At 44.2% G+C, this 72089-nt stretch overlaps 1 protein-coding gene and 1 pseudogene across 1 annotated transcript; one reads left to right on the forward strand and one right to left on the reverse strand.

The window, feature by feature from the left end:
• The first annotated feature begins 3223 nt into the window (after window positions 1–3223).
• Window positions 3224–58409, forward strand: LOC120936223 (G-protein coupled receptor family C group 6 member A-like). Its single transcript, XM_040348417.1, has 6 exons — window positions 3224–3536; window positions 25180–25477; window positions 28973–29824; window positions 47382–47594; window positions 50457–50574; window positions 57204–58409. The coding sequence occupies exons 1-6, from the start codon at window positions 3349–3351 to the stop codon at window positions 58184–58186; spliced, it is 2652 nt and encodes an 883-aa protein (XP_040204351.1). The 5' UTR covers window positions 3224–3348; the 3' UTR covers window positions 58187–58409.
• LOC120938554 lies at window positions 13498–13700 on the reverse strand (annotated as a pseudogene).
• Window positions 58410–72089: the final 13680 nt, after the last annotated feature.

Genomic DNA, 72089 nt, shown 5'->3' on the forward strand with positions numbered 1-72089 from the left:
CCTGTGATTAAAGTAGCAGCAATATCCAGCTATAGTTGCATAAATATTCAATCTGGTGCAGGATTTCATGAGCGCTTGTTTAGTTGTATTTGAGATTTAGCGCCATTCTCCGATCCAATTTTTCTTTTAGATCAAAAAACAATACCACCAATCTGGCCACTAACTAGATGGAAAAGATCGATCCATATTTAATTAGAACATTAAAATTCTATATATAAAAAAAAATGATATATAAAAAAGTAATACAAAGGGCATGCATACAAAATATGAAAATAAGGAAAAAGGGAGAACCCTGTCTCCCTTTTTCCTTGTTTTCATATTTTGTATGCATGCACTTTGTATTACTTTTTTATATATAATTTTTTTTTTATAGAATTTTAATGTTCTAATTAAATATGGATCGATCTTTTCCATCTAGTCAGTGGCCAGATTGGTGGTATTGTTTTTTGATCGTCTTAATTTTTTCTTATCAGCAGCTTTTGATCATTGCCTGTCTGTTGCCATCGCGTCTTAGCAGCTCCGGTATGAGATGTGAGCTAATATGGGCGGCGTGCATCGGATGGCCTGATTGATTATGGCGGTTCCCATGACACCGCCTCCGCTATATATTTCTTTGACAGCGGGACATCTGCGTTATCTCTTTACCTTACGCTGAGGAAGTCCCGCCCATGGGACGTAACGCGTACGAGGGGGAGGAGTTACGTGTGACGTCACCCGCAATCGCCGCTTGATGCTGTACACGCTTGTCAGTGTTTTCCGCTTGTGAGCCTGCACTTGGCTGAGAGTGCTGACACATGTGAGTGTACTTTTATTTGTTTTAAGCCAGATACCAACTATGAGGGAACGGTTTTACAGGATAAACAAAATGAAACAGATGGAGTAATTAATTCATGTCTCACAGGACAGGCTAACCATGTTTATGGTCCTGTTGGTCTAATTGAAAAAAAAAAACATAACTTACCAGTCTTACAAGTAAATGATTGCATATCATTCCTGGTGGTAGAACCAGCTTCACCATCCTTCTATTAGAGCACAAGGGTCGATTCATGATTGTGCTGTGGAAGGTCCTGGATTGCGGCAAGGGTGGGTGGACTTCTGCTAAGAGCTAACCCCTCCCCCTCATTGCTCCCAAGCCTAAACTTGCCCACCAACACCTTTTTCTTTTTTTACTTCGCTCCCTTCCCTATTTTCCTTTTTTCTTTCTAGCTTCACCCTTCCCCCTTTTTCTGCCTTCAGTTGTTTATCTGTTAGGACCATGCTTATCAGCAACCTCTGCTGCTCTTCCAAGAATACCCAACTCAGAATTTACACAAATATTTGACATCTTTTTGTGCCTGAAGATTGGCTACAGAACAGGCACCACTTCATATGGTTTCCCTTTTTCTTTTGTGTGTTTTTTTGGCTTCTGTTCTGGAATGATATCCTGATGTACTAATGTAGGTACTACTGTGGCTTTATGACATCCGGTCTATCTCTATGTAAAGCTCAATTTCTTCATGCTGGTGTTCCAGTTTGTAGTTCTTTGTAAACTTTTATCAATAAAAAATCTATTAAAATGTGATTCACATGGCAGTTGCCAAATCACTCATAAGTTCAAATCGTAATTCCAAACTCCACCAAAGTTAATAGGAACTGAACTCTTTGAAAATTATGTGATTTGAAACAGCTATTTGCACTTAGTTAGGTAACACTTGATAGATTTAGGACTATTGCTGTATATTTCTGATTACTGAGTTTCGATACTATTAGGTATTTTTATTACAGCTGCTGGGATAAAAAGGGATCACTTACTTATTGGCACAGATATAACTGGTGTTTTCTTTGAACTTAGTTGTTTATGGATGCAAGAGAATTTTACAGTATAACTGTAAAACAGTATAGCAGATGTAACTGGTGATTTCTTCTAGTTTAGTTGCGTATCGATGAAAGAGGATTTTAAAGTGTAGAACATGATTCTTCATGGTTACATAGTTACATAGCTAATTAGGTTAAAAAAGACACAAGTCCATCATGTTCAACCAATAGAAACAATACAACAAACAGAAAACCTAAATATGCACATACCTATACCCACAGTTGAATCAGAGGAATGCAACTTCCCCACTATGACGCATGGTCCAGTTTGCTCCAGGGGGCAATCAGATATTTCCCGGAACAATAGTCTCTGCTAAGTAATGGGTGTAGTCCTAAAATAATGAATGTAGCATTAGCTAATTACAAGTGTACACTGCAAATGTGTTTTAAATTACAGTAATTGATCGATCTGCAGTGAATATTTGGTAAATGTCACCTTATTTGCTTTAAAAAAATATGTCCCTAAAAATAGTTAAGCCAAAAATGGCCAACTATGCAAGGCAGTTGTATTCAATTTAAAAAAATGTTAAAAAAAAAAAAGTAACTTTTTTACAGCAAACGTATTAGCTAAGTATTTATAGTCTGGGAATATTGTGATCCAAATTTGGTATATTTCTTTATAGGGTCACAAAGAATTATTTTGACTCAATGAGACAACACTATTGCCGCATACACATGATCGGACATTCCGACAACAAAACCGTGGATTTTTGTCCGACAGATGTTAGCTCAAACTTGTCTTGCATACACACGGTCGCACAAATGTTTTTGGAAATTCCGATCGCCAAGAATGTGGTCATGTACAACATGTACAATGGCACTATAAAAGGGAAGTTCAATACCAAGTGTGCCACCCTTTGGGCTCCTTCTGCTAATCATGTGAGTAGAAGTTTGGTGAGAGATGATTCGCGCTTTTCAGCCTCATGCTTTTCAGTCCTTTACTACTCTGTTAGAATATTAAAAAGTTGCCGAATGTGCTGTCGCCATTACGAACGCAGAGCATGCGTGGAATTAAATTTTGTGCGTTGGAATTGTCTACACACGCTCGGAATTTACAAGAACGGATTTTGTTGTCGGAAAATTTGAGATATAGCTCTCAAATTTTTGTTGGCAGAACTTCCGACAGCAAATGTCTGATGGAGCCTACACACGGTCGGAATTTTCAACAACAAGCTGCCATCGAACATTTGTTGTCAGAAATTCCGAGCATGTGTACGCGGCATACCTCTAGAGACCCAAGGAGATTTGTTTTACCTTTCTCTTAAAAAAAATTTAGTTTATAAACAAATGAACTTGATGGACATGTGCTAACCTAAATCACTAAGGGAACAAGTTTAGTATTTATGCTTTGCAATTATGAAATAATTTTATATCCTGGACACTCCCTTATGGAAAAATTCCAGAACTTTCCTATAATATATGAGCAGACAGGCAACATGGCTTCATTCTTCAGAGCACAAAGAGTAGGATCTAATCTAAGAGCACTCTACAAACATGTTTTGCTATATATTTCCCATAATCACCCTTACTTCTCTCTTTGGATTTGCATTTTCCTGCCGTTCCAACGAACACGCTGTGGTTCGAAAACCCGGGGACATTATGCTTGGAGGGATCTTTCCCATTCATGATAGAGTTTATAATTTATTAGAACGTCCTTATGTAGATGAGTTCTCTTGTACAGGGTAAGTGCTGAAGAAATTGAAAATGAAATGCAAAGAATTCAGTTTCAATTTTGTTTTTAACATAGAAAACTGTTTACTTGCCCTTTTTTTTTACTTGCCGTTAACATTAGTAAAACATAATTATTTACTCTAACATTATACAGAAATTGGTTTTAATCCATGCTTACCAACAACTGTAGGAATTGTTAATTGCATATAGGTTTGGATGAGAGTTGCCTGCAAATTTACAATGTTAAATTTGAAACACAATTGATGGACTCAGATGACTAAATAGCAGTCAAAATGTTTATCTTATACTCTGCAGTTGAAGTTCCTAAAATACTCTGGGGAGAAAGGGAACTAAGCATACTGCAAGGGCTATTTCTGCTTTAAATTTGCATATATTGTTTCCTAAGCACCCTTATGCTGGCCTTTGATGGGCCATCTTTTTTTTTATTTAGTCAGCAGGCTGAATGAAATATTTTGTTACAGATTCCTCCATCCTCATGAACAAGGTGGATGGAGCATCTCCCCCTGCCTGAACATTGTATTCTGATAACTGCTCCTGCTGTTGCCAGAATACACTGATCAGTGGTTACAGCCAATTGGCTGAAGCTCCTGATCAATAAAGGATTTCCAACTTGTTTGTTTGATAGAAGTCAATCTAAAAATTTTCTTTTGTCAAATAGGAGTGGCCACACACAGACTGAAGTTCAGACGTACCCTGCTGAACTGGCCAAATTTCAATCCATCTATGTCTAGCTTTAGCTTAGCTGCCGGTGACATCAGGTCTTACCTCTTTATCTTAGTTTCTCAGGTAGCATTTTTAACCTTATTTCTTGCTGTTGTAGGGCTCTTTGTATGGCAGTTGGATGTATATCTTTTTATTTTCACAATGCTGATGCTTACACTGTCATTTGTTAATGGAGAGCATCGGCCAAAGGCACAGAATCAAATGGAAAGGCTCTGTGATGTGCGATAGCTATAATGACTGATCACAGAGATCTCTAACGTACACAATGTACAGTAGTACTGTTTATATTGATAACCCTACTCCTTCCACTCACTACGGAACATAGGGGAGAAAGAGAGTTTAAGGCTGCAGAAGACAAACAAAAGATTGAAGAGTGAGGGTTGAGAATTTTTTAAATGCCACTGACCATCATGTGGCATTGTATACAGAGGGAGAGGTTAACAATGAAAGATGGGGGGTGGGGGGTGGTTTTACAGTGCCACTGGGCACCAATAAATGTGTTCAGAGTTTATCAATGACATTTCGCTAAGGTACACAATGCTATTTCCTCCTATATCATGCATGTCCAAAGTCCCGCGAGAAAATTGTGGCCAATGTTCTGTTTTAATACAACCCCACTGGTAATTTGGTATATACTGTATATCTTTTGTGGCCCCCAATGAATCGCTGAGTGCCACTCAGGACTAAGGATAAGCTTGGGCATGTTCAGAACTCCACATGCCCGAGCCCGCCAGGAAGCTGACAGCGCTAATCACAGGCACTGAGACATTTCCCGGTCCACAGCTGCAGAGATCAGGAAATGTCTCAGTGCTTGTGATTGGCGCTGTGCACTGTAAGCTTCCCGGCGGGCTCGGACATGTGGAGTTGTAAACATGCCTGAGTTCATCCTTAGTCCTGAGCAGCACTCTGGGATTCACTGGGGGCCACAAAAGATATATATATATATCCAAACAACACATCCAAGTTCATCCTTAGGCTCTTCACCACACACAGCAGTGTGCAGGCAAGTCTTTTTTCAATTAAGATGAATACATTGTAAAATCTCAGTTAATGTCAGTTGGTCTAAATCAGTTTTAATAAATAACGGCGCTACAATGCCACAGTGTGGCTAGCAGAAGTTTTAGTGAAGCGCCCTAGACGCCTGCGCGGCAATAGAGCATACCGGACGGAAGACTTCTGAAGTCTAAAATATGAGGTCCCCCTCCATCAACAGGAGACCCCTAAGCACATCTGGGACACCTGTTTGAGCTTTGCAGACTCTTGCTAGTCTCAGTTGGGTGAGCGGACCATAGGTCCACACTTCATTCCTAAACTTTATGCGTAAATATGCCAGTCCTGATTTTCAGTTTGCTTCCTCTTGCTTTTTGATTCTGTGGATGTCGGTTGAGCTAGCTCTACTTGAAATAGCCTATATTGGTAACTGGATACCTGGACTATATCACAGCACTGACATGTTTCCCTCTATACAGGATAACTAACCAGTTTCACAATAAAGCTATCAGTTTATAGCATAAAGCTTTTCTCTGGGACCATTTTCAAGTGCTTTGACAACTTCATTATATACCCATATATTCCCTAGCAGGGGGTCTTTACCAGGGGTGGACTGGGACAAAAATTTGGCCCTGGACTTCATCCAGACCGGCCCACTTAATTTTTGCAAACACACACACAAAAAAAGTAAACTATACGCAATTATCGGCGGTAAAAATAGCGGCGTTTTACCGCCGACGCTATGGGCGGCTCAGTGTGAAAGGGGTCTAATACATCAGTTACTATGACCAGCGGCAGTGCATTTACCCCCCCCCCCCCGCCTTGCTGCATATTAAAAAACTCACAGACACATACACTGACCCCCCTCCTGACACAAACCCTGTCCCCCCCCCCTCCTGACACATACACTGACCCCCCCCTCCTTACACATACCGCCTCACCAGCGCCCATCAAATGCAGCGTCACCAGCGCCCATCAAATACAGCCTCATTAGCGCCCATCAAATGCAGCGTCACCAGCGCCCATCAAATACATCCTCACCAGCGCCCATCAAATGCAGCGTCACCAGCGCCCATCAAATGCAGCCTCACCAGCGCCCATCAAATACATCCTCACCAGCACCCATCAAATGCAGCGTCACCAGTGCCCATCAAATACATCCTCACCAGCGCCCATCAAATGCAGCGTCACCAGCACCCATCAATTGCAGGCTCACCAGCGCCCATCAAATGCAGCGTCACCAGCGCCCATCAAATGCAGCGTCACCAGCGCCCATCAAATGCAGGCTCACCAGCGCCCATCAAATGCAGGCTCACCAGCGCCCATCAAATGCAGGCTCACCAGCGCCCATCAAAAACAGTGTCACCAGCGCCCATCAAATGCAGTGTGGGGTGGGGGATATTTTAATACAGATAGACATTTTAAAATTTCATGTCAATGATCATGAGGAGGGTTCAGGGATCAGGATACTCCAAAATGACACGATTAACATAGCGATTAACAGGAGGACAATCTTCAACCTAAATCCTCATAAATGCAGTTACACAAGAAGTTGTCATCACATATACAATATACAACAGTTTTTATTCACCACATCAGTGTCACCAGGTGACGGTCTTGGGCTCAGCAAACTTCTGACAATATGACAGGTGACCCTGTAATTGCTGCCTGTCCCTCGCTCGCATTATCAACTCTGCTGTACTGTGTGTAAGTGTACCTGCTGTTTGCTTCCTCTGTGTTCGTGCCTCTTCCAGGCTCCACCTGTCCCCAAACCCGGGAGCCGCTGCCAGGTGCCAGTACCATGCTATATCCCATGATGCACCATCCATGTCCGCTCCAGACATGGGGGGGGGAGGGGGCGCTGTGCTGCTGGACACTGTAGAGAGAAGTGAGGGAGTCATGTGGACACAGAGGGGGAGGGGGGGGCTGCCTTGTTCTGAACGGACAGTGTAAAGGGGGATTGCTGGACACATGTGAGTCACAGAGTCAGATTCAGAACAAGGCAGCCGCGCCCCCCCCCCCCTGCTCTCTGTCACAGTGTCAGAGCGGAGAGCTCAAGCCAGGGGGAGAGCGCTGCTGCTTGACATGCCAGGGGGAGAGCGCTGCTGCTTGACATGTCAGGGCGGCAGCCCTGGTGGATAGTGCAAGCTCCGTGGAGGACAGTGCGGCCGGCCCTGACCCCCTCCAGCAGCAATACTCTGCAGCCTGCGTGCAGTAGTTACAACGAGTGCGGCCACCACCACCTTCCTCCCCAGCCAGCAGTCAGACTCTGCAGCCGCACGACCCGATACCGATGTGCGGGGCCCTTTCGTCCAGTACATAGCAAACACTGCCTGTATACACTCTGACTGTCAGTCAGAGTGTATACAGGCAGTGTTTGCAAATTGCAAATGTACTGGACGAAAGGGGCCGCACATTGGTATCGGGCTTGCTGCTGCAGTGCCAGTGAGAGTGGAGCTGTCAAATCTAAGCACTGATGTCGGGGATGGGGGTGCCCCCGCATATTGGCCCCGCCCATCCCCGACATCAGTGCTTCGTTTTGACAGCTCCACTCTCACTGCGGCCGCATGCCCCCGCTTGCCCACCAATCATCACTGGATGTTTACACTCAGGCCGACTCCGGTCTTTTTGGGGACCCATTCGGGCCTTTAGCCACCCCCTCCCGACGCCCCTGAGTGACAACTGGCCCACTGAGCCATCGGCCCACCGGGAAACTCCCGGTAGTCCCGATGGCCAGTCCAACCCTGGTCTTTACCACTATAGTGATAGAGTGGGCACACAGCGGTGGGTACCCAGTATTTTGCTATTTTGTATAATCTTTTTTGTGCAATAAAATTTACTCCTTTTCATAAGCAGCTTGGTTGGCCCGTGACTCATTTCAAGGGGTGCTCTTTCCCCTGTAGCACGTTATTTACCATACTTTACAATATTCCTGACCATATATTTTTGCTTCCTGGATTTTGTTTTCATCTGGCCATCAGATATGAAAGGCAGAGTGATTTAACACCTATTTAGATTTGTCACCCATGTGTCGAAATGAAAAGTATGCCGTTTGCAATAAACTTTGCATAACATAGTTAATTTGCATTTCATTTTAATGGTTCAAAGAATGTCAGGCAAAATGGTCAGCCCTCAGGCATGTTCCCTTCATTAAATCTGGCCCTCTTTGAAAAAAGCTTGGACACCCCTGTCCTACATGAAACTTCTATTAATAATAAAAAACCTACACTTGATTTCAGTGGGTGACTTTAAAGGTTACATGCACATTAATCATCTCAATATCAGCATGCTTTTTCATTATCAAAAATGTAAAAAAGATTGAGTAACTGTTTTACAGCAAATGTATTAGCTAAGTAATTATAGGCCGGGAATATTGTGATCCAAATTTGGTATATTTCTTTATAGGGTCGCGAAAAATTATTTTTGACTCCATGAGACAACACTATCTCCAGATGCCAAAGGGGATTTGTTTTACCTTGCTCTTGAAAAAAAATTGAGTATAAAAAAGAATGAACTTGATGGACATGTATTAACCTAAATCCCTAATGGAACAAGTTTGTTTTTTATGCTTTGCAATTATGAAATAATTTTGTTTCCGGGACACTCCCTTATGGAAAAATTCCAGAACTGTCCTATAAAATGTGAGCAGACAGGCAACTTGGCTTCATTCTTCAGAGCACAGAGAGTATGCGCTAAGAACACACTGCAAGCATGTTTTGCTATATATTTCCCATAATCACCCTTTCTTCTTGGATTTGGATTTGCATTTTCCTCTCCTTCCAACAAACACGTTGTGGCTCGAAAACCCAAAGATATTATGCTAGGGGGAATTTATCCCATTAATGTTATAATTTATGATTTATTAGAACGTCCTTATGTAGATGAGTTCACTTGTACAGGGTAAGTGTTGAAGAAATTGAAAATGAAATGCAAAGAATTCAGTTTCAAATTACAGATTCCTCTATCCACACAAACAAGGTGGGTTAATGCTGACCCCCAACCCCCAACCCCCCCACCCCACCAGGACATTGTATTCTGATAGCTGCTCCTGTTTTTTGAATATACTGATCATTTGCTGCTTCTGATCAAGAAAGGTTTTCCAACTTGTTTGTTAGAAATCAATCTAAAAATTGGCTTTTGTCAAACACGGATAGTTATACACAGATTAAAGTTCAGACGGTCCCTGCTAAACTGGCCAAATTTCAATCCATCTATGCCAAGCTTTAACTTGGCTGCCAGTATGTCACAAGTTAGCCTGAAGTTTCCTGCTTGTGTGCTCTTTAGAGTTGAGCGGACACCTGGATGTTCGGGTTTGACGGGTTCAGCCGAACTTCGGAAAAAAGTCCGAGTTCGGGACCCGACTTGACCCAAACTTGACCCCGAACCCGAACCCCATTGAAGTCAATGGGGACCCAAACTTTTCAGTACTAAAATGTCTCTAAAAAACTAATGAAAAGGGCTAGAGGGCTGCAAAATGCTGGTAAGAGCATGGCAAGTACTCTGCAAACAAATGTGGATAGGGAAATAACTTAAAATAACATAAAATACATAAAAATAAAAAATATGGAGGAAACACTGCAAACACTGGAGGAAACACTGCAAAATATATTTGTTTGCCCTAAATGGGTGTTTTTTGAATAGAACAATAGACGAACAGTAGCTAAAGTGTTTATCTTACACGTACAGACATGGAGGAAACACTGCAAACACTGGAGGAAACACTGAAAAAAATTTTTTTTTGCACTAAATGGGTGTTTTTTGAATATAACAATAGAAGAACAGTAGCTAAAGGGCCAGATCCACAGAAGAATTACGTCGGCGTATCTATTGATATGCCGCGTAATTTCAAAGTTCCCGCGTCGTATCTTTGTTTTGTATCTACAAAACAAGATTCGACTGCATCTGGGCTCGATCCGACTGGCGTACGTCTTAGTACGCCCTCGGATCGTAGGTGCCTTTTTCCGCCGGCCGCTAGCGTTTCCGTCGAATTCCGCATCGAGTATGCAAATTAGCTAGATACGGCGATCCACGAACGTACGTCCGGCCGTAGCATTTTTTTACGTCGTTTGCATTCGGCTTTTTCCGGCGTATACCCCTGCTATATGAGGCGTACTCAATGTTAAGTATGGCCGTCGTTCCCGCATCGAATTTTGAATTTTTTACGTCGTTTGCGAATAGGGATTTGGGTAGAAAGACGTCACCGTCGTAAGCATTGGCTTGTTCCGGTTTAATTTCGAGCATGCGCACTGGGATACCCCCACAGACGATGCATGGGCCGTTAAAAAAAAACGTCATTTACGTCGGGTCACAACGTATTTACATAAAACAAGCCCCCATCCGATCGATTTGAATTGCGCGCCCTTACGCCGCCAGAGATACACTACGCCGCCATAACATACGGCGCGCATTCTTTGAGGATACAAAAAAAAGCAAGTTACGGCGGCGTAGTGTATCTTAGATACGCTACGCCCGACGGAAATATGCGCCAGGGTACGTGGATCTGGCCCAAAGTGTTTATCTCACACACACAGATATGGAGGAAACACTGCAAACACTGGAGGAAACACTGCAAACTATTTTTTTCCCTAAATGTATGTTTTTTGAATAGCACAATAGAATAAAAGTATCTAAATGGTGTATCTCACAGTAACATATGCAGTGCTGGTGTAATTTGATTTCTGAAGCAGGACTGACTCCTATATATTTCTCTCCCTACAAGCAAAACCAGGAACCTTTCCCTAAAGTATCTAATGCAGAGTATCTCACAGTAACATATGCAATGCTGGTGTAATTTGATTTCTGAAGCAGGACTGACTCCTATATATTTCTCTCCCTACAAGCAAAAGCAGTAACCTTTCCCTAAATTATATAATGCAGAGTATCTCACAGTAACATATGCAGTGCTGGTGTAATTTGATTTCTGAAGCAGGACTGACTCCTATATATTTCTCTCCCTACAAGCAAAAGCAGTAACCTTTCCCTAAATTATATAATGCAGAGTATCTCACAGTAACATATGCAGTGCTGGTGTAATTTGATTTCTGAAGCAGGACTGACTCCTATATATTTCTCTCCCTACAAGCAAAAGCAGGAACCTTTCCCTAAAGTATCTAATGCAGAGTGTCTCACAGTAACATATGCAGTGCTTGTGTAATTTGATTTCTGAAGCAGCACTGACTCCTATATATTTCTCTCCCTACAAGCAAAAGCAGGAACCTTTCCCTAAAGTATCTAATGCAGAGTATACCACAGTAACATATGCAGTGCTGGTGTAATTTGATTTCTGAAGCAGGACTGACTCCTATATATTTCTCTCCCTACAAGCAAAACCAGGAACCTTTCCCTAAAGTATCTAATGCAGAGTATCTCACAGTCACTGTGCCATGCCATCAAACGCAGCCACTGTGCCATCACTTGTCACCACTATGCCATGCCATCAAACGCAGTCATTGTGCCATGCCATCAAACACAGCCACTTTGCCATCAATTGTCACCACTGTGCCATGCTATCAATTGTCACCACTTTGCCATCAATTGCCACCACTATGCCATCAATTGTCACCACTTTGCCATCAATTGTCACCACTTTGCCCATCAATTGTCACCACTGTGCCATCAATTGTTACCACTGTGCCATTAATTGTTACCACTGTGCCCATCAATTGTAGCCACTGTGCCCCGCAATTATAGCCACTGTGCCCCGCAATTGTCGCCACTGTGCCCAGTAAAATGCTGCCACTGTGACCTGTAAACCCCCCCCCCCCCTGGCACTTACCTTTCTGGGCTCAGCCGTGCTTCTACCGTCCCTCGATGTCCCTCGTCCAGTCCCTTGTCCCGCCCTCGATAACGCTTCAGCCAATCAGGTTACCGATTACCAGAATCAGATTACCTGACTGGCTGAGACGCCTGTCAGTCTTATCCAAGGAACGCACCACCGGTACGCCCCGAGGATAAGCATTCAGGAAGCCGACTACAGCCTCGGGGCTGTACTCGGAAAGCCTACCAGAGCCGCTGGCTCTGATAAGCACTTCCACACAGCCAATCAGCTGCCGTTATTCAGCTGGCTGGCGCTCAACATCCGGCCAGCTGAATAGTGGGCCGCAGCAGCGAAAATATATAGATTCATACAATTCATGAATCTATATATTTTAGTGGCTGTGCGAGAGCCAGAGGGGGCGGCGCTCCGGCGCCCTCTATGGACGAACCGCTCCTGACACAGACACACGGTGGCGGTGAAAAAAAAAAACTCGGTCAGTTTTCCGCCCTGCTCCGCGGGCCGGATTAAAAGGTCCGCCGGGCGGTATACGGCCCGCGGGCCGTAGTTTGCCCATTCCTGATCTAATCATTTCTTTTGAGGGGGATCTTTCTGTTCATAATCCGAACTTGCTCACCCAGACACCCAAACACAATTCCCCATGTGGTCTTATTTTCAAATACAGCATTTCATAAAGCATCCAAAGATCAGATCAGTATGCAGCAGATCACTCTCGCCTTTTTTAGCTGCTCACCACAAAGACTAATATTGAATATTTATTTCATTATTCTTAATACTTCACTGAAAACTCCCTTACAATACACAGACAAATGTGAAACCGACTTAGAAAGTTCCTTGCCAGAACAAGGATTGGGAAACAATCTGTACTACTATACATAAAGGATCTTTGAACATAACAACAGAAGAAAACAATTACACAATATTTCCTCAGCTGGTATAGGACACCATCACTCCATAGAATATCTCCATAAGTTTCAGACCAAGGTTGGCATTGCAATGAAGCAGAAGGGTTGATTCCTCCATGGAGAAAAGTACACAACATAACTTCAGAGTAAAGCCTTGTGTACAATTCTATTTTTTTTTTTCTATTGAAAAGCCTGTGGCGTGCAAAACACAACCCAAAAACTTCACCCGGTGCAGGGAAAAAGTGCACACACATAAGGAGGTGCAACAAAAACCTGTGACGGGTGCATACGTCAATCGGCCCTCCGAAAAGGGCCCAACCCTGATCCCCCGGGGTGCAAGGCTCCTGACAGGGACTGAGGTGTCAGTGGTCCATGCAGCCGAAGCCACATGAACCCATCAAGGCCCATGTAGCCGAAGCCAGCACGAGCCCAACAGTGAGGCTCCCCCGAAGGGAGACCCCATGAGAGCAGGCGAACTAAGCCAGAAGGCCATGTCCACCTACTCCCAAGACGTTCAGGGCAGGCCCGAGGACCAGCACCCTACTTATCACACATAAAGTGCAGTGCACCAAACAAAAATAAGTCCTGGAGGTACTGCAATACCAGGTCGATGCGTGGAGTGGACAGAGCAAGCTCTTCTTCCATCTCCCTGTTCTAAAAATCCATTTAATATATGGTCCCCAGATAGGGGACGTATCAGATATTAAACTGATAAGAACAGATACTACACTTGATCTTAGCCAAAACTATCTACAAGTTGATCAGAGCATCGGACATCTTGGAGTCGATTCCAGGCCTCCCTTCAGCCACTTGCAAAGTGGTCTGGAGGAATGTTTCTTCAAAGAGACTCACCAACAGGCACAAAGATCAGGCATGGATGGCAATCCAAGGGGGATTGCTACTCAGGACATTCTTGCATGCCAGAAACCTGTGCAGATACAGGCACTGCCCCTTTTGCATCATCCAGGAGGAAACTGCTTTTCATGTTTTCTGGGAGTGCCCCTTTGCACAGGGCCTGTTGACGGCCTTGGAACCTGAACTTAAAGACTTTGTACCACAGACTGCTATTACACACTTTGGTGTGTTAAACGGACTCTTCTGTGGAACTCATTCACAGGAGGACATTGACAGTGCCTGGCGGGTGCTGTGTTGCTTTAAAGACGCTTTATGGTACGCCAGGAACCGCCGCGTACACCACCGGCAGAGGATGTCCATTGAGGACTGTCGCAGACTGACCCTCAGTCTGCTGAGAGACTATACCTTGATTGACTTTAAGGAGGAAGAGGACGTCTGAAGATTTCCCCTTCCCCCTGACATTGACATTTCTTGACACGTTTTTTTTTAACTACTGTTTTCAGGGTAATGCGGCGTCATGCACGATGTGATGTTTCGGGGTTTCACAACTCTACGCATCACATCAGGCATCATACCGCAGAATGGGTTGAATGAATGTAATTTAATTGTATGCTTGCAACTGTATTGATATGTAGTGTATTTATGCGCTGCGTCGCAGTACAGAGAATGTACCCTGTCAAAAGTATTTGATTTTTGTATATTTGCTTTGCAAAATAAACTTAAATATTGCCTTTTACTAAAGTGTATTTATGCGCTGCGTCGCAGTACAGAGAATGTACCCTGTGGAAAGTATTTGATTTTTATATATTTGCTTTGCAAAATAAACTTAAATATTGCCTTGTGTACAATTCTGCTTCTAAACGTGAGTTTAGGAGCTTTTGGAGTTTTTTGCCAAAGCCCCTGAATTCACCTCAGTAAAGGCCTAGGTGTCCATGTACTTATAGGCTTTTGTCAGAGTTTAGGAGCAGTAGAGTTTAGGAGCAGTTAAACATCCCTCTCCTTAATGCAAATAAATCACGTTTAGCGTTATTCTGCTGCCAAGAGAGTTACCTTTAGGGGTGGCTAGTGTACATAGTCTAACTACATATCCTCGAGATCTCTCTACTTCAATATTTGCTTCACAATTCTACAGGACGTAGACCCAGACAGAAATTGCATACCTTGGAGAGTGAGGTTAACAAAATACATCACAGAGAGTCAGCCCGGAGGATTCCATTTTCATCTACCATTTTCTTCACTACATCACCCACTGAGTAGGATTTGTTTCTATTATTAAAAGACTCTGGTGTATGTCAGAGCCATATTCAGGAGATTTTATATGGAAAGTGGCACCTCCACAAGCTTTCCGATGGAATTGTTGCCTAATGGATTGCCTTGTGAAATCAAAAGTATAGGATGCCTACATTAGATGCCAAACATACCTTTATGAGTTCTAAATGCATGGGATCATGCCCTTGCTGATATGTATACAGTGCCCCTAAATGGTTAAAGAAGGGAAATGTCTGCCATTACATAAGCTATCACTACATTTGCCATTTTTCTATTGCGATTTAGGAACTTATGTGTCCCTGCAAGCTGGTTTACATAGGGTAAACATTTAGAAAAATAAAAGATTGGATTGCACAGGACCACCATTCAATTGGTAAAGTATATTTTACCAATTTCTAGACATTTTGAAAAGAAAGTTCATACTAAGACTAATTTACAGTTCATGGAGCTCATTCATCCTTGCACCCCACACTTACTCCCAACATCAAAAAAATACTGAAATTGTACTGATGCTGTATTGATCGTTTTGCTTTGTATATTTTAAGTCACTTTGAAGTAAAATAAGGAATCATAAAACTGGGTGGGTGATATATTAATGTGCTTTACTAAACAATAATTCTGCACATATACAACTTACTTACAATTGTTGGAAAACAATAGAAGAATTAGAAAGTATTACAGATATACATACAGCACATGCACACACTACCTAACATTATGAATGAGCATGAGCATGTTCTGTTTACAATTAGGATAGATTAAATGTCACTTAGCTTGGTTTATAGCAGCTTCGCAATCTCGATAGGCAACCAGGGCTCCAGGCTCTTGCCAGAAATTTGAGAAAATTAGTTATTAGTGTCATCCCCAGGTAAAGTTTCTACTTTGGTCCTGTAAAGTCCATACACACTTTCTTACTTAGTTCTTGTGGTTATGGGGCCCTTTAGATCTGGTATACTGTACACTTTAAGAGGAATCCCCACAGAAAGTAAACAACAGTGTTGGGCCCTTCCTCAAATTCCATACTAGATCTAAATGAGTCTTATTAAAACAGTATTTTAAGGAGGAATCCTATGCAAAATACCAAAACAAGAATGGTGCAGGTCCCTCCAAAACCCATTCCAGATCCTTACAATAGCATAAAGGCTGGATGGCCGTTGCTATTAATGCAGTCTCATCATTGCCATCAATGCAGCCTCACCATCACCATTGCCATTAATGCAGGGTCACGACAGATTACTGCTGCCTCGGAGGGGACAGGGAGGGGGCGGGACTGGCACCAACAGAATACATACAATGAGAATCTCCTGTTTAATACAAAATCCTGCCTCCTATGATAGACAGAAGAGCGGTCCAATGCCAGCTCAGGAGACAGAACTTCCTATTACAGAGGCCACTGAGTAAACACGAGATTCTCACTGTATGTAATCTGACAGGGCTCGTCCCGCCCCCTCCCTGTCCCCTCCAAGGCAACCAAAATTGAAGTATCAGTGTATAACAGGCACACACTATTTGCACCCGATTTTCATGGTGAAAAAGTACATGTTATACTCCAATAAATACAGTACTTCTTAGGCGCGCGTACACACGGTCGGTCCATCCGATTAGAAAGGTCCGAAGGACCGTTGTCATCGGTTAACCGACGAAGCTGACTGATGGCCTGATGTGCCTACACACCATCAGTTAAAAAAACGATTGAGTCCAACGCGGTGACGTAAAACACAACGACGTGCAGAGAAAAATGAAGTTCAATGCTTCCAAGCATGCGTCGACTTGATTCTGAGCATGCGTGGGTTTTTAACCGATGCTTTTGCATACTAACCATCGGGTTTGACCTATTGGTTAGGCGTCCATCGGTTCAATTTTAAAGCAAGTTCTAAAATTTTTAACCGAAGGATAACTGACCGATGGGGCCCACACATGATCGGTTTGGACCGATGAAAAGGTGCTTCAGTCCGTTTTCATCGGTTTGGACCGACCATGTGTACGCGGCCTCAGGCCGCATACACACGGTCATTCCAAACCGATGAGAATGGTCCGACGGGCCATTTCCATCGGTTCACCGCTGAAGTGGCATGATGGTCTGATGTGCGTACACACCATCGTTCCAAAAACCGATTGGGTCAGAACGCAGTGACGTCAAACACACAACGTGCTGAATAAAACAAAGTTCAATGCTTCCAAGAATGCGTCGACTTGATTCTGAGCATGCGCGGGTTTTGAACCGATGCTTTTGTGTACTAACCATCGGTTTGGACCGATCGGGCAGCGGTCCATCGGTTCAGTTTTGAAGCATGTTTTAAAATTTTGGATCGAAGGAAAACAGACCGATGGGCTATACACACGGTCAGTTTGGACCGATGAAACTGAACCTCGGTCCATTCTCATTGGTTTTGTCTGACCGTGTGTATGCGGCCTCAGTGTTTAGTTTGTAATGGGTATTAGCACTGTTATTGTTTTTATATGATTAAAATCATGTCACCATGTTTTTTATTGTTTGGCATTTACTGGGGTGGCTGGGCTTTGTTGTTCCCCAGCCACCACCTCTCTATTTGCCTATATATACCTCATCCCACATGGCGTATTAAGGCCTGAAAAAGGAGTGCATGCTCCACAAGGCATCGTCATGCCCACCCAACACATCCGGCCATGACGTCCCATCCACCTGGTGAACCGGGATCAAGATCGTGAAGTTGGAGAGATTTACACACAGTGTTATATGCATGTTTCTACTTCACTTTTCTGAGTGGAAAATTTTATAGGCATTAAAGTTATTTGTAATCTACGGGGGGAAAATGCGACAATCTCAGAGCTAAGGCGGAGGTTCTTCGTTCACAGGCAGCAAGAAGTTGAAAGTCTAACACACCTTGTGGTAGCCCTCCAGAACCTGTGGAAGCGCCTAGAAAAAAGGATGTACTTGGCTGTGCTGACATCACTACCCTAGATTACTAAGTAACAACAAAACCTGGGGAATGCCCAGGGAAAAACTGCTCCTGTACCTTTAAGGAGGGGTGGCTCCCCTTCAGTCCACCTGCCCCCATCTATCTATTAGAATGCATGTGCCTCCACTGTGGGGACACTCATTGTTTAGTGTTAGGACCATAGATTACAGGGTGCCTTGGCGCGGCTCTGTGGCTCACGCATGCATTTGCAAATGCGTGCGGACAAAACCCCTGTTTTTAACGCATACTGTTAGACAGGTTAATTTGGTTGTTCTGCAGGCTGGTCGGTAAGGAGGCTTGGTTTTTTCCTGGGCTGGGCATTCCCCAGGTTTTGTTGTTATCTGTGTTAGCCTTCCTATGCCGTTTACTGCGATTGCCAACAATAGATGGGGCGGTGGACACGTTTTTGTTTCACCTGTGGTGTTTATATTGGTCCAGCAGTGCACCAACACCTTTGCAGCCATTGTGCTATATGCTGGGTGTTTGGTGTGCTCCTGTACCTTTAAGGAGGGGTGGCTCCCCTTCAGTCCACCTGCCCCCATCTATCTATTAGAATGCATGTGCCTCCACTGTCGGGATGCTCATTGTTTAGTGTTAGGACCACAGATTACAGGGTGCCTTGGCTATACCTTGAAGGACTTTAAGGAGGAAGAGGACGTCTGAAGATTTCCCCTTCCCCCTGACATTGACATTTCTTGACACGCTTTTTTGAACTACTGTTTTCAGGGTAATGCGGCGTCATGCACGATGTGATGTTTCGGGGTTTCACAACTCCGTGCAACACATCAGGCATCATACCGCAGAATGGGTTGAATGAATGTAATTTAATTGTATGCTTGCAACTGTATTGATATGTAGTGTATTTATGCGCTGCGTCGCAGTACAGAGAATGTACCCTGTTGAAAGTATTTGATTTTTGTATATTTGCTTTGCAAAATAAACTTAAATATTGCCTTGGCGCGGCTCTGTGGCTCACGCATGCATTTGCAAAAGCGTGCGGACAAAACCCCTGTTTTTAACGCATACTGTTAGACAGGTTAATTTGGTTGTTCTGCAGGCTGGTCGGTAAGGAGGCTTGGTTTTTCCCTGGGCATTCCCCAGGTTTTGTTGTTATCTGTGTTAGCCTTCCTATGCCACTTACTGCGATTGCCAACAATAGATGGGGGCGGTGGACACGTTTTTGTTTCACCTGTGGTGTTTATATAGATTACTAAGTAACCAGTTTGTGGTGGAAATGAAAGACGGGCCTGTCAGGAGAGCCCCGCAGAAATGAATAAAAGCTTAAACTGCCCTCCCTTTCAATGATACTGTGGTAGATGCAAGAGGCACGAACCAATACCTTTGAGGAAGGAAGCTTTGGCCCCATCTTCCCTATCGACTGTGCAGAAGACCCTCAGAGAACTCACCCAGAGTTCGGCATCCATGAAGCAAGAAATGTCCGCATTCAAGCAAGAGTTGCCTCACCTCCAAATGTGAGAATTTGATACAGAGAGACCCAGAGCAGAAGTGCTGGCAGTGTGGCCACTTTAGCCAGGAATTGTGGCAGGTCTGAATCCAAAACACCCACAGGCCGTCGTTAAACTAGGGGCTCCCAGGGTTGAGTGATGACCCCCGGGACCATCAACCCAAGGTCCTATCAGACCAGAAGCCATGGTTGCACCAAGTCCAGTGGTCAATGCCCTAGTTAATATCCAAGAGGTCCCTTGTTTGGATGATACAGGATCTAAAGCCACTGGGGTAGATTCAGATAGATTAGCGGATCTTTAGATCCGCGTAATCTATCTGATTTACGATCCGCCGGCGCAAGTTTTTGAGGCTAGTGCTGTATTCAGAAAGCACTTACCTCAAAACTTGCGGTGGCGTATCGTAAATCCCCCGGCGGAATTCAAATTCTGCGGCTAGGGGGAGTATACTATGTACTATTGCTCCAAATGACATCGCTAGGACGTCATTGCTTTCGACGTGAACGTAAATTACGTCCAGCCGTATTCGCGAACAACTTACGCAAACAACGTAAAAAATTCCCGCCGACGCGGGAACGACGGCCATACTTAACATAGGATACCCCTCACATAGCAGGGGTAACTATACGCCGGAAAAAGCCAAACGCAAGCGACATAAAGAAAAGCGACGGGCGGGCGTTCGTTTCTGAATCGGCGGAACTCCTCATTTGCATATTCGACAAAAAACGCCACCTAGCGGCCAGCGGGAGATTGCAGCCTAAGATCCGACGGTGTAAGTCACTTACACCTGTCGGATCTTAGGGAGATCTATGCGGAACCTGATTGTATGAATCAGCCGCATAGATCCGACCGTCGGAACTCAGAGATACGACGGCGTATCAGGAGATACGCCGTCGTATCTCTATCTGAATCCAGGCCACTGAGACTATAGACCAGCTGGACCCCTCCTGACTGTCCCTGAAGGCAGCCAACAACCTGCCCATCATATTGGAAGGATTCACCTGGGTTGAGAAACAAATAAAAGACCAGGTGGTAGAACCGGGTAGGGGTTGTGGTGGCTCACTGCCCAGTGAGCTCTGCGGTGCCTATTGTCCTGGCATAAATGTTTGGAGGACTTGTACCATGCTTGCTGGCCAAGTTTGAGCATTCCAGCCAGCGGCATGGACCTGCGGCCTGCGAGCTGTCGGGCTCAACGTGATCTGAGCCTTCGAAGCCTATCAGCAAGCAGTTAAGAGACGGCCTGAATGGGTGGCTGTTGTCAGTACGCCCCCTGAAAAGAAGTTGCTCCTGAAGCCCCGTCAATAGATAGTCTGGTCTCTTCCCTCTCAGACGTCTATGTGGTGCCTGGTCACTACATCTCCTGGGTCCAGGCATAAGTGGAAGCCATATTTCCCCCATTACAGGCTACCAGGTCCTCCCTGGAACAATTGGCAATCCCCTTCCAGGACTATCCCTTGACTCAACAGCTACTAGAAAAACATCTGCTGGTATTTCCCACCAGACCTGAGGATTAGAGCTGCACTGAGGCAATAGATCACCCCAATTATATGGGGGATACTTCACCCATCCAGAAAGGGTACTGACACATTCCCTCAGCCCTATGTCAGGAGGTCAAGGATTTGATCCATAACATTTTACAGAGTGGGGTCATCCAAGAGAGCTGTAGTCTGTGGGTGACTCCTGTTGTCCTGGTGCGCAAAAAAGATGGGAGCCTGCAGTTCTGTGTGGACTATCACAAGTTAAATGCCTGCCCCCACCAGGATGCCTACCTTCTACCAAGGGTGGAGGAATCACACGTGGCACAGGGCCAAGCTAAATTCTTCTCTATGGTCCACCTGGTGAACGGCTATTGCCAAGTCCTGGAAAGGGAAGAAGACTAGAAAAAGACTGCCTTTTTCACACCACTGGGCCTATTTCATCCCAGTGGCGTGAACCCCAACCAAAGGCCTGAAACAATACCTGCCGATGGCTTTAAATCTTACCGGCTATACATGTGCAAAAACCTACCTGGAGGTCATCCTGGCTCAAGAGAAAGAAGGACCCGAACGAGTGATCGTCTATGCCAACCGTCAGGGCCATCTTTAATGTTGATTGGACCCTGGGCAAAAATATGGACCCATGCAATTTGCTCTTCACCTGCTCAGACCAGGCAGTGATTGCAATTTGTTTCCAGAGGTTACAGCATATCATTACCGCTTACTGACTGTTTGCTAGAAGTTACAGCACACATTACGGCTCACTGATTAGTTGCTAGAGGTTACAGCACATGATTTCTTCTTGTTGATTGGTTGCTAAAGATTACTGTATAGTAATACTGCTCACTAATTGGTTGCTAGAGGTTACAGCACATCATCTCTTCACTGCAGAGGGGCATGGTATACATATGAATGCCGCCCGTATTTTCATATGAATACCGCCAGCCTCAGCTATTTACATATGAATGCCGCTGCTATTTACGTATAAATGCTCCTGTTATTTACATATGAATGTTCATGTTATTTACATATGAATGTTCCTGCTATTTACATATGAATGCCGGTTATTTACATGTAAATACAGGGTCTGCAGGTGAGTCATCTGTACACAACAATAGGGCAGAGCTGGGCAGCATTAGTAGCAGCACTTCACACTGAGATATCAGGACACAGCAAAGGACTAAAACTTCAAGGGACAAGGGAATTTATACTGGGATAGTTGGCAAGTATAAGGCAGCTTCTTTGGGCCCCAAAACAATGATAGGGCCCAGGGCAGCTTCCCCTTTTGCCCTGCCTTAAAGACGGCCCTGCCAACTGTAGACTGCAGCCCATGGAGCAAGACCCACATAATTACAGTTCCTTTACATTGGACTTGCTGGCCCTAGTATGGGCCATTAACATTTACAAAGTATCTCATGGGAACAGAAATAGTTCTTCACAGATAACAATCCCCTTTCCTATCATTAAATGGCCAAACTAGGGGCATTAAATAATAGGTGGGATGCCCAATTGACTTGTTTCAATTACAAAATACATTTCAAGCTGGGAAAATGTTATGGTCATGCAGACACCCTTTCTGGCTATCTTGTAGAGGGGGAGGACATGGACATGAGCTAGGAAAATGTGGTGACGGCTCCTGTTTTACCCGCAGCCATCTCCACTTATGCTTTCAAAGGTCATTCAGCAGCGCCCCAGGTGGGACCCACTAAAAACACACACCCGAGAATAGTTGGCTCTGATCCATTAGAAAGACCCTAAGTGCAATGCTACCTGGCACAGCAGCACACGCCAAGAAAGCAAATGGCTGTCAGACACAGCGAGAGTGATCTTGAGGCAGTGTGACTGCTTTGAGTCCACCACCCAATTAGGTCTAACCGTGGGCGACTTCCTTCAAAGTATTCTGATTATGTAGTTTTAAGTTTTCTTGTGTAACGATAATTATGTTATTGCTGTTTTTGTAATGTTCTTTGTCCTGTTCAATGAACAGGACAGCACTATAGGTGTGCACAGGGGATGTGCCAGTTGTACATGGGCACACCCTAATCATCCTAAGTGCATTAGCAACATCATCATGTGTGGCAGGAGGGAGAAGGGAACTATTGCCTTCTGACCAGTTCTGCCAATAGTAAAGTGCTACTGTACTTCTCTTTCACTGTACCAGTTCTGCCATAGTGTGTATGGCATGCAAATAAATATACTGTATATATGTATGTATGTATACATGCGTGTGTTTGAGCTTTGGGGTGCACACCCTAATGCTATAGGCTGAGCACACCTATGGACAGCATCTTTCAAAGAGAAAGGGAGTGTAGGCAGGTGAATTCTACATTCTCCACTGCAGGTGGTGCTCAACCGTATTGGCAATGCAGCTGTGAGAGGTAGTCAAGAAAAACTGGGTTTCTCTATGGCTTCCTTGGTCACCTGAATCAATGATCCAATTGAAAGGCACTGGACCCCAGTGACCGTAGTGGCCATCTTGGGTCAAGCAGAGTCTTTGTAAATTCTTGCCCCTGGGTTTTAACGTGCTTTATGCAAGTAGCTAGTGTAGGGAAATATCACCCATCTGTCAGGGACAGAATTAGCGGTAGGGAAATGTTCTAGTGGAGTAGGGAAAGAGGAGGGACTGAATCAGGAAGCATTCCCATTGGGTCGAACCGAACAGATCCCGCTCTGCTCCTCGTGGCAAACAGTGTCAGCAGCATGGAATCCAACACCACTGTCTCTACATTGAACAGTTGTAAGTGCCCCAGTCAGATGAGCCTCCTCACCGGGCCTATTTGTACTGTTTATTAGTTCTACAGTACAATACAATACAATACATGTTTGTTCTCTACCCTAAACAGCATGCTGCACCTACCCAACAGCCAGGAAAAAAGAGGGGATGAGCAGACACCCCCCTCCATGAACCATACAAGTCCACATGCCCTCAACATTGGGGGTACCTTACCAGGGAGACCTCCTAGAAAAGCACATTGTTCATATGGTGATGAGAACAATAGCCTCTTTGCCACAGTGCTGGCCTAGTGGTTGTGGGGCTCTGTGGGAAGGGGCCTTTTATTCTTTCCATGGAATCTCTCTTAAAATGTATCTTGGAGCTAAAGGACCTGGCATGAATTTTGGGGGAAACCCACATTATTATTTTTTACACTATCCCTACTGTTTGTTTAGATTCATGTGTTGGGTGAGAATGAGTCACTGGTCATTGAAATGCCAGCAGGTATCAAATCCTTAACATCCAGGAGTAAGAAGTCACATTTAGCAGTGGTAAAACAATCTCTCCATTAGAAAAAGTTCCCCTCTGTTTCTGCCCTGGTGACAATTTCACCAGAAAGAATGTGAGTAAACCACCAAGAGCAACAATTCTAGAAAGAAAATGCTTTTTTCTATCCATGTCCCAGTTACAGATATCCCCTAAAGGCCATTGTTCACTGTTAATTCTAAAGTAATGAGCAGTAAATACTTTAAGGCCCCGTACACACGACCGGATCGATCCGCTGAAACTGGTCCGCCGGACCAGTTCCAGCGGACAGATCCGGTCGTGTGTAGGCCCGAGCGGACAATTGTCCGGCGGATCGGACAGTTTCCAGCGGATAAAAATTTCTTAGCATGCTAAAAAATCTGTCCGCCGGAAACCTGTCCGTCGGACGTGTTCGGTCGTCTGTACAGACTCACCGGACACGTCCGAACGGCCGCCATCCCTCGCATGCGTCGTACTGATTCGATGCATGCGTGGAAGCATTGAACTTCCAGAGCCGCGCACGTCGCCGCGTCATCGTCGCGGCAATGGCGCGGCCACGCCCCGCGTATTGTTTACGCGCGGATTTCTGTCTGATGGTGTGTACAACCATCAGACAGAAATCTCCGGGCGGATATGTCCGCTGAAAACGGTCCAGCGGACCGTTTTCAGCGGATTATCCGTCCGTGTGTACGGGGCCTAAAAGTGTCTCCTTTGGACAATTTTGGGTCTCCAAGTTTGTCCCCATTTCATGGGCAAGCGCAGTTTTAGGGATTGACATATTTGGTATCTACTTGTGTGTTTTACTGTGTGCAAAGAAAATGCAAAAACAGCTCTGGCAGAAAAAAGGTTAATGCATTGAGCTCCTTAGATCTGATCAGTCTCATTCTGTATGATGTTTTTCACATGTTAATCAGCTGCAGTTTAGTTGCCATTGTTGTAATCTCACTACTAAGTAACCAACCGTTTTTTCCCCTTCACCTGTCTCTCTGTGTCTGCTTCAGGTTACAGTTGCGAATAATGGTTGATGTTTTGTCAATGATCTATACAATTGAGAAGATTAACAATTCCACTCTTTTGCAAGGAATCAAGCTGGGCTATGAGATCTATGACTCGTGTTCTGATCCTCTTAAAGCGGTTCAGGCAACATTGAAGTTACTGCCAGAAATCTTTGCAATACACAACTCAACACAGTGTAACAGCACAGAGGTCATACCTGCTATTAAAGCTGTTATGGGAGAAGTGTCTTCTGAAAACTCCATCAGCATAGGAAGGATATTAAGCAGTTACTTCATACCTCAGGTAACGCTGTAGTTCCTTCTATTAGGTGTACATAATAGGTACCCAGATGACATAAAGGCACGAATAATGATGATGAAGTTAATAGTTTTGATGATGAATATGGTGGAAATGATGACCATAAAAAAGATAATGATATTGAGGGGATAAAGGTGAAAGTCATGATTGTCATAAATGTGATTGCTAAAGATGAGTTAATTGGTTTGTTCAATCTGATGTTTAGCCCAAATTAAGTAGATTGTGTTCTCGGAAGATCCTCAATCTACCAAATGACATGTTCTTTTCCCCTTGCTAAGCTAATTACAGAGACCCATTACCAGACCCTGTCTTAGGAGATTTCTTTTGCACCGCCTGTATGGTTCCTTGCATTCCTAACACACTAAGAAGAGAAAAGCGCAACACTTTATGGTGCAAACAAACTGGTGATGATGGGGAGAGAAATCAGAGAGGGAGGTGTCCTCTCATGATGGTGCATTAAAATAGCCCTCTACACGAGTCCAACAATAAAAGTCCAAAGATTAAACAGTCACTCCTGAAATGGCTACAGCTCTTCTCAAACAGAGTATTGGATAAATCCTCTGCGCTCATGTACTAAAAAAATAATAAAAGGACAGAGGGCGCCACCATCCAAGTGTAGAAATGTATTATATTATAAAATTAAAACCAGTATGCACTCACATGCAATAGGTAGAAAGCAAGCACATCACCCTGCAATGTATGGATAACAACTCCAGGGGCTCTGTTGGCCATATACAGAATTTTCCAAGAAAACTGCGAGTCTAGCAGAGAAGCGCCTGAAAGCAGCTGTGTACCATAAGCAGAGTTCACCAGGGAAGCATTGCCAGGCAATGCAGGGTGTGTTGCAGGAAGTGGCTGGGTGTGTGAGTTCCGAGAAAACCAGCTTACTGAGCTAGAAACCGGAAGCAGGATGACGTCAGACGTTAAGAGCATGGCTACACATTCCCTTTCTTAAACCTGGAGATATGGAAAAAATCTCAGGAATATATAGGGGAGGGACATGGGAATACCTCTCAATGAATATTAATGAGAAACACAGTGGGCCATATTCTCAAAAAATATCCGCCTGCTGCGCTTAGGGCACTTACACTCTGCTGTCCCAACTTACTGGAGCAGGTGTTGTATTCCCCAAACACTTGCTCCATAAGTTGGGACAGCGGAGTGTAAGTGTCCCGGCGTAGCCTGGCGGATCTCCAAGGGGGCGTCTTCTATTCAAATGAAGCGCGCCCCCGATGCGAAAGAACTGGGCATGCGCCGGGCTGCAAAAAGCCCAGTGCGCATGCTCCAGTTCTCGGCGGAAAACGTCAATGACGCCGACGCGTGCGTCATTGACGTAAAGTCGTATTCAAGAACGACTTACGTAAACGACGTACCCGACGAAAAAACACGACGGGGACCCGACGCCATCCGTAACATGGCCTACGCGAGACTTGCGGAAATTTAATCCTCCATATAGCAGGACTAAATTTCCGCTTACGCAAACGACATTAGCGACGGTTACGCGACGCGAACTCGTTCGGGAATCGGCGTAGAAGGATCATTTGCATATGCAAATGACTCCTTCATGTAAATGCCATCTAGCGGCGGCCGGCGTCATTGCATTTAAGATCCGCCAGTGTAAGTGACTTACAGATGGCGGATCTTAAGTGTATCTATGCAAAAATGATTCTGAGAATCAGGAGCATAGATACACTGGCCAAAAAAGGGAGTTACGATGGAGTATCTGACTTACTCCATCGTAACTTCACTGAGAATATGGCCCAGTGTTCTCAATACAGGAGGACTGTGGACTAGATATGTATACAAACTAAGGACAAATCTGTCAGACACCACATGGAAAAATATTCAATAAAATGTTATGTAGCAGCCTGCTCCTGTTGGGCTGGCATTGCTTTAAATTTAGGAGGGGAGTCTGAGTATTAGTTGACTCAGACATATATAATTTTGGCTAAATTTGGCCTCTGCCTTCTGTCCCAGAAAGAACAAGGGTTGCTAAATGTGTCTGAATGCTGGATGAAAATAATTTGGACTTTGTGTAACTTGTACATGTAGTGCTACCTCCGGAGGAGCCGCTGATTAGAATTGGGATCGGCATATTTAAGTTACCTCTTTACTGTGTCTAGGGGTGATGATAGAGTTAAGAGCAATAACAGAATGTCCAGGACCGTTGGTTGACATTTTCAAATGCTTTATTTTCCAGGTCAAACACGACCAACATGTAACTTGAGGTAGACAGGATAGGTTGGTGAAGGTAGAGCAACTTCACAGTATCAAGCTATGGATAATAAAGGCAATCCTATCCTTTAGCAATAATATTTGTATGCGTCGCCACCCCATCCGGAGTGGGTGAAGTGCCCCTGGACAGACCTCTCTCACAGGCCTGGCAGCCAGAGCACCACTTAAAGCTTCTGGGAAAGGAAACAAGTCTCTGCCACAGACTTGGCTCTAAATTAGATCTGGATGTCCAGATGAGACCTCTGCCACAGGCCTAGTGCTTGAAAGTTAGAACGGTAGAGCAAATCCTCCCAGTAAGTCTTTGGGGTCACCGACTGACAGCTTGAAGGTGACCTGTCAGTGTCCGGTGCCCAGATCCCCGGTGGTTCGTTCAAGCCCTGTTGGATCACCTGCCTCCGGGTTCTCCTCAGACCGACCCCCCACCGAACAGCACCCAGCTTGGGATCTTCTCAATAGAAGTGGGGACCCAGTAAGTCACTGGGGCCCCTCTGCAGCATCAGTTGCTACGGGCTATAAGAGCCCAGAGTCAGGAACTCCGCGTAGCATGCGACCCGGCCTGGTAGGCCATAGTGGTGGGGCCCGTGATGTGCACACACCCTGAAGGTGGGTGCCGCACCTGGAACCAAGAACCCGCGAAGAACCCCGGACCACGGCCTCCTCCACAGAAATACCCATCCCCAGCATGCCCTGCGAGGAAAAACTCCTCCAATTGGCTGCTGGGAAGAAGAGGCTCCGCCTGGACCCCTCTGGCGCCACCTGCTGCCCAGAGATGATACCGTATCTCTGGGGCACAGAATGACCCACAGGACAAATCCAGATTTGGCGATAGCCAAATTTGACCAATCAAAGAATGAGAGCAACATAACTCTCTCATTCTCCCACTAAATTTAAGCACAGCACCTATACGAAAGTACACAGGCGCTACATACATTACTTTGAATTGTCTCCTGGGACTGCCCAGGCAGACTGATTGGGTGCACAAACTAAAGTGTTTGGAATTAGGCTTAGTTCTGTGGCAAGTGGCAAGCTGGTAGGAGTGTGTGAAAGGATCTCTATGTGAAAGTCACTCTATTATACTAAAGCAGATAGTTCACTTCAATTCTGTCCCTTTTCATGTGGATATAACAGTCTTCATTCTATAAACAAAAGTGTTGCTTCACTTTTTTTTTCAAGCCTAAAAATGACATCTTTAACATGTTGTTTCATGTTTCATTAACTAAAGTTTATTTTCTTTTGTCATTACAGATAAGTAGAGCATCATCTGCTGATATTCTAAGTAATGAAATGAGATATCCATCCTTTCTTCGTACCATTCCTAGAGACTATTACCAAACCAAAGCAATCATGGATCTGATCAAAGCATTTGAGTGGAACTGGATCGGAATCATTGCCAGTGATGATGAATATGGACGCTCCGCTCTTAACTTACTGAGCTCCCTCTTTATAGACAATGGAGTATGTATAGCTTTTGTGAAGACTGTCCCATCCTATGCGAGACATCCATCCCTCAATAATAACTTAAATAATATTATGAGTGAACTCAAAACTAGTACAACCAAGGTAATAATCAGCTTTGCAAAGGATTCTATCATGGCTGAGCTATTTAGAGTAGCCATCCAGCAGAATATATCCAGAACGTGGATTGCAAGTGACAATTGGAGCAATTCCAAGTTAGTAGCTAGTATAGAAGATATTGCAAAGGTGGGCACAATATTTGGATTCACATTTGCAAGTGGTTTTATTCCAGGAATAGAAGATTATCTTAAAAACCTTTTTCCCTCTAATGACATGGCTACAAATGAAATTCTTGATGAATACAAAATGTGGAGATTTGGATGCTCAGAAGACTATAGAGAATATCTAAAGTGTTTGAACTCAACGTCTGATAATTGCCCTGTTCCTGCTTCTGCGATGCACAAATCGCCATTAGCCTGCATTGTGGACGATGTCTCTCGGCAAAATGATGATTATTTGATACGGTATATAGAAGTAGCATATTCTACAGCCTTGTCTGTTACAGCCGTTGCTCAAGCACTGAAAAATACAATATGCAAAGATGGAACTTGTGACAAGGATCTCCAAGTCTCACCACGCAAGGTTAGTAAATCAAAAAGGTAGATCAAAATTGACCTAAACTAAACTTAGAAGTTCAAGTCTATAGGTCTTCTAAAGAAGCAGAGGCTGAGACTGCATTCTGCAGTGTCACTATGGTGACATTCTACTGCTGTGGCATACAGTGTCAATAGTGCAACCAGAGTCTCTAAACACCAGAAAGCAGAACAGTACAATATCACCGGGACCATAGTAAGCAAAAAAAAAGTTATATATATATATATATATATATATATATATATATTGTGACAGGAAGTCAGGTAAATCTGTGGGTGTTGTCACAGACGGAACATACATTTCTGCCTTGTTTAGACAATACACCAATCGTTATTAGGCGTCGGCTGGAAAATGTAGCCAGGAAGACTCCAGCTGTTCAGAGTGAGGCAATTAAGGCCTCTATAAGAAGTCCAGAGGGTTACCACTAATTGCTGCATGCTGAGGCTTTCTGAGTGAAAGAGAGCAGAGCTGAAGGTCTCCTGAGCAGGTGAGGAGACCATTGATTTTTCTGTGTGATAAAAATCAAAAGACTATTGTTTTGTGCTGTACGACCAGCCCTGTCTGCCCAGCGCTAGGCTGAGCCAGACTCTATAGATAGGTTCCTGTGTGGAAGGTAGACGCCCAGAGTGGCTAGGGTTTATTTTATGTTTGATTTTGTTAATGCTGTTTGGATGCTTGCAATTGTTTTTCAGCAAGATGGAAAAATAAACCAAAAACGTTGTTTTCAACCGTCTTCGACTGCCAGTCTGTATAAATTCAGTGTGCGGTGAACCCATCTAAGGGGTCACACACCCCGCTACCGAGCTAACCCCTTACATATGGTGGAGCCCTGCGGGCAATTAAATTAAACCCAAAATGGAGGAGATACTGATGCAAATCAACAGTAGACGAATGCAGGTTTGCAGCGGAGCATTGCAGTTCAACAACAGGCCTACGCAGCTCAACAACAGGGCATTGCAGCTCAACAACAGGCTCACCAAGAAAGCATTGCAGGCTTGGAACAGAGACACCAGCAGCAAATGGAGGCCATCGTGAAACAACTTCAGAGACAGCAGACCGAGGCTGGGAGTCAGGCCAGTAACATACCGACTTTTCAGGTAAGACACTTGTTGCCAAAGATAACTGCAGATGAGGACCCTGAGATGTTTCTGACCACGTTTGAGAGAGCAGTGGAAAGAGAGAGTTGGCCTAAAGATCAGTGGGCTGGACTAGTGGCCCCCCTATTATCTGGAGAAGCCCAAAAGGCATATTTTAATTTGGAGCTTGCAGACGCAAAAAACTATGATTGTTTAAAAGAGGAAATATTGGCACGTTTCGGTGTAACCCTGGATGTCCGTGCTCAGCAGGTCCACAATTGAAGTTATCAGCAGAGGAAACCACCGCGGTCACAGATGTATGGCCTCATCCATTTGGCTAGGAAATGGCTGCAGCCAGAAACTCTGTCCGGACCAAAGGTTTTGGAGCGAGTAGTCATGGACAAATTTCTTAGGTCTCTTCCTAACACCCTGCAGAAATGGGTGAACCATGGTGGTCCGGAAACCGCAGACAAACTTGTAGACCTGGTCGAAAGGTATCTAACAACGGAGAATTTGTCCTCTTCCACCAGAGACGCACAGACTTTTCACCCCAAGACCAGACCGTCCCCACCTATAGGTAAGACTGCATGAAGGGATGGGGGTGGAGAGAGGTACCAAGGAGCAACTAGAGGAATTATCGGGACTACTGCTAATGTTTGGCGAGAGCGGCCTGGAAGACCCATCCCACAGGAGAGGACCAGAAGTTTGATCTGTTACCGTTGCCAGGAAGAGGGACAGCAGTTTGCCCAGCGGGTGATGAACCCATGCAGTGTGACTTTCTGACCGAGAGACGACAGTCCCTTTTTGCAACCACATCCACTGCAGTAAAGGGAAATGAGAAACCGTTATATAGAATGTGCTTAGATGGTAAAAATGTTGTGGTATTGTTGGATTCAGGTAGCCTGGTCACCTTAGTGAAAAGTGACCTAGTGGTGGGAAAAACCTTACATACGAGGACAATGGCTGTAGTTTGTGTACATGGGGACACTCGAGAATATCCGGTGACTACCATTTCCTTTGAAACCTCCCTCGGTAACTTGTGTCACCAGGTGGGTTTAGTTCCCAAACTGCCATATGACGCCATTGTGGGAAGGGATTTCCCAAAATTCTGGGAACTCTGGGACTGCCCAGATTCCACAGTAGGTGGTTCTTCTGAGGCTGAACCATCTACTCGAGGTCTCTTTTGAGAGGATCGCCACGGACTTGGTTGGCCCCTTACTGAAGTCCACTAGAGGGCACCAGCACATCTTGGTAATAATGGACTATGCCACCCGGTACCCAGAAGCGATTCCTCTCCGAAACACCTCTGCTAAAACCATTGCCAAAGAGTTGTTTCAGGTTTTCAGCCGTGTGGGTCTTCCTAAGGAAGTCCTAACTGACCAAGGCACCCCGTTTATGTCTAGGGTGACCAAAGCACTTTGTAAACTCCTGAAAGTGACCCAATTGCGTACATCAGTATATCACCCTCAGACAGACGGGTTAGTGGAAAGGTTTAATAAAACCTTAAAACAAATGTTGAGGAAGGTGGTGGATAAAAACGGAAAGAATTGGGATTATCTGCTCCCTTATCCGATGTTTGCAATAAGAGAGGTTCCCCAATCATCCACAGGGTTCTCTCTGTTTGAGCTACTGTATGGGAGGCACCCTCAGGGCCTACTGGATATTGCCAGGGAAACATGGGAGAGTGAGAGTTCCCCTCATCGAAGTGTGATTGAACATGTGGCCCAAATGCAAGACAGAATTGCCCAAGTGATGCCGATTGTGAAGGAACATTTGGCCCAAGCCCAATTGGCTCAACAAAGGATTTACAATCGTGGGGCCCAGGTCCGTTCCTTTGCACTTGGTGATAGGGTGTTGGTGTTGGTCCCCACAGTCGAAAGTAAATTCCTAGCCAAATGGCAGGGTCCATATGAAGTGTTGGAAAAAATGGGAGTGGTGAATTATAAAATTAGCCAACCGGGAAGACGAAAACCTGAGCAGCTCTATCACGTGAACTTGCTGAAACCATGGAAGGATAGAGAGTCCTTGGTCGCTAAGACTACCCGATTTTCTGCTCCATTTAACCTGGCTGTCCCTGAAGTTGGGATAGCGGAGACTCTATCCAAAACTCAGAAACAGGAGGTTAAAGAATTTGTGCTCCGTAATAAGGAGAAGTTTTCAGACCTGCCAGGTTGGGTCTCCGGAGTTGAACATGACATTATCACCACACCAGGGGATAAGGTCAAGTTGAAGCCTTATAGAATTCCAGAAGCCCGGCGAGAGGCAATTCGCCAGGAAGTAAAACAAATGCTTGAGCTGGAGGTGATAGAAGAGTCAAATAGTGATTGGTCAAGTCCCATTGTCTTAGTGCCCAAACCAGATGGAAGTTGGGGGTTTTGAAATGACTTTCGCCGCCTTAACCAAATCACTAAGTTTGACACCTATCCCATGCCCCGCATAGATGAACTGATTGATCGCTTAGGCACTGCCCGATACATGACAACGTTAGACCTGACCAAGGGTTATTGGCAAATTCCTCTCTCAGAGTCGGCCAGGGAAAAAACAGCATTTGTAACTCCAGACTGATCTTTCCAATATCGGAGGATGCCTTTTGGGTTACAAAATGCTCCCGCCACATTCCAACGCACCATGGATAAGACCCTTCGGCCTCATCGAGCCTATGCTGCTGCATACCTCGATGATGTTGTCATCCACAGTGAGGATTGGGAATCGCACTTGCCAAAAGTTCAGGCTGTGTTGGATTCCATCTGGAAAGCCGGGTTTACAGCCAATCCAAAAAAATTTACCCTTGGGCTAGAAGAGGCAAAGTATCTGGGGTATACCATTGGAAAAGGTCTAATCAAGCCCCAAATAAATAAAGTTGAGGCTATTCAGAATTGGCCACGTCCCACCAACAAGAAACAGGTTCGTGCATTTTTGGGGATCGCGGGCTACTATCGCCGCTTTATCCCCCATTTTGCCTCACAGGCTGTTCCCCTGACCAATTTAACCAAAGGGAAGGAGTCTGTAATGACCAAATGGACTCCCGAAGCAGAAACAGCTTTTCAGGCTTTAAAACAGGCCTTATGTAGTCAGCCAGTTTTAAATTCGCCTGATTTTTCATGGGACTTTGTGGTTCAGACAGATGCATCAAATGTGGGTTTAGGAGCTGTACTGTCTCAGGTTATCAAGGGGGAGGAACACCCTGTTATGTACCTCAGCCGAAAGTTGAAGGCCCATGAAGAGAATTATGCCACCATTGAGAAAGAATGTTTGGCGGTGAAATGGGCTTTGGATTCTCTCCGGTACTACCTCGTGGGTAGACAGTTTGAACTGGTGACGGATCATGCCCCATTGAAGTGGATGGCACAGAACAAAGAGACCAATAGGAGAATAAATAGGTGGTTCCTGGCCCTCCAGGAATTTAGTTTTGTGGTAACGCATCGCCCCGGTGCTAAAATGGGGAATGCAGATGGGTTGTCCCGAGTGCATGCCTGCCTGGCAACCTGTGTCCCAACCCTAGGGTTGAAACAAGAGGGGGGGTATGTGACAGGAAGTCAGGTAAATCTGTGGGTGTTGTCACAGACGGAACATACATTTCTGCCTTGTTTAGACAATACACCAATCGTTATTAGGCGTCGGCTGGAAAATGTAGCCAGGAAGGCTAAGAGCCGTTGGAAGACTCCAGCTGTTCAGAGTGAGGCAATTAAGGCCTCTATAAGAAGTCCAGAGGGTTACCACTAATTGCTGCATGCTGAGGCTTTCTGAGTGAAAGAGAGCAGAGCTGAAGGTCTCCTGAGCAGGTGAGGAGACCATTGATTTTTCTGTGTGATAAAAATCAAAAGACTATTGTTTTGTGCTGTACGACCAGCCCTGTCTGCCCAGCGCTAGGCTGAGCCAGACTCTATAGATAGGTTCCTGTGTGGAAGGTAGACGCCCAGAGTGGCTAGGGTTTATTTTATGTTTGATTTTGTTCATGCTGTTTGGATGCTTGCAATTGTTTTCCAGCAAGATGGAAAAATAAACCAAAAACGTTGTTTTCGACCGTCTTTGACTGCCAGTCTGTATAAATTCAGTGTGTGGTGAACCCATCCAAGGGGTCACACACCCCGCTACTGAGCTAACCCCTTACAATATATATACATATATCTAGATATATATCTGGATATATATATATTTAGATATGTATATAGATAAATTGTATGATGGCTGGCTGCTCAGATGTCCCATTCTCTTTAGTAGGATCAATCTCTGGGCACTATGCCTACCGAAAGTGACGAGGGGTATAATCCCATCCACAACTTCGAAATCAAGCATCATAGCCAGGGTATGTGTACACCTTTGGCCAATGCCTCTTCACCTAAAGGTGGCAGTTGTAGGGCAGCTTAACCTTGAGGTTTTACTGCCTCCCAACCTCACGTGTGAACAGGCCCTAATACTGCATTCAGTCACAAGTCCCTCCAATCACCACCACACCAGTGACAGTGTCACCAGAAAAGAGAAGATAGAAACAGTGCTCTTGATACACCAGACCAGTGCAGCCAGCAAAAATATACCTGGTCTTTGGGCCAGCTAGCCCTTTGGCTTTTGCACGACTGGCTGACTGGAATTGTTATATCAGTGTTGATACCCTAAGTACACAGCTTATAGAGCAGCAAGCCAACACTATAGAAAAGAAGGGTTCCAGGAGGCTATGCTCTTTCCTTCTCCATGTCCCTTCTTTGACCACATGGGACATGTGTGACCAGAAGGAAATGGAAACTACAGCCCCCTTTTTTGCCCACATATAGTAATAATTGCCCATTTTCTGCCCACATATATATTGATTGCCTGTTTGTTGCCTCCAATTTGTAACAGTTTCCCATTTACTGCCCACATATCATAACTATGCCTGTTTCATGGCCATATATTGTAAAAATTGCCGATTTATTACCCCAAATTGAAATTATAACTAATTTGTTGCCCACATATTATAAATTCTAAGTTTGTTGCCTGCAAGTTGTAAAAATTGCCTCTTTGTTGGTCATGCAGTGAAACAATTGCCCGTTTGTTATTTATGGAGTGCCACAGCTAAACAGTTGTTCCCTATGTATTGTTAGTATTGCCAGTATTTACCTTATTATTCTGTAGTCAGGGTTTTAAGGACCATAATACCCTACCCTTGTAGGCCTGTCACCATCAACCATGCCCCCAAATTTGATACAACTCTAATTTCCCATAGTAAGGTATTAACTGCAGATTGCTCACTGTCCACAAATATTTTTGCAAACTTAAACATCCTGATTCACTATTTTGATCCCTAATTTTTACATACTGAAAAAGACCAGGCACTAACAGTCATGCATGTTCAGAACTGCTTAAAACACAGATCTACACTAGAGATGAGCTTCGTGTTCGAGTCAAACTCATGTTCGACTCGAACATCGTATGTTCAACCGTTCGTCGAATTACGAACGTTAAGGCCCGTTTGCGCCAAATTCAAGTGGCGTGTCACGGCCCATAATTCACCGCAGCATTGCAGTGCATTGCTGGCTGATGATTGGCCAAGTATGCACTATGACCCGTATGCTTTGGCCAATCACAGCATGCAAAAAAACAGGGTGGCTTTGGCCAATTATGGTTCAGGGTGTTTAGTACACGCCCCACACTATATAAGGCCGCCTCCGTGGCGGCCTTGTGTAGTGTGTTGCGGTGAATAAGACAGAGAGAGACAGAGAGAGAGTGTCATTTTTTTTGTAGTTAGATAGAGCAGGCAGGCTAGTCAGTTACAGTGTGTAGAGGATATATATGCATCCCAGGTGTTGTATATATATTTATACACTGTATTGAGTTTAGCTAGATACGCTCTTCCTAATATACTGACAGGCAGGCAGGTGATTGTGCTAGCTGCAGTATTTTCACTTGGTGTACTGTGTGCTCTGCACAGTGTGCACCTAAAGCTTTGTGAATACAATTGCTGTTGTTCTCATATTAATACCACAGGCAGTGGCTGATCAGCAAGTATTCTCACATGGTGTACTGTATCCTCTGCACAGTGTGCACCTAAAGCCACATGAATACAATTGCTGTTGTTCTCATATTAATACCACAGGCAGTGACTAATCAGCAAGTATTTTCACTTGGTGTACTGTGTCCTCTGCACAGTGTGCCCCTAAAGCAACATGAATACAATTGATGTTGTTCTCATATTAATACCACAGGCAGTGACTGCTCAGCAAGTATTTTCACCTGGTGTACTGTGTCCTCTGCACAGTGTGCACCTAAAGCCACGTGAATACAATTGCTGTTGTTGTCATATTATTACCACAGGCAGTGACTGATCAGCAAGGATTTTCTCTTGTTGTACTGTGTCCTCTGCACAGTGTGCACCTAAAGCTACGTCAATACATTTGCTGGTGTTCTCATATTAATACCACAGGCAGAAATCTGCAAGTATTTTCACTTGGTGTACTGTGTCCTCTGCACAGTTGTGCACCTAAAGTGACGTGAATACAATTGCTGTTGTTGTCATATTAATACCACAGGCAGTGACTGATCAGCAAGTATTTTCACTTGTTGTACTGTGTCCTCTGCACAATGTGCACCTAAAGCTATGTCAATACATTTGCTGGTGTTCTCATATTAATACCACAGGCAAGAATCTGCAAGTATTTTCACTTGGTGTACTGCGTCCTCTGCACAGTGTGCACCTAAAGCCACATGAATACAATTGCTGTTGTTCTAATATTAATACCACAGGCAGGGATCTGCAAGTATTTCCACTTGGTGTACTCTGTCCTCTGCACAGTGTGCACCTAAAGCTACGTCAATACATTTGCTGGTGTTCTCATATTAATACCACAGGCAGGAATCTGCAAGTATTTTCACTTGGTGTACTGTGTCCTCTGCACAGTGTGCATCTAAAGCCACGTGAATAGAATTGCTGTTGTTGTCATATTATTACCACAGGCAGTGACTGATCAGCAAGTATTTTCACTTGTTGTACTGTGTCCTCTGCACAGTGTGCACCTAAAGCTATGTCAATACATTTGCTGGTGTTCTTATATTAACCACTTCCTTACTGGGCACATATACCCCTTCCTGACCAGGTGAAATTTCAGCTTGTGGCACTGCATCACTTTAACTGACAGTTGCGCGGTCGTGCGACGTGGCTCCCAAACAAAATTGACGTCCTTTTTCCCCCACAAATAGAGCTTTCTTTTGGTGGTATTTGATCGCCTCTGCGGTTTTTATTTTTTGCGCTATAAACAAAAATAGAGCGACAATTTTGAAAAAAAAACAACAATATTTTTTACTTGTTGCTGCAATAAATAGCCCAATTTAAAAAAAAAAAAAAAAAATCTCAGTCTAGGCGATACGTATTCTCCTACATATTGTTGATAAAAAATTTTTTAAAAAAATCGCAAAAAGCGTCTGGTTTGCGCAAAAGTTATTGCGCTTACAAAATAGGGGACAGAATTATTATTATTTTTTATTATTTTTTTTTACTACTAATGCCGGCGATCAGCATTTTTTTTGTGACTGCGACATTATGGCGGACACATCGGACACTTTTGACACATTTTTGGCGCCATTCACATTTATACAGCGATCAGTGCTATAAACATGCACTAATTACTGTATAAATGTGACTGGCATTGAAGGGGTTAACACTAGGGGGTGAGGAAGGGGTTAAATGTGTACCCTGAATTGTGTTCTAACTGTGTGTGGAGGGGGGTGACTGGGGGAGGTGACCGATCTATGTCCCTATGTACAAGGGACACAGATTGGTCTCCTCTCTCCCCTGACAGGACATGGATCTCTGTGTTTACACACAGAGCTCCACGTCTTGTCCCTGTAGCCGCTGATCCCGAGTGCCTGGCGGACATCACGGCCGCTAGGCACTCGCATCGGCATCGTGTGCATGCGGCGAGGACGCGTGCACACCCGCGCCGCCGACTGCGTGCGCAGGCCGTAAAAACACGGCCAGTTACAGAATTAGAACCACCCTGCGGCCGTATAAAGTCGTACGGCCGTCGGGTAGTGGTTAATACCACAGGCAGGGATCTGCAAGTATTTTCACTTGGTGTACTGTGTCCTCTGCACAGTCGGCACCTAAAGCTATGTCAATAAATTTGCTGGTGTTCTCATATTAATCCCACAGGCAGGGATCTGCAAGTATTTTTACTTGGTGTACTGTGTCCTCTGCACAGTGTGCACCTAAAGCTACATGAATACAATTGCTGTTGTTCTCATATTAGAACCACAGGCAGTGACTGATCTGCAAGTATTGTCAGTATTTGTGCAGCTACATGCTTGAGCTGGTGTGCTTGGGGGACAGGAGCCACACTGGGGCAGATCTGTCAGCTCTGCAGGGGCAGGCTAAAAGGTGGTTGACACCACGCCAGCTTAAGCCAGGAATGGTGGTGTGCAACAATGGTACCAACCTCCTCTCCGCCATGCGACAGGGACAACACACCCATGTGCCCTGTCCTGTCACCATTTGAGGAGGCAATAAGGATGGTGAGCAGTGACAGTGCATGCATCAGTGATACTGTCCCTCTTATCCACCTGTTGGAGCACACGCTGCATGGGATAATGGACTGGGCCCTTGAGGCAGAATAGAGGGAAGAAGAGGAGGACTTCTTTACCTCTCAAGGCCCCCTTTATCCAGACAGTGTTCCTGCTTGCCCGCCTAGCACACAGGAAAAGGACAAGGAGGAGGAGGAGGAGGATTGTGTCAGCATTGAGGTGAAGCCTAGCACTCAGCATCAGCAACAGTCTTCAAGGGATCAATTATAGTCCCAAGAAACCCATGGACTTGTACGTGGCTGGGACAAGGTGGATGCGGATCATGTCATCCTCAGTGACCCAGAGGACTCCACACCGAATGCCTCAGCAAACCTACACTGTATGGCCTCCCTGATCCTGCAAAGCCTGAGGAAGGATCCTCGTATTCGTGCTATCAAGGAGAGGGATCATTACTGGCTGGCAACCCTCCTTGATCCACGTTACAAGGGTAAGATTGCGGACCTTATCTTGCCGGCACAGAGGGAGCAGAAGATGAAACATCTTCGGGAGGCCTTGCAGAAAGGTCTGTGAAACGCGTTCCCAGAGACTGGGAGGTTACAAAATCCTATTCCTGGACAACGTGTTGCTGAGGCTTCGGTCAGTCACAGAAGGTGGAGAAGGTGGCCGTCTGACTGATACGTTCAGACAATTTTTTAGTCCGCAGCCCCAAGGTATGACCGGTTCCAGCAACCATCGCCAGCGTCTGTTTTGCATGGTGCGGGAATACCTAGGGGCAAGATAAGACTTGGACACCTTTTCCACCGAAAATCCTCTGGCTTACTGGGTCTTGAGGATGGATCACTGGCCAAAGCTTGCACAGTATGCAATTGAGCTACTGGCCTGTCCTGCATCCAGCGTTCTTTCGGAACGCACATACAGTGCTGCTGGAGGCTTTGTAACTGATCACAGGGTGCGCCTCTCCACCGACTCGGTCGATCGACTGACCTTCATAAAAATGAATCAGGCTTGGACCATCACCAGCTACCAAGCACCTGATGCTGATGTAACTGAATAATTTTTTTTTTAAATGTCAGATCCCTTCAAGACTGACTATGCTGATGCTCAGTGACTATCCTGTTATGCTGAGTGACTATCCTTTTCCTCCTCAATGATCATGCTGTTAGCTTGTAAGAAAATATTTGGTTCTGGGCACCGCCACAAAAGCCTAAGGCCCAATTTTTCTGCCCATGTTTAACAGGGGTGTGTAATTACAATTTTTGATGCAATACTTTGCAGCAGGGCTTATTCCTGCGCTCCAACTAGAGTATCTGTGAGGGGTTACTGTGTTGTGGAACCAGTGCCTAAGGCCCAATTTTTCTGCCACAGTTCAACAGGGGCATGTAATTACAATTCTTGATCTAATATTTCACAGCAGGGCCTATTCCTGCGTCCACCAAGAGTAACTGTGAGGGCTTACAGTGTTGTGGCACCACCACCACCACCACCAACAAAGGCCCAATTTTTCTGCCCCTGTTCAACAGGGGCATGTAATTACAATTCTTGATCTAATATTTAACAGCAGGGCCCATTCCTGCACCCACCAAGAGTAACTGTGAGGACTTACAGTGTTGTGGCACCAGCGCCAACACCAAAGGCCCAATTTGTCTACCACTGTTCAACAATGGCATGCAATTACAATTCTTGATATAATAGTTTACAGCAGGGTGTTCCAGCACCCACCAAGACTAACTGTGAGGGCTTACAGTGTTGTGGCAACACCAACACCTAGGGCCCAAATTTCTGCAGAGTATATTCGGCAGGCCCCTACTTTCAAACGTCCAACTTACAAATGACTCCTACTTGCAAACAAAAGGAGACAACAGGAAGTGAGAGGAAATCTACCCCTAGGAAGGGAAATTATCTTCTGTAAGAGGTGTCTCCTGTCCACTGATGCTTTATTACCAATCCTTGTTTCACAAAAAAAAAAAACATTTTCCAAAAAACAATTGTCATTGGGACAGAAAGTGAGGTGAAATCTTCTGAACAGATGCGCACAGACAGCAAAACAAATGTTACAGGGGTGATAACCCTTCTCTATGTTTTCCAAAAAGCTTAAAAATAGATTTTTTGGGCTGGAGCTACACTTTAAAAAAGTACCAGTTCAAAATTACAAACAGATTCTACTTAACTACAAACCTACAGTCCCTGTCTTGTTTGCACCGCCTGTATACTGCTGTTTAAAGTATATAGGGCCAAAGAGGCTGGTAATGACCTTGGGTGAGGGGGGGAAACCCATGATATTTTTTTCAATGATTTTCATCCATATTGCAGGGACCAGACATTACGTTAAAGCCACAAGCAGTTTTAAATGACTTTTTTCTTATAGTAATGTCATTTTGTGCAGGGACAGGTCTAAACACTTTCTACTTCACAGTCATACTATAGACACCCAGCAGGTATGATATTTAAAGGAATTTTTCAATTTGTTTTTTCACTTTAAGCATCATTAAAATCACTGCTCCCCAAAAAAAACTTTAGTTTTTAAAACTTTTTTTGCATTGATACTGTACATGTTCCCTGGGGTAAGACCTGGGTCCCCAAACCCGTTTTACCCAGGTCCCCAAACCCGACAATAACTTGCATATTAGCCTTTAAAATTTGATTTTCGAACGTTCGAGACCCAAAGACCGGGTTCTAAAGTTTGCGTGAACGTTCAGTCCGTTCGAAGGTTCTGGTGCGAACCGAACGGGGGGTATACCATTTAATTGTTTTGCAACTCAACTGTTTTACAATGTTTGTATGTTTTTACTTTTAGCCACGTGGTTAGCTATTTGTATATTTGTAGTTAGGAGTGAAATTTAGGTTTGTTGTTACCATTGGTTCAGGGGGAATCCTGTAGGTTCAAGATTTGCAGTCCCAGTGAATTCATGTGCAGGTTTTGCCAGTGAGAATTTACTTAAACCATTTTGTGTTGCCTGGCCTTTGAACTATGACCAGCAAGAAAAGCCAATAAGGGGACTTATCCCCCTTAGTATTAAGCGGCACAGGAAAGCCGTGTAAGTGTATTGAAATCTGATGTAAGGAAAGGATAGAGAAAACTGACAAACTGCATAAGGAAACTATACTTTAATTCTGATTTGACAGTCTAACCTTTTGCTGCTTTTTTTCAGGGTTTTTTGTGGTTAATTTTAGATCAGTGATCATTTTTGTTTTAATTTATCCTGTCCATAGCAAACATTTTTTTTTCAGCAAGGCTTTCATTAACCCGGTTCCCGACCGGCTCACGCAGATATACTTCGGCAGAATGGCTCCCCTGGGCGAAACCCCGTAGGGGGTATGTTCTTATCTTTTTCGGCCACCAGAGGGTGCGCGCGGCCACAGCTGCACGGCGGGGAACCCCTTGCGTGTGGCCAGCAGGCACGAATGATGTCGGCCACACGTGATCGCTTGCACGAGCACCAGCACAGGGATTTGTACACAAATCCCTGTGCTGCCCTACTAAGTAGGAGAAAACGATGTCTCCTCTCCTAGTCACACATTTAATTCCCTTGATCGCCCGCTAGTGTTAACCTCTTCTCTGCCAGTGACATTTACACAGTAATCAGTGCATTTTTATACCACTGATCGTTGTATAATTGTCAATGGTCCCAAAAAAGTGTCAAAAGTGTCCGATCTGTCTGTTTCAATGTCGCAGTACCGCAAAAAATCACAGATCACTGCCATTACTAGTAAACAATAAATAAATAATAAAAAATGCCATAAATCTTTCCCATAGTTTGTAGAAGCTATAACTTTTGCGCAAACCAATCAATATATGCTTATTGCTATTTTTTTTACCAAAAATATGTAGAAAAATATATATTGGCCTAAACCAGGGGTGCCCAACCTTTTAAAGAGCGAGGGCCACTTAAGCGACTTGGTAACCGGTCACGGGCCACAATGAGTGGAGTGGGTGGATGGCATGTCCATGTCTGCTCTGCCCCCCCCCAGGATCAACTGGGGGGTAGATTGGGTTTACGGGTTTGTCGGCATCATCAACAGCATCACCGACTTCAACATCATCATTACCAGGACACCTCAGCATCATCTCATCTCATTTCTCATCGTCATCATCATCGGCAGCGCCTTCGACATCACCATCCCATCTCACCTCATCATCATCTTCATAATCATCTCATCATCCGATCACCATCAGCATTTTCCCACCATGTTCAACATCAAATACTCAGCTCACACCCTCCGCAGCCTAATGAATACCGCCTCAACACTACCAACCTCCACCCAAAAAATACTACGAAAAGAACAACTTCTAATAATCAATCGACAATCGACTGCCAAAAACAGGATCGCACCACTTTAACTACAACACCTATCATGCGCCCTGATCAACACCATATCAGCAGTGAAGCACAAACAGGAAATTCATGACTTCATCACTCAACACAACACAGAATGCCTCTTTATCACACTTGACTGTAACACCATTCTAGCATAATTAGTGCCTGAGAACTATTGCATCCTAACTGAGCATTGAATAGGGCAAAGAGGAGGCGGCCTAGCAGTGATCAACAAATCTCACCTCTCTTTCACCAAACCAACTCTACAGAACTCATTGCCTTTCATGGAAACACTCACACTGCAACTTCAAACAACACCCGAGGAAACCATCCACATACTGCTATGCTACAGACCACCGGGACCAAAGACTGACCTCTCCGCATCTTTCACCAAATTCATCTCTACATACACCTTGAAAACCAAACACCTCCTGCTACTCGGGGACTCAACCTTTGGGCTGACTCCTCCCAGGACCCCATCACTACCGCCTGCATCAACCAACTGGAAGAACTAGGTCTGCAGCAACTGATAAATGCTCCCATGCATGTTTCGGGTCACACCCTTGACCTTATCTTCAATCAAAATATGGACATCCATATACTGTACACCATGCCTTTACCATGGACGGACCACTACGCCAAAAAATGTAAAATAACTACCAACACCATCTTCCAAAAACCTACACACTCAAAAACAACACACTGGACAAGATTACAGAAGAAACTACAATCACAACTCCTCAAAACCACACTATCCAACAAAATAGCAATGCTAAATCAAAACCACTCAACGGATAAAACACTCAACTCACTTAACAAAGCATTACTACAGACAGCAGACACAGTCGCTCCAAGACGCAGAGTACTCATCCACAAAAGTAATTTGGGCTGGTTCAATGACATTCTTACATTACTGAAGCAAAAACGAAGAAGAGCTGAAGGAGCCTGGAGAAGGAACTCAACAAAGGAAAACCACACAAACTACAAATTACTCACCAAGAAATACCACAAAGCAATCTTCAAAGCAAAAAAAGAACACTTCTCTAACACCATCTCAAAAGCCCTAAACCGTCCCTGCAAACTTTTCACTAGTCGCTCAGACTATGAACTCCACCTGCCAAGAGCTGCCAGCAAACGAAACACAAGAATTCTGCAATGAACTATCTGATTTTTTTATTGACAAAATCGAAAACATTCGTGAAATAATTAAGCAATAAAAAAAAAACAACCTCACTCGGCCAGAGAAAGAAGAAAAAAGATACATAAATACTTTACAATCAACAAAATTTATTCTGGTCCCAATCACCATCGACACCACCAAAATCATCATCAGAAGCCTCTGAGACAGCACATCACCAATTGACATTATTTCTACAAAACTCCTGAAAGAATGTACCGACATCCTGGCACCCACCATAACACACCTCATAAATCAATCGTTCAGAGAAGGTATTGTTCCGATCTCCCTCAAGCAAGGCATAATCAAACCCCTCCTAAAGAAAGCCAACCTTAAACCCCAAAGACCCAAACTACCGCAGACCAGTAACAAGCCTTAACACCATCTCCAAGATCATAGAGAAAGTAGTAGTACAACAGCTACAACTCCATTTGGACACCTACAAACTCCTGGACCCACTATAATCGGGTTTCTGCCCAGGCCATGGGACGGCAACGGCACTTCTCAAAATATGGGATGACGCCCTCGAAGCAGCAGATGACGGAGAATCATGTCTCCTGGTTCTGCTGGACCTCAGCGTGGCTTTCGACACAGTAGACCACAAAACTCTGCTCACTCGTCTCACAGAAGTAGCCGAAGTCGCAGACTCTGATCTACCCTGGTTTGCATCCTTCCTAGAGAATCGATCGCAGACAGTGAAACTAGGAGCCTTCACTTTGGAAGCAAGCTCAATTACATGCAGAGTCCCTCAAGGATCACCCTTGTCGCCCGTGCCTTTCAACATCTACCTCCACCCACTCCTCAAAATCATCGACAAACAGGACCCACTCTATCATTTCTACGCTGATGACACTCAACTCTACCTTTACATCACCGGAAAAAAAGACCAATACCACGCACTAGAAAATTGCCTCTTATTGATCGATAATTGGATGATGGAGAGCTCCCTCAAACTTAATGGATCAAAAACAGAACTTCTCATTCTCCAAGCAAACTGAAAGAAAAACTCCAGGACTACATGCACACCACCCACCATCCTTGGCCAAACCATCACCCCAAGCACCAAAGTCAAAAGCCTCTGAGTCATTTTTGACTCAGATATGACTATGGACGCACAAATAGGATCAGCGGATCTCACCATCTTCTCCGCCTGCTGCATAGACTCATCCCCTTCATCCCAGAAGAGGACACAGCAGTACTAGTTGGTAGTAGATTTTGCGTCTACAAGTTGTCCAGAACACAGCAGCCAGACTGGTAATGGGAAAAAACCCTGGGAATCAATCACCCCGTTCCTGAGGTCCTTACATTGGCAAGCCGTAAAGGATCGGGTTACACTCAAGACCCTCTGTCTCACTCACAAATGCACACAAGGAAACGCTCTTCAATACCTATGCGAGAAAATTAAACACTACACCCCTAGTCGCATCCTCCGGTCAACTAACCAAAACCTCCTCCACATCCCCAAGACCCGCTACAAATCTAAAGGAGAACGAAGATTTGCAGTCCAAGGACCACGGCTATGGAACGCCCTACCCACGAACATCCGCATGGAAGAAAACCATCGGGCCTTCAGGAAAAAACATAACACCCACCTCTTCTGAAGGATCAGGACGACACTGGATGCAAAGTGCCTTGAGGCGATTTAGTTCGCATTTGTAGCGCTATATAAGTTACTCACTCGCATACCACAGGTGCAACGCAGTGTACCTTTGGCTTTCCTTCACTTTGCAATAGACGTCTATTACAGTATATTCTGCAGGTTGGTGCACTTTCAGAAAGCTCACCAAACTCGCAGGTAATAACAGAAGTCTATGGCTCAGTGCAGGTAACCTGCAGATAAACTTCTCTGCACCTGCGGATCAGTTTGAAAGCAGCCCAGTAATCACTGCAGAAAAGATATGCCCATATATACACTGTTATTTTAGTAATAAACTGACCTTCAATAACAGTATTCTATTCTATCCTAGAGCAGGAGGTCGCAGGCTACATCAGAGGGCTTCGTGGGCCACATGTGGCCCCCGGGCCATTGGTTGGGAAACCCTGGCTTAAACTGATAAAGATATTTTTTTTAAATTGAGGATATTTATTATAGCAAAAAATATTGTTTTTTTTTCCAGAATTGTCGGTATTTTTTTGTTTATATTGCAAAAAATAAAAACCAAAGAGGTGATTAAAATACCACCAAAATAAAGCTCTATTTGTGGGGAAAAAAGGACGCAAATTTAGTTTGGGCACAACATCGCACGACCGTTGTAAAAAGTGCTCTAGTCAGGAAAGAAGTAAAATCTGTGGTTAATGATGGGTTTTACCAATAAGTTTAGGTTTACTGAATTTAAAACAGGATATGCAAAGCCCTTGGCAAATCAAACACAGGCAGGTTCTCCCATTTGTAGTCAAAATCATTTGTACCTAATGCAGTAGAGTAGATAATAATTTTCAATGTTATTGAAAAAATAAGGCTGGTCATTGTCATTTTTATTTTACAGCTCCTCAAAGAGTTAAAGAAAGCCAACTTTACCTACAATGGTGAATCATTCCACTTTAATTCATTTGGGGAAGTGTTACGCAGCTATACTTTGTATAACTGGCAATTGATGGATAAATCTGTTAACTTGATGATTGTCGGGCAGTACGACACAGTCAATCAAAACCTAAGCATAAACCAAAGTCTTCTTGTCTGGAACAACGTCAACAGCTCGGTATGTAACACAGGCTAACAAACAAATGACAAATAATACATGTTTCATGTAATACCAATTCTGTTGTATTGTACAATAGATTTATTTTTCTGGATAAAAATTTTAGACAAGGGCTAGGTTTATGATATAAGACAAGAGATAAAATATTCAAGGTAGAGCTCAGCTTTGGCAAATTAAAAAAAATACCCCCACCTGAAAGTGACAAAGGTATCTTTAGCTGCAATACCAACCTCTTTTGCATTGCTGTCCTGCTTAATTCTTTTTAAAGACTAAACATCCTCAGTCTTCTAGTTCCAATGAAACCCCAGCACCCTGAATTATTAAATCAAGAGAGTGCAAAGCATTGTGGACCTGCCCCTTAAGGGATGTCATCACAATGCTCTTAGTTGGGCTTCAAGTTTATCCTGAAGGTAAATAATAGCCAAAAACTTGTATTTTCAAGAGTCAGAATCTATTTAAAGTTTTTATTGCTGTTGAGGTCCTCAATGGGGAGATTTTTTTAATCGTGTTGCCCTGGCGGCATTGTGAAAATAAATGAGAGGATGCAGGGGTCCCAGGTACAAGTAGACAAAGGAAACAATAAAAACCTAATCCCTCCTATTGCTAAAAAAATATTTTGCTTTTATTGCTGCCATTGTCAGAGCGATATCATATGACTTGTCCTGTGACCATGGCCACTTAAAAAATATAGGCAAAATGGGTAGCTGACCCAAGCCAGATCATTAAGTCCCTGTAAAATATTCCACACATTAAGCAGGCCATAGACGGGTCAGATCTTGGCCAGTTCTCTAAATAGAGCAAAGATCTGCAATCCAATCTAACATTGTGAGCATAGAGAGGACTGACGGTAGTGGGAGCATGAGGAGAGGTGAGGGGACTGAAGGTTAGGTGACAATGGAGAAAGGGAACTGAAGCTGGAAGGTGCAGTGGGTATGGAGATATGTGAGAGGACTGAATGAAGAGAGGTGATGTGATTAAAGGTGTGATAAGGATGGAAAGAGGTGAATGGACCAAAGGTGGGAAGAGAATGGAGAGAGTTGAGCAGACTAAAGGTGGTGTGAGCATGTAGAGAAGTGAGAGGACTGAAAGTGGATGAGCATGAAGAGAGGTGAGTGGACTGAGAATGCTTTGGTGTTCATTATATCACACTTAACTCTTCTGGGATCCGGTGCTGAGTCTTACTATTTTGCAGATGCTGGCACTTCCAGGATTCACCTGGACCATGGGCGCTGTGGCCACTCAGGATGTTGACAGCTCACCCGATTGGCACCATACCCTAAATAATGAAAAGACACTTGGCTTGGCCATTTGAGCAATGCTCTACTCTGCATTGCTTTAGCTGCTAAAATGCATGTGCACTAAATGCACTAAAATTGCAACACAGCACACTACAACACATGGTAGTGTGTTACCATGTGTTGTGGTGTGCTGTCATGCAGGTTGGGATTCCATTAAAGCGGCTATAAACCATGGATGTTGTAAAATAAAAAATAAAAATAAAAAAACCTGCAAAGCAATGGCATAAAGTGCTAGTATGCAAATACTCACCTTGGAATGAAGCCCTTCAGCGCTGAACTGTCACCGCTGAGAGGGCTCACATTTCCCGTCCAACATACCAGGTTCACGTGCTCAGGCTATGATTGGCCCGCGCCGTGATGACATTACTCATGCACAAGCCCACAGGAGCCCTCGGTTCTGGAATGAAGCTCTGAAGTTCCGGCAAAGTATGTCGGACCTTCAGAGGGCATGCACCAGTGATGTCACTGGCTAAATGCAGCGTGAATATCTCCTAAAAGTGCACTGTTTAGGAGATATTAATTTTACCTAGAGGTAAGCCTTATTACAGGCTTACCTATAAGTAAAAATTACCAAGCAGGGTTTACTACCGCTTTTAAAAAGAAAAGAACCACCAGAACCAGAGCTTTTTTTCTCAGGAAATAGGTGCAGGAACTCAACCACGACCCCGTTCAGATTTCAAAAACAGTAGAAGGGTCTTAAAGAGGCATTAAATACCAGAATTGCATTACATACAGAGTGCAGAGTTCAGGGGGTTACACACAGAGTGCAGAGCTGTCACTTGTAAACACAGAAACCAGACTTCTGTGTTTACAAGTGATTGTGGCGAGCAGGCACCAAAGGGTCTGAGCCAAAGGTGGTGGAACTGAGTTCCCCCAAGTTCCCCCAGAAAAAAAGCCCTGACCAGAACACATAGGTGCAAATCTAGCCTAAAACTGGTTTGAGTTTTGTGTTGCTACATAAAATGTATTTGTTTATATTTTCATCTTTAAATTATTATGATGCCATGTATTTGGGAAGAACAATATGGAGAGGGTGGCCCACCCATGAAAGGTTCACCCTGGGCACATAAATGTTTTGGAATGGCCCAATTCCAAGACAGCAAGTGTAGGATAATCACATGTGATTGTAAAAACCTGAAAGACGTAACCATTCCCTAAAAATTATGCTTTGGCTGGAGTCAGGTTTTAAAAGTTCATTCCAACTAAAATAGATATTTGATTTTTTTTGCTGAGTTCCCTGGTGTGTCCAGAGTGTACCCAAAATGATAATAACTTTATTTTCCTGTCCTAATGTGTATAAATTAGGAAAAAAAAATTTTGTTACTTCCTGCCTGGTAGTGAGAGCTGAGCTGCCATGGGTTGCAATCTGATAAATTAAATAATTCCAGTTAAATTCCAGTAGAATTTTCTGGCTCTGGTCATTGGCTAGCACAGTCCATCACTCTGCCAAGTTTCCACACTTATGTCACAGTAAGCCAAACTATTATTGCATTATTTTCCAAAACATTCTGAAAATTAATTGCAGGATTTAAAATTGTTCTAATTAGGGAATTTTATTTTGCAGGTCCCTTTTTCCAACTGTACGGCAACATGCAAGCCTGGATATTTCAAGAAGCATTCATTTATCAGCTGCTGCTATGAATGTATTGCATGTGCAGAAAATACCTACTCCCCCATGCCTGGTAGGTATATTGGGATCTTACTGGCACACTGAACTTTCATCTTTCCCTTTCTGTGGGCAGATAGTTGATACATTTCTCCAGCTATGAAGTGCTGTTGCTACTATCTACTATCATGCTCGAATGAGTTCTAGAAATGTATTATGTTCAGTAGGAAAAAAAAAAAAATGCAATTCTATTCTTTTCGACTTTTTGTGATCAGGGGTCAGTGAAGCCTTAAAGCACAGGCCCAGTTTTGAAACATCAACTATACTGGATACTGTATAAATGTATGACTAATTTGCATGCCAGATAGGTATAATGGGATCTCACTGGCATGCTGAACTTATATGTTTTCCATCTTGTGGGCAGATAGTTATAGAAATGTATTATGTTCAGTCCAAAAAAAACATTTTAATACAGCTTACCTGTAAAATCCTTTTCTTGGGAATACATCAAGGGACACAGAGCCTTAATTACTTAATGGGTTATGTAGTCACCACAGGTGATTGGACACTGGCAAACCCAAATTAAAATTGAGTTCCTCCCCTATATTTTTGTAGCAAAGCAATAAGTGTTCCACGTTTAACTCCGAAGAGGGGTGGGAGCTCTGTGTCCCGTGATGTATTCCCAGGAAAAGGATTTTACAGGTAAGCTGTATTAAAAATTCCTATTTTTTTGATCATACATCACGGGACACAGAGCCTTAAAGAGGTTGTAAAGGAAAAAAAATGTTTTCATAATAAGCATCCTTTTTCTGCAGACATTCCTCTTTTCACTTCCTCATTGTTAGTTTTTGCTCAGAAGTTGCTCTTTTTCTTCTCTGTTCTGTTCACTTCCTGCTTGTCTGATTTTACTGACCACCGTGAAGGGAGGCTTTACTGCGGTGGTCAGTAACCTGCTCACCCCCTCCTGGGAACTACATCTGTGTGGCAGGATGCTCTCTACGTGTTAGAGACTTCAAGGAGGTGTGAATTACTGGGCGTGCCGCAATGCATACTGGGAAATGTAGTTCTTGCATAAACGAGCGATGCAATCCAGGAAGTGAATGAGAGAACAGAAACTAGAACGCCGGAGGTGATATAGATGAAGGAATTTAATAGGTATTTACTCGTTTTTTAACAGAATCGTTACACTATTCTGTCTGTCTACCTTGCAGACATTAATTTTAGGCAAAAAATGTTTTTCCTTTACAACTCCTTTAATCACTTAATGGAATGTCCCTTAGCAATGCTAACATTTGAGGGGAGGGAGATGCAGATCAGAATAAGACCACCATCGAGCCAGAGGATCTATACTGCTGCCTGCAGCACACTAGGCCCGAAGGCGGCATCCTCGTAAACCTCTCACATCTACCTGGTAGCATTTAGTAAATGTATGGACCGAAGACCAAGTAGCAGCCTTACAGATCTGAGCCATGGAGGCCTGGTGATGCACTGCTCATGAAGCACAAACTGCTCTAGTCGAGTGCGCTTTCACCTGAAAAGGAGGGATCTTCTTTTCTAAACCATATAGGCCTGAATAATGACTTATCAAATCCATCTTGCAATAGTGGATTTTGACGCTGCCTGGCCCTTCTTTGGGCCTTGTGGCAGAATGAATAGACAATCAGTCTTCCTTATCTGAGCCGTAGCTTGCAGATAAACCTTTACCGCTCTTACAACATCTAGAGAGTGTAGACTCTCTTTCTCTGCAGACTGCGGTTCTGGGGAAAAAGGCAGTAGGACTATATCTTAAATTCAGATGAAAACCTGAAACCACCTTAGGTAAGAAATTTGGGTGAGGACGCAGCACCACCCTGTCTTCATGAATAATCATATACGGTTCTTTACACGAATAAGCCGCCAATTCCAATACCCTCCTTGCTGAGAATATGGCTACAAGAACAAACTGTTTCTGTGTCAACAGACTTAGAGAAACCTGGTGTAAAGGTTCAAAAGGTAGCTTCTGTGAAACAGATAATACCAAATTTAAATCCCATGGGCACGCAGGAGACTTAACCGGTGGTTTCAAACGCAGTGCACCCTGAATAAAGGCCCTGACTAGGCAAGCGGTTTTTGAAAAAATACCGACAAGGTCGAGATTTGGCCCTTGATAGTGCTCAAGGCCAACTTCATATTTAAGCTCAACTGAAGAAAGGCAAGAATCCTATTAATGGCATACTTCCTAGGATGCCACTTTCTGGGTTCACACCAGGAAGCATATGCCTTCCAGGTTCTAGAGTAGATGAGCCTGGAGGCCGGCTTCCAATCATTAACCAGAGTGGATAGGACTGGCCCTGAGAGCCCACGTTTCCTCAGAATGTGGGTCTCAACAGCCAAACCGTCAAATTTAGACTTTGTAAGGCAGGATGGAATTGTAGACCCTGCGACAGTAGGTCTGGGCATAGTGGGAGAACCCAAGGTCTTCCTACTTCCATCCTTATGATTTCTGCATACCAGGGTCTCCTGGGCCAAGCCAAAATCACAGACTTTCCTTCCTTCTTGAATCGGAACCAGAGATAATAAATCACAGAATACTGATCCCATGAGATTGTCAGGGTGTCTGACTCTTGAGCACAGGGATCTCTTGTTCTTGACACAAAGCTGTCCAGCTTTGCGTTGAACCTGGAAGCCAACAGGTCCACATCTAAGGGTTCCCCATTTCTGACATATGATTTGAAACATGTCGGGGTGTAGAGACCATTCTCCTGGACTCAGCTGCTGTCGGCTTAAATAATCCGCCTGCCAATTTATTACCCCTGGAATGAAGGCCACAGATAGGCAAGGAATATGCCTTTCTGCCCAGGCCAGGATGTGATTCACCTCTTTTTGGGCATCCAGACTTCTGGTGCCTCCTTGGTGATTGATATAGGCCACGACCATAGCATTGTCGGACTGGATTCAAACAGGCCAGCCTTGTAGTCTGTAAGACCAAACTTTGAGGGCCAAATGAATTGCCCAAGTCTCCAGAATGTTGATGGGTAGGAGCTTTTTGGCCCCGGACCACTTCCCCTGGGCAGATGCTTCTTCTAGAACTGCCCCTCAGCCCAGCAGGCTGGTGTCTGTGGTCACCACTTTCCAGGAAAATCAGAAAAAGACCATACACTGTGTAGTAATTATCGTCCAATCTCCCTTACCAATATAGATATACGTTTATACTCTAAAGTTATTGCCAACAGATTGTCACCTATCTTGCCTAAACATAAAAATCTAGATCAAACAGGATTTACTAAAGGTAGAGAGACAAGGGACAACATAATAAAAACTTGTACATTGATGGAGTATACCCAGAAGACCGCCATCCTAGCATATCTTCTATCAATAGATGCTGAGAAGGCATTTGATAGAGTGGGATGGCGGTTTATGGAAGAAACTCTAATCCAACTGGGGACGGGACCTAAAATGTTGAAAAGGATTATGGCATTATTTCAGAGTCCCAGAGCAAAAGTAAGAACAAATGGACGTTATTCTGAATATATAGAGATATCAAATGGTACCCGACAATAATGTCCCCTGTCTCCACTACTATACGTAATAGTAATAGAACATCTTACTACAGCTATACGGGAGAATAAGAATATCCAGGGGATAAATATTAAATGAAAAGAATACAAAATTGCAGTATATGCAGATGATCTATTGATATATGTTACCAATCCGATTATATCAATACCAAATTTAATACAGGAATTTAGACGGTTTGGAAGATTAAGTAATTTCAAAGGGAACTATGAAAAATCGGAAATTTTTAAATTTCACAGGTGCTACTCCAAAAAGATTTTCCCTTTAAATGGAAAAATTAGGCAATCAAATATCTAGGGATATATCATTTAAATGATCTACAGGAAATGAACTATGCATTAATAATAAAGGAAACCATAACATTGTTTCAAAAATATGATAAAAATAATTCACTCATGGATAGGTATAATTAACGTAGTAAAAATGCATATACTGCCAAAATTACTATATATTTTCCAAATTATATCCTTGATCCCTCCCAAAAAAAATAATGCTGTAACTACAAAAAGCAATGGGAAGTTTTATCTGGGCACAAAAAATCCCATGAATAAAAAGGGAAATTTTGATTAGAACAAAGAAAAATGGGGGTCTTGCACTCCACAATTTTTCTAAATATTTACAGGCCACATCACTGATCAGGATAATAGATTGGCATCAGAACACAGAAAACAAACAGTGGATCAACGTAAAAGAAAACATCATAGGAGTACAACTTAAAATCCTTCCATGGATAAAACCTCAGCTAAGTCCTGAAAAAAAAAAGATTAACGATCTTTGTTCTAGTTACACTAAAAGTATGGGATACAATAGTAAAAATGGGGGGACTATCTACAATGGTTGGCCCAATTACTCCATTGTTCTCCAACCCGGAATTCTCTCCAGCACAAAGAGTTAATAATTTTCTGAAATGGAATAGCAAATTCTTGTGGAGGGTAAGCTACCAAAATTACAAGATATGGGATTGGAACATAAAGATAAATGGATACAATACCACCAATTAAAAATTGATATTGAATCTAAAATACATTTATCACTAAAATAGATAATAGATAGATAGACTATTAACAGAGTTTGAACAACTACTAATAGAAGATCAAAAAGCGAGTAAAAACCTTTCTAAAGTATATAAATTGTTACTCCCCTAGGGACCTATTAATGAATTAACATATATGAGAAAATGGGAAAAGGAGGCAGAGATATCAATATCAATAACAGAATGGGAAAAGGCAATAATAATACATAAGACATCAGTAGCAACAATATATCAAGAAAGAAACTATAGGATTTTGATGAGGTGGTATTGGAGTCCAGTATATCTGAATAAAATAAATAAAGAGAATACAGAAATATGTTGGAGATGTAATAAGGACAGGGGAACAATGGTACACATCTGGTATGGTTGTCGACGGGTGAGAGACTTCTGGAATAAGATACTTAGGGGCAGATCCACAAAGAAAGTACGCCAGCGTATCTACTGATACGCCGGCGTAATTTCAAATTATCCACGTCGTATCTTTGTTTTGAATCCTCAAAACAAGATACGACGGCATCTGGGTTAGATCCGACAGGCGTACGTCTTCGTACGCCTTCGGATCGTAGATGCAATTCTTCGGCGTCCGCTGGGTGGCGTTCCCGTCGTAATCCGTGTCGAGTATGCAAATTAGCTATTTCCGACGATCCACGAACGTACAAGCGGCCGTCGCATTCTTTTACATCGTTTCCGTTCGGCTTTTTTCGGCGTATAGTTAAAGCTGCTATTTGGTGGCGTACGCAATGTTAAGTATGGCCGTCGTTCCCGCGTCGAATTTAAAAATGTTTTTTTTTGTTTGCGTAAGTCGTCCGTGAATGGGGCTGGACGTAATTTACGTCCACGTCAAAACCAATGACGTCCCTGCGACGTCATTTAGCGCAATGCACGGCGGGAAATTTAGGGACGGCGCATGCGCGCTTCATTTAAATGAAACACGCCCCCTACTCGCCGCATTTGAATTCCGCACCGTTACACCGCAAGAGATACACTACGCCGCCATAACTTACGGCGCGAATTCTTTCTGGATTCAAACCAAAGCCGGGTAAGTTACAGCGGCGTAGCGTATCTCAGATATGCTGCGCGGGTGCAGATCTATGTGGATCTGCCCCCTAAAATCTATCAAAAAGTATCAGGAATAGTGATACAACTAGATATAAAGGATATCATTTTATCTGTCACATCAAGATCAATAAAAACTATAAAATCAGATATCTTTCACCACATGATCACAGCAGCCAGAACAATAATAGCCGTAGATGGAAGAAAATAGAAACCCCAACAGTAATTGAATGGATATGTAAAATTAACTAAATACAATATATGGAAAAAAGGATAAGGGAGGAAGGGTTTATTAAAAATCAACTACCAAAAATGTGGCAACAATGGGATGAATTCCGGCTTCTAGCAAACTCAACAGAATTCTTATAAGAGGAAGGAAAGGGGAAAAACTCCCTTATTTAATCTTGTGGTTTTTTTCCGGTTGTTTGTGTGTGTGAATGCTGATATGAATGAAAAAAATAAATGTAGTTTTAAAGGGATCCTATCAAATTGATCAGGAAAATAAAAAACAAAAGGGAAAGTGCAGAGTATTAGTCCCCAAATTGTGAAATATACTCTTAGAACTGTGTTTTTTGTATTATGTAACAATGTTTAAAAGGAAAAAAATAATAACAAGATATTGAAAACAAATACCACTAAAAGAAAACTCTTTTTGTGGGGAAAAAAGGACATCAATTTTATTTGGGTACAGTGTTGCATTACCGTGCAATTGTCAGTTAAAGTAACGCACTACTGGATCGCAAAAAATGGCCTGATCATGAAGGGGAAAAATCTTCAGGAGTTCAAGTTATTAAGTTAGCCCCCCCATGTGTTTCTGTTTTAAAGTTTTCCATTGATCTTACCTTGGTAAACCTAAGCTGGTGAACAATAGTTCTAAATTTTGCTAGTTACATTGGTCCGGCTATTGTTCATTCCATCACACCAGCACTACCCATCTCAGATCCATTAGTCAGAGGGAGGCACAGTATGGTCATCTTTGCTTTAGGTTCCAATTGATGCACTGAATGTTCATTTTCAAAATGCATGCAAATAATATATTTTTTTATAACTTATTTTTCCAGACATGACTGAATGCTCTGTGTGTCCCTCCCGTCATTGGTCATCAAATGGAAGCTCGTGGTGTAAAAATAAGAAGGTTCAATATTTGGAGTGGAATGACCCATTTGCTGTAACTTTGCTTACTTTTGCTTCATTTGGAATTGCAGTCCTACTACTGATAGGAATCCTCTTTGTGAAAAATGCTAGCAATTCCTCTGTTAAGGCAGCAGGCGGTCATTATGCCTACCTTCTGATAGTGTCCTTAATATTTAGCTCAGCAAGCATTTGGTTTTTCATTGGAGAGCCTAATCCTCTAGTCTGCCTGATTAGACAGCCCCTGTATGGCATTAGCTTCACCATTGCTGTCAACTGCATCCTAATTAAATCTATCATGATCCTCATAGCTTTTGAGTCAGCCAAAAATGGCAAGCGGATATGTAACTTCACTCGCCAGCGCTCAATCATTGTCGTGGCTGTATTAACCGGTAGTCAGGTTGTTATTTGTTTAGTGTGGCTCATTTTGAAAAGCCCCTCATCTATGACTGATAACAGCATACCTCAGCTCATCATCAAGTATTGTGATGAAGGATCTTACGTGGCCTTTGGTATCATGTTAGGGTACATTGGGATGCTTGCCTTAACATGCTTCCTTCTTGCTTATAAGGGAAGGAAACTACCAGAGAAATACAACGAGGCCCGAAGTATCACCTTCAGCATGCTTGTCTATATGTTTGTGTGGATTCTTTTTATTCCTGTCTATAAAAACTCAAGGGGTATGTACCTCTCAGCGGTACAAATAGTGGCCATTCTTTCTTCTGTCTTTGGCATTATAGGATGTCACCTTTTACCAGTATGTTACATTGTATTATTCAAACAAACTGACAATGTCAGTGATAACAGCAGCACACTTGGATTCTTTAGGGCTAAAGCCAGAAATCTTTTTATGCGCACAGATGATGTGTCCGAGTCAAATCTACCAGCTAATGAAATCCAAAGAACTACATGAGTACAATTTTAAGATCCTTTCTATTTGAGTGGCCTTTAATGGTAGCCAGAATTTAATACTGTATTCAATGTATCATTGAATTATTTATTGTATATACTTTTCTATAGAAGCCTTTTTGGGCTACAGTAATTAATAAGCATGTTTAATTTATTCATTGATTTAATTTGAATGGTATAATTGCCTTTGCGTTCTTAAAAACTTAAAAATAAAAGTGCTGCAAATATCTATTATCTTTTTTTTACTACAAATGTATTAATGTGTGAGATGGGTAGATAGATAAACATTTTGGGGGTTCTATTAGGCCTTTTTCAGGAAAAAAAATCCGTATCCGCGGATAAATCCTCTCGAGGATTTCAGCAGATTTCTATGCGATGGCGTGTACACACCATCGCATTGAAATCCGCGCTGAAATCCTCTGGCGATGACGTGTCGCGCCGTCGCCGCGATTATGACGCAGCGACGGGCGCGACGCTGTCATATAAGGAATTCCGCGCATGCGTCAAATCATTACGACGCGTGCGGGGAATCCCTTTGGACGGATGGATCCGGTGAGTCTGTACAGACGAGCGGATCCATCCGTTGGGATGGACTTCAGCAGATGGATTTGTTGAGCATGTCAGCAAATAGCCATCTGCTGGAAATCCATCCCAGGGGAGATTTATCCGCGCATAAATATCCGCCGGAGTGTACACACCATAGAATCTATCCGCTGAAACCCATTCGATGGGATTTATCTGCGGATAGATTCTATGGTGTGTATGGGGCCTGATACGTATACATATAGGTGGTACATATTAACAGAAGTAAAGCAAAAATATCTTAGTTTGTTTTAACTAATAAATAGTAAATATTGTCCAGCTAACCTCCCTATGACAGCAGGCTGGGGATCTTCTCCATGCACCCGCCATCACAATTTGAAAAGAGTGCAGCCATGCAGGGCTATACCCACATGGCCGTGTCATTTATTAAAAGAGTGAATGAATAGACTACAAGTACCGACAGTCTTTGCAGCTGATAAGTAGAGCATGAGTACAATTCAAATATTTTTTTCTGATGACCAGAATTAAATACTGAATTCAGTGCATCATTGAGTTTAATAATTATATACTGTATACAGTACTTTTCTATAGAAACCTATTTAGGCTAAAGTAATTAATAGTTGTGTTTATTTTATTCAATATTTAATTTGTATTGTATAGTGCATTTGCTTTTCCAAAAAAAAATAAAAAAATAAAAGTTCTGCAAATATCTATTGTCAATTTTTTTGACTATTTCTTTTGTTGGAGATAGATAGATAGATAGATAGATAGATAGATAGATAGATAGATAGATAGATAGATAGATAGATAGATAGATAGATAGATAGATAGATAGATAGATAGATAGATAGATAGATAGATAGATAGATAGATAGATAGATAGATAGATAGATAGATAGATAGATAGATAGATAGTTTGGGGCTTGTATCAGCACTTCATCAGGAAAATAAATATATCTAGTAATAAGTAAAGAAGAAAGTGTATCAATACAGACAAGAACCAGAAAATAATGAAATCACTATGATAGGTATACATATAGGTGGTACATATTAACAGAAGTAAAGCAAAAATATCTTAGTTTGTTTTAACTAATAAATAGTAAATATTGTCCAGCTAACCAGTTCAGTGTTTCTGGATTGCTGCTCTGAGAAACCACACTCTAATGCCGCGTACACACAATCGGACATTCTGACATCAAAACCGTGGATTTTTTTCCAACGAATGTTCGCTTAAACTTATCTTGCATACACAAGGTCACACACATGTTGTCTGAAATTGCGAATGTCGAGAATGCGGTAATGTACAACACTACGAAGAGCCGAGAAAAATGAAGTTCAATGATTCCGAGCATGTGTCGAATTGATTCCGTCTGAATTGTGTACAGACGGTCGGACTTTCCGACAAGAACTATTGTTGTCGGTACAATTGAGAACCAGCTCTCAAACATTTGTTGTCAGAAATTCCAACAGCAAATGTCCGATGGAGCATACACACGGTTGGATTTTCTGACAACAAGCTCACATCGAACATTTGTTGTCGGAAATTCACCATGTGTATGCGGCATTACAGTGTATATTTTAGGATGATAAAAGGATGATTGACGACCGGCTCTGGCACGTCACGCTCCCCGAAGACAGCCGGAGTAGGTCTCGGCTCTTCACGGCGCCTGCGCACAGGCTATGCGCAGGCGCCGTGAAGAGCCAAGCCTATTTCGGCTATTTCCGGAGAAGCGTGACGTGCCAGGGCCGGCCGTCAATCACCTTCTCTCACCAAAGGAACGCCCATTCCCCGGAATCTTCAATGTGGAATAGCACAGTGAGTACGGGGATAAAAAATGTAAGACCGGCATACTGTAGCTCGCGCTACGATGCCGAATGTAATGGTAGAATAAATTTTTTTTTTTTTTTTTTTTAATAGGGTGAACCCCCGCTTTAAAAAGCCAGATCTTATTAGCCTCTTTCACCCCCTTCTTTAAACAATAATGGTACCCATAGCCATACAATCGCCCACGGATCATGGCCACACACGCAATCACACAAATATTCCTTTTTGAAAAAAAAATATTCATCACAGCCCACAAACACTCCTTCACACAGTTCACTAACATCCATAACACTCTTGTCTCCTTCTTTTCCAACTTCCACAACCCATACATTACCATCTCGTACCTCAAATTTTTCAAACCAGTCAAATCCTCAGTCATTCTCACTAAATTCTCCCATACCACCTTAGCAAATCTGCGCAAATCTGCACCCCCAGGAAATATGCTCCACACTCTCCAAACCCATACACCCCTCTCTTGGACACCTCTCAGTATCACGCATTCCACGCCTCCTCTAAAAGACGCTCACTGGCAAACATCTATGTACTCCCCATCATATCCTTCTGCCTATTATCCAATTCTTTCATACTCACATTCCTCCACACTTTTTCACATTCAGCCACATTCAAACCCCCTATCCCTTCCATCTCCTAATTTTCATTCAACCACCTATCATTTTTTACACGCATAACACATATCTCTTGATGCACCACTCAAACTAAACTTTTCCACCCCTCTCTATCCTCACGTAGAAACACGTTCCCTGAATCAAACAGGCTTCTTTAGATCCTCATTACACCATTTCAAGTTTCGCAAAACACTTTCCAACTAACATACAGCCAGCCCAACTCTATTTCTTACATAACTTGACACACATGCTCACATATTTTGGAAACAAAAATCTTTCCACACACACCATTCCCTTACCACCATTCAACTTTCCTTATATTACTTACTCACTTTAAAAATGTTCTGCTTTGGACGACCAAAATAATTGTGAACATATTCTAATGATCCTCCGCAGTATCCTGTATCCTGTCCTGTGCAGGGAAAACGTAATACAACAATTGCAAAATAGGCAATATCACTGTCTTAATAATCAGAATCTTCCCCTGTAAAGATAAAGTCCTTAAAGACCAGAAATTACATTTATTTTATATTTTAGCCACCACCTCCTCCCAGCTCTCTCTCACATACAAATCACACTCAAACTTCATACCAAGGACTCTCACACTCCCCTCACATAAACTCCCTCAGTCAACAAACCATTTATCTGCACCTTGCTCACAATCTCTGTATACATCCAATCATCTTCTCAGGCACACCCATTCTCTCCAAAACTTAAACATAAAACCATGCACAACCCAATCATATGCTTTTTCTAAATAGTCAACTCAGCTGCCATTTGCTTTCTGTCTTTGCCGTCCCACAATACATCCCTCAAACACACCACACTTTCAGAAATCATTCTCCCAGGCACCGCACACACTTGCTAGTCACCAACCATCCTATCAATCACTTTACATAGCCTAATTGCAATTACCTTTGCTATTAACTTATAGCCAACATTTAACAGGGAAATAGGTCTCCAGTTCTTTAGGTGTTTTTTATCCCATTTCTTATATAATAAGACAATTTGGCTTTTAGACATATACCTTGGCAACTTCCCCCTTTTCAAGACTGTCACAGAAACCTCATGCACACATTGTGCAATCACATTCCAAAACACGCTATAATCAGCAGGCAAACTATCCATACCACGTGTCTTCCTTCTCTTCACTCCTTTCAGACCCAATTCTACCTCACACAATTTTACATCCTCACTCAACACATTCCTATCCTCATCGCCAAACACATATCCACTTGCTTCAACACATCCTTCTCCACACTCACATCTCTCGCTTTCTCTGAAACTAAATTAGTATAAAACTTTAACACTTTCCTTTTTTTTTTATTAGTATAAAACTTTATCATTTCCACTCACCTCACAATCATTTTCATTCAACACACTTATCAATTCACTTTTCTCACCATACACTCTCTTAAAAAAAACTTGGTGCATTTGTCATCTTTAACAACCACTCTTGCTTAAAGGGATACTAAAGGTTTGTCCACTGTGCAGTTCATTTTGCACAGAGTGGCTCTGAACGTCCTCTTCTGGGGTCCCACGGCGGGTCTTGCGGCTCTTCCCCCTCTGGGAAGCTCTTTTCCAAGGGGGTTACCTTGCGGGCACGCTCCCGTGTGATACACTCGGCGGCCAAAGCTGCCCAGTGTATGACTCGGCCCCGCCCCCCGGAGTGCGGTGTCAATGATTTGATTGACAGCAACAGGAGCCATTGGCTGCACTGCAATCAATCACCCAATGAAGAGCCGACAGGAGCTTGGGGAAAGCAACGCAGGATCACGCCTATGAAGATTTGAGGCTCAGGTAAGTAAAACGGGGGCTCAGGGGGGGGGCGATGACTGCAAGGTGTTTTTTCACCTGAAAGCATAGGTTTCTGCCATCAACACAGGCAGTGTTCACAGGGGAATCATCAATTGTCTTCTCCCGGTGAGTGGGGGGGAGGGGCACTGGCAGAAGTATAGCAACAGCTAGCGATAATCGCAAGAGAATCCAGCAGGTTGGTTGTACCCAAGTTAATCGTACATTCAGCCTTCTCATTAACGGTTCGAATCTTGGCTGGTTCTTGTTGAAAAGGCAGAGATTCAAACCGTGTATGACTGGCCCTAGGCTAGGTTCACATCTATACATTTTTTATAGTGTGTTTGTAGATTCACAGAAATGCACTACAATCAATTTAACATTTTTTTCCTATGGGTCCTGTACACATCTATGTCCTGCAATGCCGTTTCGAAAAGGTGCAGGGATTTTTTTCATATACAGCATGGTGAGTTTGTGGCTTTATAGATTTCAATCGAATTGCATGAAAAATGCATATACGTGCTTTTTTTGGTTTGTTTTCTTGCATGCGTACAGATACGACTTCCCAAAAAATGCAAGAGGCATTAAGTACTTCCTGCCCAAATGACAGCTACAGCGTGGGCTTACTTTGCCGGGAGGCCATCATATGATGTTCTCCTGTGATCACGCTGCCCTCACGCCCGCTGTGGCATGCTCTGTGATCGTGGAGTGTTTCGTTTTTCACAGCGACCCTTTACCACGTGATCAGCTGTGTCCAATGACAGTTGATAATGATGTAAACAGAAGCTGGTTACCAGTACTCCTTTCCTCATGCTGTCAGTGTGAGGAGATCCGATAACCGGCTTCTGTTAGGCTCCATTCACACTAATGCTTTTTTTGATGCATTTTGCAGAAATGCAGGGACATTTTTTAACATGGTTTCCTATGGAACATCAATGCTTTTTTGGGGCTCTGCGTTTTTGAAAAGGGTCAGGGACTTTTTATCCTGCAAAAAGCAGCGTTTTGCATGTAATAGAATTCAATGGACCCGCATCCAAAACGCAAGTACCGCAAAACAAAAATCGTGGTAAAAAAATCTGTAAAAACGCACGTCAAAAAACGCAGCAAGCAACGCTCAAAAGCAACATGCATAGGTGTGAATCAAGCCTTAAGGCTTGGTTTACACCTATGAATTTTTTAGCACGTTTTCAGTTTTGCAGAAATACCCTACACTCCATTTAACATGGTTTCCTATGGGTCACGTTCACATTTGTGCATTTTATGGAAAGGACCAGGGATTTTTCTTCTGGTTTTTGGTTCAATAGACTTCAGTGAATCAACAATATGTATTGAAAAACACAAAATGTACCTGGAATGTGCAAATTACAACCTGAATAGGTGTGAACCAGACCTAAAGGGACATCTACACTGATAATGAGGGCACTGATTCTCAGTGTCCCCATTATCAGTGCAGTCCCAACAGTGCCCACAAGTGCAGCCTATCCTTGCCCACCAGTGCTGCCAATAAGTGCCCACCAGTAGAGTTGAGCGGACACCTGGATGTTCGGGTTCGACGGGTTTGGCCAAACTTCAGGAAAAAAGTCTGGGTTCGGGACCCGAGCTTGACCCGAACTTGACCCCGAACCCCATTGAAGTCAATTGGGACCCGGACTTTTGTTAGGGGGTTAGGGTTAGGGGGTTAGGGTTAGGGTTGGCTAGAGGGCTGCAAATGGCAGCAAAATGTCGGGAAGAGCATGGCAATATAATTCTCTCCCCATAAGAACAAGCAGGAACCTTGCCTTAAACTATCTAATGCAGAGTATCTCACAGAAAGAAATGCAGTGCTGGTGCAATATGCAGAGTATCTCACAGAAAGAAATGCAGTGCTGGTGCAATATGCAGAGTATCTCACAGGAACATATGCAGTGCAGCTGCAATTTGATTTGTGAACCAGGACTGACTCCTATATAATTCTCTCCCTATAAGAACAAGCAGGAACCTTGCCCTAAACTATCTAATGCAGAGTATCTCACAGAAAGAAATGCAGTGCTGGTGCAATATGCAGAGTATCTCACAGAAAGAAATGCAGTGCTGGTGCAATATGCAGAGTATCTCACAGGAACATATGCAGTGCAGCTGCAATTTGATTTGTGAACCAGGACTGACTCCTATATAATTCTCTCCCTATAAGAACAAGCAGGAACCTTGCCCTAAACTATCTAATGCAGAGTATCTCACAGAAAGAAACAGTACTGGTGTAGATTTCTGAAGCAGAATAGTCCTATCTAAATCTCTCCCTTAGATCAGCAGCAGCCTTTCCCTACCCTAGCTAAAGCAGAGTGACAAGGGGGGGGCGTGGCCAGCACGGCATGTGAACAGACGCTGGTTCACAGAGCTCCGCACTGATCCTGTAATCATCCGGTTTCCGGCACCTCAAACACCCGGATTTTTTCACCCTGGACGGTAGGGGAACCTCCCCCCAGCACCCTGCATTGCTCGGCTCACTCCCGGAGGGCATGATGACCCGGGGACAGAGGCAAGACGGTTCGAGGCCGGAAATCCAAGATGGCGCCGCCACGCCATCAGCCCAGAGAGCGCGCGGAGGGGACAAGGGGAAAGAAACTGTGAGTAAAGCCCCAAAAAAGAACAAGGAGGGCTCCGGTGACCCCCCCAAAGATATGAGGTACTATGCCCAGAAATTAACAGGGAAACCCCCGGAAACGAGCGCGCAGCCCATGGATGATTGTGCCCCACACAGTGACACTGAGATGGAGGAGGAAGAGAATGTACAGGGAGCAGGGGCCATATTGGATCATACTGAGAGCAGCGCAGGGCTGCAGTGGGATACTGAGGAGCCTGAAGTGGAGGGGGGAGACCAGCCCACTCTTGCTGCTATACTAAAGGCAGTGAATAAATGTACAGCCTCTGTAAATGGATTGCGGCTCAGATTTGGAAGTTTGGAGGAAGAGGTAGGCCTGATCAGACATGACATACAGAAAATGAGGGAGAGGACCACGGCTGTGGAGGGAAGGATCAGTGACCTGGAAGACAGAATGCCCCCATTGATTAGGGAAACCCAGAACACCTCGAGACTGGCCAGAGCGGTTGATATGCGCGCAGAGGATTTTGAGAACCGTCTCAGACGCAATAACGTTCGCATAGTCGGACTGCCAGAAAAGGTGGAGGGCCGTGACCCCACGCAGTTTGTGGAGCAATGGATGGCCGAGGTGTTCGGCAAAGACTCTTTTACTCACTTGTATGCGGTTGAGAGAGCCCACAGGGTCCCAACTAGGCCTCTCCCGCCGGGCAACCCCCCCCGCCCGATCCTGGCCCGCCTGCTGAATTACAGGGACAGAGAAATTATACTGCGGCTGGCTAGGGAAAAGAAGAATGTCCAGTTTAACGGTACCCGGGTCTCATTCTACCCGGACTTCTCTGCGGCGGTACAGAAAAGCCGTGCCCGGTTCACAGAAATAAAGAAACGCCTGCAGAAGGTGCAGGCCCCTTATGCCATGTTATACCCTGCGAGACTCAGAGTCATTTTGAATGGTCAGGCTCACTTTTTTGAACACCCTGCTGACGCCTCGGACTGGCTGGATGCTAACGAAGGGGCACTACGACAAGTCAGGAGGCCCCCTGCGGAAGAGGACTGATACTTGCTCACATTAGCACACGATTTACCAAAGTTGCCCCTTGGAGGAGGGCTATGCCGGAAACACACAACATCCTTTACTCTGTTGCTCTGAAATGCGAGTTCGGAAACACTGTTATTGTTGCACCCAGTACTGAGGAGTGCAGTGGCGGCGGCCACTGGTGCTGCTTACCTGGAAGGTCACAGGGACCTGTTGTCCCACGGTTTTAGGGGCTGCCCGTTGGCACCCCACAGTTTGAGTTTGCAAAGGTCCTGGGAGCAGGGGGGCACACACCCTTTCCAGGCGGTTGGCCTGCAGCGGAAGAAATTAGCGAAGTGCTCGGATGCACGGATGTCTATCTTTGCTCTCTACGTTGCTTCAAATTACTCCAGAGCTTTTTTTGTCCTATTTTTACCTGTCTTTTCTTTTTTTTCTCATGGGAGGTCAAGCCTTTCCCTCTGCACCTGGCATGTCAACCTGTTTCAATTGCCAGCCCGGAGGGGCAACCCAGCTTTTTCTGATAGGGGGGCGGTGGGAGGCGGTAATGTTGGAATTTTTACCCAGTCCGGTGACATGCAACGACCCCCCTGATGGCGAAGGTAACGGTATTGTCATGGAATGTTAGGGGACTGCAAGACCCGTTGAAAAGAACTATGGTCTCGTCCCTGATGAGAAAACAGCTACCTGCTATTTGTGCCCTTCAGGAGACTCATCTGACCCCTGACTCTGTGTCCTGCATGGGATACCGGTGGGTGGGGAGGGCGTATCACTCCACTCACACCTCGTACTCTAGGGGGGTGAGTGTGCTGATACACAGCTCATTGGACTATGAGGAATTACAGGCTGAGGTTGACACTGATGGTCGCTATGTCTTTATTATGTGCAAGCTGTTTGATTTCAAGTGTATTCTTGCTTTTGTGTATGTACCCCCCCCTTATAACAACCAGGTACTGAGGGCTCTGGTTCAGTTCCAGGTGGGATTCCCGGAGGTGCCACTGTATGCCTTCGGGGATTTCAACTGTTACATGGACCCTCTGGTGGATAAACATCCACCGGGCGGGGATGGGAGGGGGACCCGCCGGACGGCTCTTAGGAAATTAGCGGAGGAGGTGGGGTGGGGAGACCCCTGGAGAGCTAGGCACCCAGCGGATAAACAATTTTCGTGCTTTTCTAAAACTTATTCATCCCTGTCTAGGATTGATCTATGCCTGTGCTCACATAATGCAGAGAAATATATTTCAGAAATGAGGTATGGTTTGAGAAGTGTATCTGATCACTCCCCGTTGATAGTGTCCCTGGAGGTGCGTCCCCCTTCGGCGGTGGCCAAGGCCCCGTGGAAGTTGAATGCCTTCTGGCTGAGCCTTTTCCCTTCACACGAGCACATTGAGGCCCGTATTGAGGAATACTGGCGCTTACATGCAGACACTAATGATGTGGCGGTCACTTGGGAGGCCTTCAAGGCTGTCCTGAGGGGCTTGTTTATCACTGAGATCCAGGCCGTTAAGGGGCGGACAAATGCACTTAGGGAAGGGGTAGAACGAATGGCGGAAAACCTTGAGGCCAAATTTATTGCAGACCCTTCGGACTCAAACAGGGAGGCGTGGTTGTCGGCGCAGGATGCCCTGTACCGGGTCACGACCTCGGGAGCAGAGAGGAAACGCTTTTTCCAAAAGGCGGCTTACTATGAGGAGGGTGAACACACAGGCCGTATGCTGGCCACCATTGCCCATGCCCAGCAGATGTCTCCCTCCATTGGAGCGCTACGCGCCTCGGGTGGGGGGGTGACGAACTCCCCGGACCAGGTCCTGGGGGAGCTGGTCGGGTTTTACTCCTCCCTCTATGAGTCCAGGGGTACATACTCCTTGGACTCGTTGGGGGACTATCTGGAACCTGTCCTGTTACCGCAACTGTCGACCTCTGATAAGGAGATGCTGGAGGCACCTCTGACTTTGGGTGAGCTGCAGATGGCGACTAGCCTTTTCCCTAATTCCAAGGCCCCTGGGGATGATGGCCTCCCTGCGGAGGTATACAAACAATACGGGGAACTGATGCTCCCACATCTCTTGAAGGTATTTAATGCCGCAAGGGAGGTGGGCACTCTCCCCAAGTCGATGACCAGGGCAAACATTGTCTTGATCCTCAAACCTGACAAAGACCCACTTGACCCGGGATCCTACAGACCGATTTCCCTATTACAGAACGATGTAAAGATTCTCGCCAAGGTCCTGGCGGTCAGGCTGAATGGTGCCATTTCTAATATTATTCATTCTGACCAGTCGGGGTTTATGCCGCAGAAATCGACGGCGATAAACTTGAGGAGACTCTTTCTCAATATGCAATCTCAGGCGGACAACATGGGAGACAGGGCCCTACTATCTCTTGACGCACACAAAGCGTTTGATAGTGTTGAATGGGAGTATCTTTGGGCGGTGATGCGAAAATTTGGGTTTGGAGAGGGCTTCATTTCCTGGGTCCGACTCCTATACTCTTCCCCGGTGGCGGCGATAAGGGAGGGTGGTAGGGTGTCGCGCACTTTTGACTTGCACAGGGGCACGAGGCAGGGGTGCCCATTGTCGCCTCTCCTCTTTGCCCTGGCCATTGAACCTCTTGCGGTCATGATTCGGGCAGATCCTTTGATTCAGGGATTCCATTTTGGAGACCTGCACGAGAAAATTATGATGTATGCCGACGATACCATGCTGCTTCTAGGGGACACGGCCGGGTCATTGACGCAGGCCATGACGGTGGTCCGACGGTTCGGCGTTTACTCGGGCCTGACTATTAACTGGACCAAGTCCTCCTTGCTACTGCTTGATCGACGATCTATCCCGCCCGTGAATAATATTCAAGATATCCCGGTATCTGAATCTTTTCGGTACCTGGGTATCCAAGTCACGCCATGCCCACTAGATTACATTAAACTCAACCTTACCCCGCTGATTAATCGCTGCAGGGACCGGGTCAAGGTGTGGAGCAAACTTAAACTGTCACTGGTGGGGAGGGTGAACCTAATAAAAATGATCCTTATGCCACAACTGCTATACATATTACATAACTCCCCGATGGTCATCCCTCTGAAAAAATTTCGAATTATTAATTCCCTCTTCCGCTCATTAATCTGGTTAGCAAAACCTCCCAGGGTCAAATTGGAACAACTGCAATGTCCAAAGGAGGCCGGCGGATTGGCATTGCCCAACCCCTGGCTCTACTATTTAGCCTCCCAGGCGCAGCATATTGCGAGAGGGTCTGCCCCCCAAGGGGACCTCCAGTTGAACCTGAAGGACTCTTCGGTTCGCCTGCTCAGGTTCACGACCGGGGCGGAGGTGGCGGAGGGATTGGAAGCATTGCAGTATGCTAAATCCAACAGGCGGTTCCCCACATATGTCCTCATGCAAAAGGTCTGGAACAAGATCAGGATGATGCAAGGCGTGACAGGGTTCACAAAATACAGCCCCATATGGGATAATCTACACTACCGAGAGATAGCTAAGATACCGTACGGATCGAGATGGAAAGGGCATGGGATATCCGCAATGTCACACATTGTAAGGGCGGGCAAGCTGAGACCTTTTGCAGAACTCAGGGAGGACTTTCAACTCCCTACGTCCATGCAATTTTATTACCTACAACTTAAACATGCATTCGATGCACAGCAGGAGGATGACATATGGACGTTGAATGTAGCCCCGGTATTTAACTACTTATTAGATGTGTCCACATATAAGGGTTTTATATCCAACTGCTACGCTATGTTGCTAAACCTCTTCCTACCGGGTGCCCCGCATAAGGCGGTGGCGCAGTGGGAACGGGATGTGGGTGCGTTTGAGGATGTGCAGTGGGAAGAGGCCTTGCAGGCGATCCCCGCCTGCTCCCTGAACGTGGCACAGAGACTATCACAACTTTACATCCTTCTACGGGTACACTATACGCCGGCCCGGCTGGCGCGGATGGGACTGGAGGTGGACCCCGGTTGCACTAGATGCTACAGGGACCATGGTGACCTCATTCACCTTTTGTGGCGATGCCCGAAGCTCCACTTGTACTGGTCGGGGGTGGTGGACTCGATTAATAAGGCCTTTCAGGCCCAAGTCCCTTTGGATCCCAAGGTCTGTCTTCTTGGGATCACGGAGGGTATCCTGGCAGAGGCTATCCCTAGACAGGCTATAGGCAGGGCTCTGTTCCAGGCCCGCCTGATGATACTAAGACACTGGAAGGACACTGAACCCCCAACAGTGCAGGAATGGATTACACAAATGGGAGTCACTCTTAGATTAGAGAAGGTGGTATATCAGAAACGAGGGTCGAGCGGTAAATATGAAAAGTTATGGGCAAGGTGGCTGGATGTTCCTGGGTTGGCCCCAATAGACTTGGTGTATGACAGACTGTTCTAAGGCGGATGCCGGCTGAATAGGGGACGCCGTTACGGGCCTCGGAAGGGATAGGGAGGGAATTGTCTCCTGGAATCCTTACAAGGTGTTGGGGATTTGACTGTAATACACTGCTTGGTTTTTATGTGTACTCTCCCATGTAATGTTCAATGTTTTAAAAAGCTCTGGAGAATGTAAACTGAATTTATTTTATACATGCTCAATAAAAGACCTTTGTTTGAGAAAAAAAAAAAAGCAGAGTGACAAGCTGTGCTATGTGCCTCTAGCCTTTATAGAGGCTGGGTCACATACTGGGTCACATGCTGCACTGGCCAATCACAGCCATGCCAATAGTAGGCATGGCTGTGGTGACTTCTAGGTAAAACAAGTAAAACAAATGGTGATTGGCTGCCCTGCAGCGCACCATTACATTGCCGAACACCAGACCCAAACCCAAACTTTCATCAAAATGTCCGGGTTCGGGTACAAAAAACCCAAAGTCCGTACAGAACCCGAACTTTACAGTTCGGGTTCGCTCAACCCTACCCACCAGTGCTGCCAATAAGTGCCTCCTCATCAGTGTCACCTCTCAGTGCTGCCTATCAGTGCCCACCAGTGTCGCTTTATCAGTGCCCATCTGTCCACCTATCAGTGCCGCCTCACCAGCGCCCATCAGTGCAGCCTCATTAGTGCACATCAGTGAAAGAGAAAAATTACCTGTTTGCTAAATTTTAAAACAAACTATGAAAAATGTTTGTTTTGTTTAGCAAAAAATAAAAACCCCAGTGGGTGATAGTGATAGAAATTTCATATGGGTACAGTGTTGCATGACCGCGCAATTGTCATTCAAAGTGTGACAGTGATGAAAGCTGAAAATTGTTCTGGGCAGGAAATGGTAAAAGTGCCCAGTAGGCAAGTGGTTAAAAACATAAAATTTGCACATGAAAAATTGCAAAATATACCAGAAAATGTGCTACAAAAACGCATCAACCACATATGCTTAGATGTGAACCTAGCCTAAGTGTCCATCAACATTGTGCGCGATGACTGGCATTTGTCTGCACCAAATCAATGCCGGGCACCACAAGGACACATATGACTCATTCACACCACAATGCGGGTGTGCTGCGCACTGTGGAAA

This window comes from Rana temporaria, chromosome 4, assembly GCF_905171775.1.
Source record: "Rana temporaria chromosome 4, aRanTem1.1, whole genome shotgun sequence".
NCBI classification, from domain to species: Eukaryota; Metazoa; Chordata; class Amphibia; order Anura; family Ranidae; genus Rana; species Rana temporaria.

Coding starts and splice junctions, on each gene's coding strand:
- LOC120936223 (XM_040348417.1), top strand. CDS start 3,349: ATGTTTTGCTATATATTTCCCATAATCACCCTTACTTCTCTCTTTGGA. Junction 3,537..25,179: donor GATGAGTTCTCTTGTACAGG/GTAAGTGCTGAA, acceptor TGTCTGCTTCAG/GTTACAGTTGCGAATAATGG. Junction 47,595..50,456: donor GGAACAACGTCAACAGCTCG/GTATGTAACACA, acceptor TTTATTTTGCAG/GTCCCTTTTTCCAACTGTAC.